Source organism: Centropristis striata, chromosome 13, assembly GCF_030273125.1.
Source record: "Centropristis striata isolate RG_2023a ecotype Rhode Island chromosome 13, C.striata_1.0, whole genome shotgun sequence".
Classification (NCBI taxonomy): Eukaryota; Metazoa; Chordata; class Actinopteri; order Perciformes; family Serranidae; genus Centropristis; species Centropristis striata.
Window position 1 is genome coordinate 10,519,331 of NC_081529.1, and position 70,777 is coordinate 10,590,107.

General features: G+C 38.9%; 4 protein-coding genes and 1 long non-coding RNA gene across 5 annotated transcripts; 2 read left to right on the plus strand and 3 right to left on the minus strand.

Annotated features, from left to right (window-relative positions):
* Positions 1 to 9,555: 9,555 nt before the first annotated feature.
* On the plus strand, positions 9,556 to 14,718 carry LOC131982597 (uncharacterized). Its single transcript, XM_059347105.1, has 8 exons — positions 9,556 to 10,033; positions 10,150 to 10,404; positions 10,503 to 10,751; positions 10,839 to 11,096; positions 11,732 to 12,037; positions 12,127 to 12,396; positions 13,861 to 13,944; positions 14,075 to 14,718. The coding sequence occupies exons 1-8, from the start codon at positions 9,705 to 9,707 to the stop codon at positions 14,139 to 14,141; spliced, it is 1,818 nt and encodes a 605-aa protein (XP_059203088.1). The 5' UTR covers positions 9,556 to 9,704; the 3' UTR covers positions 14,142 to 14,718.
* A 2,157-nt stretch (positions 14,719 to 16,875) lies between these two features.
* On the minus strand, positions 16,876 to 22,486 carry LOC131984057 (ornithine decarboxylase-like). Its single transcript, XM_059348926.1, has 9 exons — positions 22,375 to 22,486; positions 22,016 to 22,158; positions 21,725 to 21,898; positions 21,443 to 21,615; positions 21,142 to 21,358; positions 19,871 to 19,954; positions 19,581 to 19,743; positions 19,095 to 19,216; positions 16,876 to 17,412 (listed from the first exon to the last, which is right to left on the minus strand). The coding sequence occupies exons 1-9, from the start codon at positions 22,439 to 22,441 to the stop codon at positions 17,158 to 17,160; spliced, it is 1,398 nt and encodes a 465-aa protein (XP_059204909.1). The 5' UTR covers positions 22,442 to 22,486; the 3' UTR covers positions 16,876 to 17,157.
* Positions 22,487 to 28,615: 6,129 nt separating this feature from the next.
* Positions 28,616 to 32,328, minus strand: LOC131983785 (uncharacterized). The gene is made up of 3 exons (XR_009395493.1): positions 32,175 to 32,328; positions 31,182 to 31,320; positions 28,616 to 29,046 (listed from the first exon to the last, which is right to left on the minus strand). It is a non-coding gene; the product is annotated as an uncharacterized LOC131983785 (long non-coding RNA).
* A 9,199-nt stretch (positions 32,329 to 41,527) lies between these two features.
* On the plus strand, positions 41,528 to 60,463 carry LOC131982908 (uncharacterized). Its single transcript, XM_059347497.1, has 16 exons — positions 41,528 to 43,058; positions 43,630 to 43,893; positions 49,238 to 49,672; positions 49,870 to 50,289; positions 50,551 to 50,904; positions 51,166 to 51,519; positions 53,103 to 53,491; positions 54,842 to 55,253; positions 55,519 to 55,782; positions 55,899 to 56,150; positions 56,249 to 56,497; positions 56,587 to 56,844; positions 57,480 to 57,785; positions 57,875 to 58,144; positions 59,606 to 59,689; positions 59,820 to 60,463. Exons 1-16 carry the CDS (start codon positions 41,740 to 41,742, stop codon positions 59,884 to 59,886), a joined length of 5,697 nt encoding a protein of 1,898 aa, XP_059203480.1. The 5' UTR covers positions 41,528 to 41,739; the 3' UTR covers positions 59,887 to 60,463.
* A 2,189-nt stretch (positions 60,464 to 62,652) lies between these two features.
* Positions 62,653 to 68,226, minus strand: LOC131984058 (ornithine decarboxylase-like). Its single transcript, XM_059348927.1, has 9 exons — positions 68,115 to 68,226; positions 67,759 to 67,898; positions 67,468 to 67,641; positions 67,186 to 67,358; positions 66,885 to 67,101; positions 65,614 to 65,697; positions 65,324 to 65,486; positions 64,840 to 64,961; positions 62,653 to 63,157 (listed from the first exon to the last, which is right to left on the minus strand). Exons 1-9 carry the CDS (start codon positions 68,179 to 68,181, stop codon positions 62,903 to 62,905), a joined length of 1,395 nt encoding a protein of 464 aa, XP_059204910.1. The 5' UTR covers positions 68,182 to 68,226; the 3' UTR covers positions 62,653 to 62,902.
* Positions 68,227 to 70,777: the final 2,551 nt, after the last annotated feature.

Consider the following 70,777-nt stretch of genomic DNA (forward strand, 5'->3'; position numbering starts at 1 on the left):
TGACTTAATGTGGTTTATTAGCAGTATTAAAAAGAAACTTCATGTCATTAGGATGTGATAGGTTCACCTCTAGAACTCATGATAATGTTACTCTAGTACTGTCACTAGTTTATAGAGTCTTAAACCATGATATTGATATTTTTACCTTGACCTTAACCAATCTCAGTCCTCATGGCTAAACCTAACCAGAGCAAGCTCTGTTCAGTAGGAACCTTCTTGTATCAACCTCCTGTTGGCTCAGGAGTGGTACTGCAGTCTAACATACAATCTTTAATACAGAGGTGACAATACAACTTTGTACCTGACTTTGATGGTTCCTTCAACATTTTGTGAATCATTTTGTTAAGTAAAAGTCTTCCAGAATCCACTTAAAGCCCTGTTAAAGGCATCACTGCTTGAGATTAGGTTTGATTTATTTCACTGTATTTGGCTCATTAGTGGGTATTTGTAGACTGTTAGCAGATGGATCCATATCAGTGATCTATGGCTCTTTTTTAGCTGTTGACATCATAAGATAACAACATTTTCTATTCTCCTTCCAGTTTGTCTTGGACCTTCAGCTCAAATGAAACAAAGTTCTTTAGTAATCTGTTCTGTGCAGCAGCAGAGAGAGAACAGCAGACAGGAGAGAAGATACTGGAGCTGTTATCATCACTGTGCAGATATGAAACATTCCCTTTTCATCACCTGGGTTATGATGATGATGATAATGAAGATAATCAGCAATATCAGGGTGATTTCCTGCTGGATCTGTTCTCCCACCTGAAGGACTATGAGACTAAAACAGGCCTGAGTGTCCTTCCATCATTACAGTCAGTTTTCCAGTCAGCTCCTGCAGTCTGGACCATAAACCTCTCAGAGAGAAAGACCTCCATCCTCCTGGAAGTGCTGAAACTCCAACCAGAGAAGAAACAAGTGAAGCTGATAGTCTTCTCAGATGAAGAGAGTGAAGTGAGGAGTTTCCTACAGTGTCTGCCTTATATCTCACAGCTCAGGTAAATGGATTGTACTTTTGTTGTGTTTAGAGAAAAGGAGAGAATGACTGAGCAAGTGGCCAGTGTGTAGAGATGTCATGGTGTTTTTTTCCATGCACCCAATATATTATTGCTTAATTACTCTCCATTCCTAAATACATACATTTCATCAGTCATTTATGGACTCAGTTAAAAAGTCAAAGCAGACTCAGCTACAGTATAATGATGTGATCCAACAAGCTCCAGCAATGTAACAACAGAGACCATCAGCATTGTGTTAATGATGAGTAGTTTAGTTCTCCTTTTCAGGACTAGTGATGTTCTTTCTTACTGCTTTACACTAACATGAAGTTTCCTGCATTTGAAGATAGCTGCACACAATGGTTCCCCTCTAAGTACATCTGTGTTATCGTGTTGGATTAACGGTTTATAAAATACAAATTGAACAGCATTTAATTATTTAATGAAGACAGAAAACAAACAGATTCTGCTATGGTCACAGTTGAAATATTTCTTCTGCAGAAAATCAAAGCACATCTGGCCGGGCAGATGATCACATTTCCAATGGTGCCGTGTTTTTAGCTCTTTGTCCCACATTGTTTTAAAATATAAATAAGAGCTCTGTAACAGCTGTAATGTTTCATTCCGAATTAGTTTGAACAGATTGAATGTTGGGGGTCTTTGCTGGTTCCAGTTCAGCAAGATGCATTTCTTTGCTATATAAGATATTATGAGGAGCGGTGACTAAGCAGGATGTTTGACCAGTGAATTACACAAAGGAGTGAATGAGAGGATTATTCACAAGTGTCTTTTTTGAACCATTGAAATAATGTTGAAGTATTAGTTTACCTCTGCAGATCCTAATGATGCTTCACTGCTACTTTATTAAGGCTTTAGACTTTTACAGAATTATGCAGGGACTAAATTTTGGTCAATGATTTTAGGCTTTGGAGCTCATTGATTCTTAAATTAAGTGGAAAAAAATATTTTCAGCCAGGACATTGCCTGTTAGTAAGCAAGATGTTTGAATTATGAATAATTAAGAGGAATGCATGAGAGGATTTGATTTAATATGGTTTATTAGCAATATTAAAAAGAAACTTCATGTCATTAGGATGTGATAGGTTCACCTCTAGAACTCATGATAATGTTACACTAGTACTGTCACTAGTTTATAAAGTCTTAAAACATGACATTGATATTTTTACTTTAACCAACCTCAGTCCTCATGGCTAAACCTAACCAGAGCAAGCTCTGTTCAGTAGGAACCTTCTTGTATCAACCTCCTGTTGGCTCAGGAGTGGTACTGCAGTCTAACATACAATCTTTAATACAGAGGTGACAATACAACCTTGTACCTGACTTTGATGGTTCCTCCAACATTTTGTGAATCATTTCATTCAGTAAAAGTCTTCCAGAATCCACTTAAAGCCCTGTTAAAGGCATTGCTGCTTGAGATTAGGTTTGATTTATTTCACTGTATTTGGCTCATTAGTGGGTATTTGTAGACTGTTAGCAGATGGATCCATATCAGTGATCTATGGCTCTTTTTTAGGTGTTGACATCTTAAAATAATAAAATGTTCAATTCTCCTTCCAGTTTATCTCACTCCTTGATATGCTCAGGTGAAGCAAAGCACTTTGGGAATCTGTTGTGTGCAGCAGCAGAGAGAGAACAGCAGACAGGAGAGAAGATACTGGAGCTGTTATCATCACTGTGCAGATATGAAGCATTCCCTTTTCATCACCTGGGTTATGATCAGCAATATCAGAGTGATTTCCTGCTGAATCTGTTCTCCCACCTGAAGGACTATGAGACTAAAACAGGCCTGAGTGTCCTTCCATCATTACAGTCAGTTTTCCAGTCAGCTCCTGCAGTCTGGACCATAAAACTCTCAGAGAGAAAGACCTCCATCCTCCTGGAAGTGCTGAAACTCCAACCAGAGAAGAAACAAGTGAAGCTGATAGTCTTCTCATATGAAGAGAGTGAAGTGAGGAGTTTCCTACAGTGTCTGCCTTATATCTCACAGCTCAGGTAAATGGATTGTACTTTTGTTGTGTTTAGAGAAAAGGAGAGAATGACTGAGCAAGTGGCCAGTGTGTAGAGATGTCATGATGTTTTTTTCCATGCACCCAATATATTATTGCTTAATTACTCTCCATTCCTAAATACATACATTTCATCAGTCATCTATGGACTCAGTAAAAAGTCAAAGCAGACTCAGCTACAGTATAATGATGTGATCCAACAAGCTCCAGCAATGTAACAACAGAGACCATCAGCATTGTGTTAATGATGAGGAGTTTAGTTCTCCTTTTCAGGACTAGTGATGTTCTTTCTTACTGCTTTACACTAACATGAAGTTTCCTGCATTTGAAGATAGCTGCACACAATGGTTCCCCTCTAAGTACATCTGTGTTGTCGTGTTGGATTAATGGTTTAATAAAATACAAATTGAACAGCATTTAATAATTTAATGAAGACAGAAAACAAACAGATTCTGCTATGGTCACAGTTTATATATTTCTTCTGCAGAAAATCAAAGCACATCTGGCCGGGCAGATGATCACATTTACAATGGTGCCGTGTTTTTAGCTCTTTATCCCACATTGTTTTAAAATATAAATAAGAGCTCTGTAACAACTGCAATGTTTTATTCCGAATTAGTTTGAACAGATTGAATGTTGGGGGTCTTTGCTGGTTCCAGTTCAGTAAGATGCATTTCTTTGTTATATAAGATATTATGAGGAGCGGTGACTGAGCAGGATGTTTGACCAGTGAATTACACAAAGGAGTGAATGAGAGGATTATTCACAAGTGTCTTTTTTGAACCATTGAAATAATGTTGAAGTATTAGTTTACCTCTGCAGATCCTAATGATGCTTCACTGCTACTTTATTAAGGTTTTAGACTTTTACAGAATTATGCAGGGACTAAATTCTGGTCTATGATTTTAGGCTTTGGAGCTCATTGATTCTTAAATTAAGTGGAAAAAATTATTTTCAGCCAGGACATTGCCTGTTAGTGAGCAAGATGTTTGAATTATAAATAATTAAGAGGAGTGAATGAGAGGATTTGATTTAATGTGATTTTTCAGCAATATTAAAAAGAAACTTCATGTCATTAGGATGTGATAGGTTCACCTCTAGAACTCATGATAATGTTACTCTAGTACTATGACTAGTTTATAGAGTCTTAAAACATGATTTTGATATTTTTACCTTGACCTGAACCAATCTCAGTCCTCATGGCTAAACCTAACCAGAGCAAGCTCTGTTCAGTAGGAACCTTCTTGTATCAACCTCCTGTTGGCTCAGGAGTGGTACTGCAGTCTAACATACAATCTGTAATACAGAGGTGACAATACAACTTTGTACCTGACTTTGATGGTTCCTCCAACATTTTGTGAATCATTTCATTCAGTAAAAGTCTTCCAGAATCCACTTAAAGCCCTGTTAAAGGCATCACTGCTTGAGATTAGGTTTGATTTATTTCACTGTATTTGGCTCATTAGTGGGTATTTGTAGACTGTTAGCAGATGGATCCATATCAGTGATCTATGGCTCATTTTTAGCTGTTGACATTATAAAATAACAAAATGTTCAATTCTCCTTCCAGTTTATCTCCCTCCTTGATGCACACAGCTGAAGCAAAGTTCTTTGGGAATCTGTTGTGTGCAGCAGCAGAGAGAGAACAGCAGACAGGAGAGAAGATACTGGAGCTGTTATCATCACTGTGCAGATATGAAACATTCCCTTTTCATCACCTGGGTTATGATCAGCAATGTCAGAGTGATTTCCTGCTGGATCTGTTCTCCCACCTGAAGGACTATGAGACTAAAACAGGCCTGAGTGTCCTTCCATCATTACAGTCAGTTTTCCAGTCAGCTCCTGCAGTCTGGACCATAAACCTCTCAGAGAGAAAGACCTCCATCCTCCTGGAAGTGCTGAAACTCCAACCAGAGAAGAAACAAGTGGAGCTGAGAGGCTTCTCAGATGAAGAGAGTGAAGTGAGGAGTTTCCTACAGTGTCTGCCTTATATCTCACAGCTCAGGTAAATGGATTGTACTTTTGTTGTGTTTAGAGAAAAGGAGAGAATGACTGAGCAAGTGGCCAGTGTGTAGAGATGTCATGGTGTTTTTTTCCATGCACCCAATATATTATTGCTTAATTGCTCTCCATTCCTAAATACATACATTTCATCAGTCATCTATGGACTCAGTAAAAAGTCAAAGCAGACTCAGCTACAGTATAATGATGTGATCCAACAAGCTCCAGCAATGTAACAACAGAGACCATCAGCATTGTGTTAATGATGAGGAGTTTAGTTCTCCTTTTCAGGACTAGTGATGTTCTTTCTTACTGCTTTACACTAACATGAAGTTTCCTGCATTTGAAGATAGCTGCACACAATGGTTCCCCTCTAAGTACATCTGTGTTGTTGTCTTGGATTAACGGTTTAATAAAATACAAATTGAACAGCAATTAATAATTTAAGGAAGACAGAAAACAAACAGATTTTGCTACGGTCACAGTTTATATATTTCTTCTGCAGAAAATCAAAGCACATCTGTCCGGGCAGATGATCACATTTCCAATGGTGCCGTGTTTTTAGCTCGTTATCCCACATTGTTTTAAAATATCAACAAGAGCTCTGTAACAGCTGTAATGTTTCATTCAGAATTAGTTTGAACAGATTGAATGTTGGGGGTCTTTGCTGGTTCCAGTTCAGTAAGATGCATTTCTTTGCTATATAAGATATTATGAGGAGCGGTGACTGAGCAGGATGTTTGACCAGTGAATTACACAAAGGAGTGAATGAGAGGATTATTCACAAGTGTCTTTTTTGTTCCATTGAAATAATGTTGAAGTATTAGTTTACCTCTGCAGATCCTAATGATGCTTCACTGATACTTTATTAAGGTTTTAGACTTTTACAGAATTATGCAGGGACTAAATTTTGGTCCATGATTTTAGGCTTTGGAGATCATTGATTCATAAATTAAGTGGAAAAAATTATTTTCAGCCAGGACATTGCCTGTAAGTGAGCAAGATGTTTGAATTATAAATAATTAAGAGGAGTGAATGAGAGGATTTGATATAATGTGATTTTTCAGCAATATTAAAAAGAAACTTCATGTCATTAGGATGTGATAGGTTCACCTCTAGAACTCATGATAATGTTACACTAGTACTGTCACTAGTTCTTAAAACATGATATTGATATTTTTACCTTGACCTTAACCAATCTCAGTCTTCATGGCTAAACCTAACCAGAGCAAGCTCTGTTCAGTAGGAACCTTCTTGTATCAACCTCCTGTTGGCTCAGGAGTGGTACTGCAGTCTAACATACAATCTTTAATACAGAGGTGACAATACAACTTTGTACCTGACTTTGATGGTTCCTCCAACATTTTGTGAATCATTTCCTTCAGTAAAAGTCTTCCAGAATCCACTTAAAGCCCTGTTAAAGGCATTGCTGCTTGAGATTAGGTTTGATTTATTTCACTGTATTTGGCTCATTAGTGGGTATTTGTAGACTGTTAGCAGATGGATTCATATCAGTGATCTATGGCTCTTTTTTAGCTGTTGACATCATAAAATAACAAAATGTTTAATTCTCCTTCCAGTTTATCTTGGTCCTTCAGACACTCAGGTGAAGCAAAGTTCTTTGGGAATCTGTTGTGTGCAGCAGCAGAGAGAGAACAGCAGACAGGAGAGAAGATACTGGAGCTGTTATCATCACTGTGCAGATATGAAGCATTCCCTTTTCATCACCTGGATTATTATCAGCAATATCAGTGTGATTTCCTGCTGGATCTTTTCTCCCACCTGAAGGACTATGAGACTAAAACAGGCCTGAGTGTCCTTCCATCATTACAGTCAGTTTTCCAGTCAGCTCCTGCAGTCTGGACCATAAACCTCTCAGAGAGAAAGACCTCCATCCTCCTGGAAGTGCTGAAACTCCAACCAGAGAAGAAACAAGTGGAGCTGAGAGGCTTCTCAGATGAAGAGAGTGAAGTGAGGAGTTTCCTACAGTGTCTGCCTTATATCTCACAGCTCAGGTAAATGGATTGTACTTTTGTTGTGTTTAGAGAAAAGGAGAGAATGACTGAGCAAGTGGCCAGTGTGTAGAGATGTCATGATGTTTTTTTCCATGCACCCAATATATTATTGCTTAATTTCTCTCCATTCCTAAATACATACATTTCATCTGTCATCTATGGACTCAGTAAAAAGTCAAAGCAGACTCAGCTACAGTATAATGATGTGATCCAACAAGCTCCAGCAATATAACAACAGAGACCATCAGCATTGTGTTAATGATGAGGAGTTTAGTTCTCCTTTTCAGGACTAGTGATGTTCTTTCTTACTGCTTTACACTAACATGAAGTTTCCTGCATTTGAAGATAGCTGCACACAATGGTTCCCCTCTAAGTACATCTGTGTTGTCGTGTTGGATTAATGGTTTATAAAATACAAATTGAACAGCATTTAATAATTTAATGAAGACAGAAAACAAACAGATTCTGCTATGGTCACAGTTTATATATTTCTTCTGCAGAAAATCAAAGCACATCTGGCCGGGCAGATGATCACATTTACAATGGTGCCGTGTTTTTAGCTCTTTATCCCACATTGTTTTAAAATATAAATAAGAGCTCTGTAACAACTGCAATGTTTTATTCCGAATTAGTTTGAACAGATTGAATGTTGGGGGTCTTTGCTGGTTCCAGTTCAGCAAGATGCATTTCTTTGCTATATAAGATATTATGAGGAGCGGTGACTGAGCAGGATGTTTGACCAGTGAATTACACAAAGGAGTGAATGAGAGGATTATTCACAAGTGTCTTTTTTGAACCATTGAAATAATGTTGAAGTATTAGTTTACCTCTGCAGATCCTAATGATGCTTCACTGCTACTTTATTAAGGTTTTTAGACTTTTACAGAATTATGCAGGGACTAAATTTTGGTCCATGACTTTAGGCTTTGGAGCTCATTGATTCATAAATGAAGTGGAAAGAATGATTTTCAGCCAATTCATTGACTGTAAGTGAGCAAGATGTTTGAATTATAAATAATTAAGAGGAGTGAATGAGAGGATTTGATTTAATGTGATTTTTCAGCAATATTAAAAAGAAACTTCATGTCATTAGGATGTGATAGGTTCACCTCTAGAACTCATGATAATGTTACACTAGTACTGTCACTAGTTTATAGAGTCTTAAAACATGATATTGATATTTTTACCTTGACCTTAACCAATCTCAGTCCTCATAGCTAAACCTAACCAGAGCAAGCTCTGTTCAGTAGGAACCTTCTTGTGTCAACCTCCTGTTGGCTCAGGAGTGGTACTGCAGTCTAACATACAATCTTTAATACAGAGGTGACAATACAACTTTGGACCTGACTTTGATGGTTCCTCCAATATTTTGTGAATCATTTCATTCAGTAAAAGTCTTCCAGAATCCACTTAAAGCCCTGTTAAAGGCATTGCTGCTTGAGATTAGGTTGGATTTATTTCACTGTATTTGGCTCATTAGTGGGTTTTTGTAGACTGTTAGCAGATGGATTCATATCAGTGATCTATGGCTCATTTTTAGCTGTTGACATCATAAAATAACAAAATGTTCAATTCTCCTTCCAGTTTATCTTGGTCCTTCAGACACTCAGGTGAAGCAAAGTTCTTTGGGAATCTGTTCTGTGCAGCAGCAGAGAGAGAACAGCAGACAGGAGAGAAGATACTAGAGCTGTTATCATCACTGTGCAGATATGAAACATTCCCTTTTCATCACCTGGGTTATGATCAGCAATATCAGTGTTATTTCCTGCTGGATCTTTTCTCCCACCTGATGGACTATGAGACTAAAACAGGCCTGAGTGTCCTTCCATCATTACAGTCAGTTTTACGGTCAGCTCCTGCAGTCTGGACCATGAAGATTAAATTATTTTTATTACTTGTGTTTTCACTAGAAGCTGTTTCATCTACTCTCGAGTCTGCATATGCAGTTTCAATTATTCTAACTTTATTTCTTTTTACGACAGTTCAAGTTACAGTCAGTTCAGTCAGAAAACTTTAAATTCTAGTTAATATTTAAAAATTGACATCACATGACCTTATCAATCTTTATGATTTCAGTTTTGTGCCTCAGTCATCAGAACCTTCAGAAGAAATCAAGTTCTTTGGGAATCTGTTTTGTGCAGCAGCAGAGAGAGAACAGCAGACAGGAGAGAAGATACTGGAGCTGTTATCATCACTGTGCAGATATAAAAGAAAACCTCTAAAAGATGTCAGGTGTGATTTCCTGCTGGATCTGTTCTCCCACCTGAAGGACTATGAGACTAAAACAGGCCTGAGTGTCCTTCCATCATTACAGTCAGTTTTCCAGTCAGCTCCTGCAGTCTGGACCATAAACCTCTCAGAGAGAAAGACCCCCATCCTCCTGGAAGTGCTGAAACTCCAACCAGAGAAGAAACAAGTGAAGCTGAGAGGCTTCTCAGGTGAAGAGAGTGAAGTGAGGAGTTTCCTACAGTGTCTGCCTTATATCTCACAGCTCAGGTAAATCAGATTAATTAATCTCCACTCTTTTGAAATAAATTTGCTGTCATTTACAAATAAAGACATGAAATACATCCATACAGTTTATCATCACTGCTAATAAAACCGTGTTTCATCCTGCTGCATTCGTTCTCTAACTTTCATCCTGAATAAAATATATTTTACATGAGATGGTTTTCAATGCAGAATGTGTTGTAGCTTTGCTGTTTTACATTTCCTCCATATTGTGTTTCAGCTGTGATCCAGAGTTCTTCCAGAGTGTCTGCTCATGCATCTCTGTCAGATCCAGAGAAGAGGCTGAGCAGTTGGTCTCTCTGCTGCAGCTGCTGGGGTCCACCCTGCTGTTAACAGGAGGGTTAAGCACCAGATGCTGCCGGTCGGTGGGGACAGTTCTCGGACTCTGTGGCTCTGATGTGGATCTCATCCTCAAACCAGGACAGATGTCTGTCGGAGAAGCCTCCCTCCTCTTTAGTTCTACAGTACAACTGCACAGTCTGACGTAAATGTTTATATCTTTACTGTTTTATAGCACCGTCTTTTCCAGTTTAAATGTCATACCAGATTGAGAATATAATTTATTTTCTGACTGCCTTTTACTCTCTCTTTGATCTTCAGGCTTTCCCATGACAACGCCTTGCTACTGTGTGGATGGGTAAAAAAAGGGAGAGTGGCCTGTTCAGTGACTATTGAAGAGCTTTCTCTCTCCCCTCAGACAGCCCGTCCATCTGAGAAAGTGTCGTTGAAGGTTGACAGTGGTTTGGCGTCCCTGCTGAGATACTGGAAAATCAGACGGTTAAACCTGACTGAGTTCTGTGTTCCTGCTCTGAGTCTCATTCCACTGCTGCTTCATGATGGCTCTCTAACAATCAGGTTCACGTCTTTCCTGAGCCTCAGAAACACACCAATTAGCAAAAATGCAAAATGTATGAATCATTTCCTAACATATATTGACATATTTTGATCCTCAGACTGAGTGAGGACACTGTCCAGCAGTTCCTCTTCCTCCTCCATGAAAACCAGGACGGGGACTTGACTCGGTCCTTCTTGATCAAGGTTGGTGGAGACCTGAGCTCCTGCTGTCTGAACTGGGAGCTTCTTCACTTTCTGCTGCAGCAGTCGTCAGCTCAGACCATCACTGTGAACCTGAAGAAGAACAGCTTCTTAGAGGAGAGCATCACACGTCTGCTTCCCTTCCTGGACAGGGTTGTGTTGAAAAGGTGAACAATCTGTTTTTTCACATTCTATATTTGTTATTGTGGCTTGTTTCCCCTAAACAAACTGGTGAATACACTTTGTGCTTCCAGGCTCAGTCCCAGCTTTGTGTTGACTGCCATCAGAGAGATCTATCATGCTGGTGCCAGTCCCAGTATACCCAGTTTACTGAGGTCACTGAATCATGTGATCAGCCTGACCTGCAGAGAGATGGACTCTGTGGACTGTGCTGCTCTGATCTTCACCCTCAGACACAGTGACAAAGTTAAACTGAACCTCATGTGGACGTCCATACCAGCAGGGGAAGTAAAGTCCATCATCTTGATGCTGGACAAAGTTTCTCAACTGAGGTCAGACATTACTGCTCATTTCCCAAAGCTGTACCTGCATCAGTACTCTCCAACACACAAGATATAATTCACCTGTAGCTGAAAAATTAATATAGATATGACAAATGAATTCTGTCAGTAATAATCACATTGTTCTCACCAAGTTAACAACTGAGAGTTGTGAGCACGGGGCTGAAAAGAGGTCTGATGGGTGTGGAAACACCAGCAGACAACTGTTTTTCCACTTGTTGTTGAGGTCAGACTGAAAGTGAACCTTTTAATGTCTGTAATAATCTCTCACTGCACAGAAAAACTATATATTCCAGTGAGGAGTGGGACAAAGTTGAAACAGGAAGTGGGTCTTTAAACTGAAACTGATATTTCTTTTAGTTTGGGTCATCATTTCACCGTTTCTCCTCTGAATTAGTTTGTGTAATGTGAAGGTTTGTTTTAACCTTTCTGATGGTGTGACTGCTTCTGTTTCTTGAGCCATCAGAATGCTTCTAAGTGATGTCTGCATGCTCCAGTAGTTTAGCTGTTAGCCTGAAGGGCTCTATGTTATAAATACTGAGACACAACATCAGTCAGAATTATGATAAAAGACAATCATTTTAATTAATGGTATGTGTTTCTTTTGGAAAACATGTGACTGCCAGTGTTGACAGGAAGCTGCTGCTGAGGTTGGTCCACTGTTGTGCTTCCTCTGACGTCCAGCAGGAGGCAGCGGTCGTCCTGCTCAGGTCTCTGCAGCACACACTGGATCTGTCCTGCTCCTCCTGTGTGGAGCTGTTAGACCAGGATCAGAGTGACACTCTCAGTCTGACTGCTGATGACTGCAGGGCCGTCTCCACCATCCTGAGACACAGCAGCAGCCGGGACACACAGCTCATCCTGCAGGACTGTGAGGTGGAGGACAGTGGACTGGACCTGCTGTTTTCTGTCCTAGACAGAGTCTGCCTCAGGTGGGAAAAACACAAACTGAGTGAAAGGAGAGAAGAAGCTTTGTTTCTTTCATGTTAATGCATCAGAACACTCTGTTTCTCCTGTTTAGAGCCAGTAAAGCTGTCCTCCTCCAGCTGGTGTCTCTGGTCCCTGTGAACAGTGAGAGGGACTCGGTGAGACGGGCAGAGTCCCTCTGTAGAGCTCTGAATGCAGAGCTGGACCTCAGTCACAGCTCCCTGGATCAGAGGACCTGTGAAGCCTTGGCCCTGATGCTGGACTTCTGTGCAGAGCTGACAGAGCTGGACCTCAGTCACTGTCAGCTCACAGACCAGCAGCTGCTCTCACTCTGCTCACAGCTGCACAAAGTACAAGTCCTGGAGTGAGTGTGCACTGGAAATGTCTTCATGTGGCTACAATGTTTATAAGGCAGTGTGGGCTCGAGCCCAGGTGGAGGTAACCATTTATAAAAGAAAGATTACAGCAGGTAGACTGTGTGAGGATCAGAAGCAGCTGGTAATGTCAGCTGCTCACAGTTTGATGAGCTGAGACGAGAGAAAATGCTCTTTAAAACATAAACAGTAACAATCACAATTATAGGGGGCTGAACCCTTAACATTATTATTGAGTTGATTTCTATGCAGATGAAGCTGGATTATATTTCATGAGAGATTTGAGTTCTTGTCAGTGTCTATATGATGCAGACAAACTTACTTCAGAAGACAATTATATCTATATAGTCATGGCTATTTCTACAGAAAGCTGCAGGACAATAAACATGCTTTACTTCTATTGAACTGTCTTAATCTAAAGTGTAGTAGTTTTCATTTAGTCATTAGAATAACTTTAAAATGATTGCACAAAGTATAGGTACTAAGAAAACCAGAGGGGCAGAGTAATTTATAGAAATTACTAAATAAAATGCAGGTTGAATAGCATGTCAATAAAAAATAAAAATGTGCACAACTGTGCATCTCTGTAATCCTCCAGAAAACAAAAAGTCTGACTGAAGCTGAGAACAGAAAACTCAAATTAATCCTGTTGACCAGTGCTGGAATGTAACTAAGTACATTTACTCAAGTACTGTACTTAAGTACAACTTTAAGGTTTTACTTGAGGATTTCCATTTGATGTAAAATTATACTTCAAAGTGATTTTTTAAATTAACTTCATAACTGTATATTTAGCCTTTAAAATGAGCCCTAATGAACCCAAAACACTGCTTACATAAATGCATCAGTACAGATAATCTAATAATATATTTAGAATATATAAAACAATCTGAGTGTGTCCATTCTGCATAATGAGAACTTTTGATACTTTATGTACATTTTGATGCTGATACTTTTTTACTTTTACTGCAGTAAGTTTTGAGTGCAGGACTTTTACTTGTCGTGGAATAACCTCACAGTGTGGTATTAGTACTTTTACTGAAGTAAAGGATTGAAATACTTTTTCCACCGCTGCTGTTGACACAAGAGACCTTTCTCCTAACTTTCAAGAGAAAATTGAGTTTTGCTGATTTGTTTAAAGTAAAATAGTTGTGAGATCTCTGGTGGAGTTCATGATGAATCTTCAGGATGACTTGACTGCAAATGATCTCGCTGTGTAACCTTTAAATCTCTGTCTTTAGTTATAGTGCAGTGTCAGAAAGCTTCAGTTATTAATGAAGATATCCAGCTGGTATCTGCTGCTTCGGTGCACACGCCTGCTGATGACCAGAGGTGTTTGATTGACTGAAAAAGAAAAGCAAAACATAATGTTACAGTGATTATCCTGTGTGTTTCAACAGCACCTTTGGGCTGATATAATATCGTGAACTAATAACTGTTTGTGTTTGTTGCAGTCTGAGTCACAACAACATCACTGATGCTTCGACTGACACGTTACTCCAACTGGTCTCCATCAACCCCGGCATTCAAACTGTGCGGTGAGCAGACATTAATTAGTGCTCCATTCATTTATTAAGACATTTCTACTCATAGTCATTCATTCTCTTCCATCAGTTCAATGAACACTGTCTGTCTGAGTGACGTCTGCTCTCTCTGCTTTGTTTTTAGACTCTTCAGAAACAACATTGTGGACAGAAGCTCCTTTCAGAAAGACAAGCGGTTTGAAATCTGGTGAACCAGTCGTCAGTGGGATGCTATTAACTGTTTCAAGTCTAATGATCTTTGGAAGAAAGTATTACCTGTGGTACCTTGATTTTTTTTTATTAAGGCAAAACAAATAGAAGCCAACTGTTACCTCAGTGACAACTGTGTTTTTTTAATATTGTGATAACTATTTTTTGGGATGAATGTTTAGCTATAATTAACAAGGCAAAAAAAAGCATGTTCAATAAGTTGAGATGACAGAAAACTATCTAAAGAGAACAATCTTAAAAGTGTAAATATGAGTATATATTTTATTTGACATTTTAAATGGAGAAAATTGTTCATTTCCTCTGTCCGTTCTCATTTCCTCATTAAAATACCTCTTTTACTGTAAACTGCAGTAATCAGCGTTTTCTTGACTTTTAGTTTCACAGAATAAAATCTGAGTCAACCAGTTACCAGCTGAGTGACTTTGTGTCACAAACAGACCTCGTTCTAAGACTTCTAAGGTGCATTGTCATAGGACCAATGTCATATTTTCTTGTAATGCAACAGCTATTTTAAAATGTTGTGAAATGTACAGTTGTAAATATATTCAATAAACAAATGACATAAAAGACTCAAACTGGAGTCAAAGTTATTTACTTAATGCATTATTTTTAGATGTTTATCTAAATTACAGTTTTACAACAGAAACCTACTGGTTTATATTTAAAGCACTTTAATAGCATGAAAAGTTATCAATAATTGTTTTTTTTTCTATTATAAATGATTAACTTTTAATTTGGGAAACAGTTGTGTAGTACAAAAAACAATGAAGTTATATGTCAGTAAAGTGGAAAAACAGCAGTCCATATTTCAGTATATATACAGAATCAGGGAGACATTTACAGTGACTCATCAGTCATTTACTGTATGTGAGAACAGATGTTCTTGTGAAACGGCTGCTGTCTTTTGTCTCCAGTGTTTCTCTACACAGGAATCACACTGTAACCCAAAGCAGAGCACAAACACAGAGGAGAGGCTCAGGGAAGGTGCAGCTGAAGGCGTGGTGGTGGATCAGAGGACACCGTGTACAAGTCCAGGTTCACTGTTGCTGCCATCAGAACTCTCCAGACTGCAGCCATCATTTTTATGCAAGTCAGCACTAAATAGACCCATCCTTTCCCTGTTAACCTCCCAGTAACAGTGACCAGTCTGACCATTTCTACTCACAGCTCTGTGTGTGGTTTGGACTAGTAATGTTAACAGTAAATATTATGTGTATGTGATTACATGTGTAGGAGCTGAACTGATGTTGGCCCTGCAGGTTTAAACAGTACAATGTGTGCTGCTCTGTATCCTGTAACTGGGAATGATATCAGAGTCTCATCAGACATTAGTTCTACCTTCAGGAAGCCTCTGCATATCAAGAGGGGGGAAGTAACTCAGTACATTTACTAAATACTACTTTAGTACACATGTTAGCCACTTGTACTTTACTTGAATGTGTCTGCTTTATACTTCTACTCCACAAGTATTTCTTCACCTCATTGATCTGATTAAGATTAATAATACACAATGTAATCAATAAAATTAATTATATAATTCTGTCCATAAGGCCTTCAAGCTGCCCAGAAAAATGTAATTATATAAAAACATTAACAGGCACATTAATGCACATTTCTTTCTAAAGGCTTTTTAACGCACTTTTATGAATACATTTCTGTAAAGTTAAAAATGTTTTTATCCATTTAAAAAAAATTGCAGACATTATTGTATATTTTATACATCTTTAAAAACGTTTTACATATTTTCTGCATTAAAAAACCCCATAAAATACATAACATGTTATGTTTAACGATTTAAAAATATTTTTGTATATTTTTTTTCAAATGTGGTGTCCTAATACTGGCTCGAGCATTATCATGTTGAATTGATCCCAGATCAAAATGAATGCTGATGAAAATGATTTCTGCTTATAAAATGTCATAATTTCAGGCTGTAAATTATTGTGCTATATTACAGTCTCTGTCAGTGTATTACTAATGTAGAAGGACTTCTAATGTAGGGGACATTTACTTAGAGAACATTATTTGTTACTGTCGAGTTATTGGGCGGTTCATCTGCCTGAACTAGACCAGGCTTGGCACAGAGGACGCAGGAGTCAACTCGTTCAACTTAATTATTTTATTTGATTTGACTATAGCCACTTTTTGGATTGTCAGTAGGTTGATAACCTCAAGAGAAGAACAAACAGAAATCAGATTCAAATATATACCATATCATGTCTTAACAAAACCATAAGTAGGGAAATTGAAAGTGATACATACCCTAACCCTAACACACTCAGGGAAGACAAAGGGCCTCCCAGGTGCTCACCCAAGGTTAATCACCCTAGTGCTTCTTGCTCTCCCTCTGAACACAATCACCCAGTGACCACTGGGCCCTCTACTGCCCTCTGGCACACTCCATCACCTCATCCCCTCAATAAAAATAAAGAGAATATAATGCATAACCCAACCGTTATTAATATTCAAAAATCTTAATTACTCCATCAACCTACAATATGTCATTAAAGAACTTAAAAATCCTCTTTTGGAAATCCTCCTTGAATGCCATATTATATTATACAGCAGATATTTTGATATGCATGAGTTTTACAATACAGCTGCATCCTTAAACCCTATGGAACTCAACATGTCTAAATGCATCTCCTCTTACAGTGATTGTTTCACCACATGATTTTTTTCAGGCAAGAAAAACAATATAAAGGATATAATATGTACGATATATTTTTTATTGTCCCCTAGGAAAGAGCTGGAAACGTTGCTTGGGAGAGGTACATCTGGAATACCTCGTTTAACCTGCTGCCCTCGCAACTCGGCCCAGAATAGGCAGAAGGAAGTGGGTTGATGGATGAATGGGTTATTTAGAAGAGAACAAAGCAGAATTGCTTGTTGACCAGTGCAGAGAAACAGCTTGGTGTCAACAGCCGGGCTATTACTCACAGATGACCCAGTGTATATCATATAGAAGCATCGTCCAACAGACGTGTTACCAGATCATCAATGGATGTTATTGATGTCAAAATTGTTTAAGGCGTGCCATGTTTCAGTTGTTACAACAGGGTAGACTTGTGCCCTTTCAAAGCCATTGAAGTCGGTGGATGAACAAACAGAGTAAGCACCCATGTTGTCAACGAAGAGCCAGTCCCCCACGTGCAGCTCAGGAATCCAGAAGTTGTCGATCACTTTGTCGATGCTGTCACAGGTTGGACCCCAGATCACAGACCGGTATCTCTGCTCACTGCTCTCAACAGTCTGTGTGGAGCACAAACATTGAAATATGAAATCCACATCGCCTAGTTATTTTATTCTCCCACAATCTATCCCTTAAAATGTTTTCTTTTACTTGATTATTTCCGTTTTATGGAATGGTGGTGCCGTGGTTGGCTGTGGCTGCTTTGGCTCCCGACAACACAGCCAACACATGGTTAAATTCGCCATCTAGTTCAATAAGTTTAGCACCAATAGCTCAATGTAGCACGTCAGAACAGTAAATGATCGTCAGCTTGTGTTAGGTTTGCGAAATGACAGCGATTTGGGTTTTTTAAACTCGGTTACGTGGACCACTCTACTCAGCCTTGGTCTGCTATGCCGGTCAGACCCAGCGGCCTACAGAGCAGAGGAATTTCCTACCAGCACAGCCCGCCCACGGAGGCGTTGGAGGCGGTGCCAGAGAAAACAGAAGCAGTGTTGCTGCGGTGGACTTACAGCTAAGATGAAGGCTAACCCGTTCCGTCCGCAGCTTCCATCCATCCTGATTATCCTGTACGTTCCCTGGAGAGCAAATTCAACTGCCTGAAGCTGGAGACTAGAAACTGCTGCCTCCTCATTCTCGCTGAGACGTGGCTAAACTTATCTGTCCCTGATGTCACCATTAGCATAGACGGGCTATAACATTCAGAGCCGACAGTAGCCACACTCTCCCAGGTAAATCCCGAGGGGGTGGCGTTTACTCCATGTCCACTTGGTCATTGCTCTGCAGACATTGAGTTTATGATTGTGAGATGCAGACCGTTCTACTTCCCCCAGGAATTCACCTCCATCATAACTGTAGCTGATTACATCCCACCCAGCGCTAACACCAAGCAAGCTCTTAGTGTTCTCTACCATGCCATCAGTGACTTGCAATCCACACACTCGGAGGGTGTTTCATTGTTGCCTGGGACTTTAGATGATGTAGGGGTGCACCTTTAGACTTTGATCTGCAGGCCTTAGCTTCTATCTTCTATCTTCTTCTACATCTTTTTTAACCTGTTTTTGCTGCTGAATCGGTTGGACATCCTAAATATGTCCATCAAACACATATTTGTCATAGTCTGCTCCAGCCTTTCCCCATGGACTCAGTAATTTTCCACTGCTCTACTCTCACCACACCCATTGACTGATTACCACACCCACTCTCAGTCACTGATCACACACCTGCTCACACTCACTAATCACACACCTGCCCTCACTCACCAATCAGCCCCTCCTGCCTGCTCAGTATATATTCTCCAGCCTCACACTCACTCAGTGCCAGATTGTTCTTTGCCATGCGAGACTTTCCAGCGTTCACCTGCCTGTCTTCCCGGTTCCGACCCTGCCTGACTTCGACCTGCCTGTTCTGCCTGCCGCCTGGTAAATTACCTCTACCCTTTGTTCCTGACTATGAGCTCTGCCTGCCCCCCTTCGGATTGTTCGCCTGGACTGCCTGCCTTCTGGTTTATGAACTTTTGCCCGTCCTGACCAAGCCACCTGCCAAGCCATTGAACTGTGTGTTTGCCGGATTGCAGTTAATAAAACCATTAACTGACCTTTGTTTCTGGGCCTTGTTTGTACTGCGTTTGGGGTCGCACAATACCCGTTACAATATTAGACCCTTCCGTCGGCCTCTTCCTGAATCAATTCTTCGTGAATGAATCATCATGTTGTTGTATCGTGATAGGGTTTATATTTACTCTGTTGAGGTATGGCTCAACCTCGGAGTGGGCAGGATCATTGATCAGGAAGCTCAGGGAGCCATACACTCCGTCATTAAGGTAGTACATCATCACTCTGTCAGGGCTGCTTTTCTCAACGTCTGGAAAAAAATACATGCAAAATAATGAAGGTTACTGAACTAAAAAGTACACAATATTTTTGCATTATTGTTGGAAATATTACACAAATTATAGTATATTATCTATGGCCCCTCAGGGGCTCTGCACAAAGTGCAACCCTACAAGTCAGAATTGTGCTTTCTCAAAAGCTGAGCATGGCTTTTGACTAAAATTCATGTAGTAGTGTATTGCCATGTAGTGCCATCAGACATATATGACTGCTGTATGCTACTTATACATTTTATAATTAAAATCAAGATCAATTTACATACAAACACACCATAGTTTTGGGTTAATACTGGATAGATAACATTCATGTGGCTCCAAAAGACATCTATACAATACCGTTATGTTCGCCCACATCATCTAAGATCGCTCTTTTAGCAATGATGTTTGCTGCCAGTGTGAAGGCTGAATCCACATAGTATCGGCCGGGTTCTGCAATAATCTGCACCTTACTGTCAGGAGGGAAGTATTCCTCCAGTGCTCCATTAATGACTTCTGAAAACTAGGGAAGGGAAAAACATAGGTAAAAAAGTATATTTCATCTCTGTTAATATTCTAGACATTCCCATGATACTTCTGTGCACTTCACTATCACTCACTCTTTAGGCAACAAATGAATGTAGCTTTACCTCTTCAAATTTAATTTGGAAGTCCTCTCTCCCAGGGAACCCTCCACCAATATCCAAGAGAGTCATCTGGAAGCCACGCAGTTTCTGAAAAAAATAACACATCAGTACCACTGTCTAATAGGCATCATTCATAAAGGACAGATGGTGGGGGACCGTTGTTGTGCCTTAAATTGAGCTATGGGAACGGGCAACCATGTTCAGCAGCCTTTACGGATATCATGGCAGAGGTGACAAGAGGGAACAGGACGTTGACAGAGGTGAGGCCACCAGACAGGAGTTAATCTTGGATAGCTTTCAGAGAACTTTTAGAAATGAAAGATTGTGGACAGATACCAAGTTGGACTTTGTGCTTTTAGAATAGCAGGTTGGCTATTAACTGGCTTGGTGTGTCTTGTGTTGTTGCACTTGATGCACCTGTTGACTAGTTTTTGACCAGTAATGTAATTTCATTTGTAAAAGTCAGTGCTCAGTTTATCAACTTAAATGAAAGGTGGCGTTAGATAACCACCATAAATGTAAATAAAGCTTTACAAATAGCTTTAAAGCAGAGTGATGTATGAAAAAAGTCTCAGTAATGTTGTACTCTATATTAGTATTTAAGGAATGCCTTTTGTCCAATCAAATAACATGGCCGAAAATAACTGTAAAATAGATTTTTGGATATATATAGATTATAATAGTCAATGTTGCTTTTGCACAGGCTTTGGTTACACTCAAAATTAGGTCTGTGCTTAACACGAATTAAAGCATTTCACATTTTGTTATAGGACATAACTAACATCAGAAAATACTCCACTCATGGATTTTGATGCTTTCACATGTCTTAAAAAAGGCGGTTGCTAGCAAGTGGTTAAGTGAGAGTAAAGCAGTTGTCGCGGACATTACCGTCTTCATGACATTGTTTAAAGTCTCACATTAGGTATTATCACATTCCTTTGTGAACAAAATGTACTGTACACTTTTTTGCTAGACTGGCTTTGCTCTGTTTTATTTGCTCTGGAAGATGAGCCTGGTACTTTTCCCATTCAAACATATCCTCCCGACCTGAATGGGCCAATCAGCCAGTTATCTCACATAAGGTGGGTTTGATAGAACTTAGATCCAGTGCAACTCACAAAACTGAGATTAAACTGTCAAACGAGTTGACTACTTCTTGAGGTGAGTTACATCGCAATGGCAAATCAACATAACTTCACTGATGGAGTGATACCTCTCAATATGTGAATGTTACTGTAGTTTTGTAATCTTCTAGTACTTTGACAATGACTTACCCCCATGTCAAAGACGCTTCTGGCATCTGCGATGGCCTGCTTGAACGCCCCACTCTCAGTGCACCCGCTGCCTACGTGAAAGCTGACCCCAATGACCTCCAAGCCCAGCTCTGCAGCACGTTCCAGCAGCTTACCGACTGACGCCAGTTTGGCTCCAAACTTTGCACTGAGTTGTAGCAGTGAGTCAGAGTCATCCACTGCGATGCGGAGTACAAGTCTGGAAAGCAATTCAGCGGTTTTTACCAGTAAACTAAGAACAATAGAAACATAGAAGCAACAATATAAACAGCTGTTCACTTACTTGGCTTTGGTGTGACAGAGAGAAATTTTTAGGAGTTCTTCCTCACTATCAAAAGTCATCCGATTTACTCCATGAGCACGGGCATATTTGATGTGTGACAGTGGTTTGGTTGTATGTGCGTAAATGATCTTATCAGGTGTCACTCCGTGGGACAGGGCTCTCTGGATCTCACCCTGTGACACCAAAACATGTTAAAAAAAGAGAAAATTCAGAAGGAAACATCATTGCTTCATAACATAGACAACAGAGAGGGAGAATATATTTGAAATATTTCATCAGTACCTTGCTAGCACAGTCGAAACCTGTGCCCAGAGCACTCAACATCCTCAAAACTGCTGCTTCGTTGTTGCACTTCACCGCATAGAAAGGCTTGACTCGAGGTAAGTTTGTGAGCCACCTGAGGTGTCTTTTGAATATATTATCTAGATTTGCCACATAGAATGGTCCTTCATCGCCCTGAATGAATAAAGTAAATTGAATTGTTTACATAGGGAATGCACATCTCAAAAACTCTCAACTCACAAAGACTCATAGTTAGGAAAACTTTAGCGACATGATGTCTCTGGTACTCACCACTGAATCAAGCTTTTTTGTTTTACTGTCTATGAAATCCTTCACAGTCTTTCCACTGTCTAAAATGTCAATGTTGCAATTCTCCAGGTACCAAACATTCATGACTGATTCATTTGTAGTTGCTGCTGCTGCTGCTGCTGCTGCTGCTGCAAGGGATGAAAAGAATTAAGATAAAAGCACAAAATGAATTTACAAATGTTGTTAAATGTAACAAAATTATTAAATGAATAATTAAATGAAATGAAATGATGTATTGCTAGGTCATAATAAATATTAGCTTTGTCTTTGTTGATATTTATGTATGTATTTCACAAGACTAATTAGTCTATGTAACATAAGAAGTTGTAGCTGAAACTTACCCATATTGTTTTTACAGAGAGCAGAGAACAGTGTGCAGCCAGCCAGCAAACAGCAAAGCAGGGACATTTACTAAGGGCAACACCTTATTCAGTTGCATAAGCATGAAGAGTAACATAAGCATTTAAGATTGACAAGTGGAACTGGTTTTATTACCTGAGATAATCTTTGAATCTTTGCTCCTTCCCTTCTCCTTCTACAGTGCCTTGCAAAAGTATTCATACCCCTTGGAATTTTCACCCTTTTGTTGCTTTTACACATTAAATCATGGTCGATATAATTTGGCCTTTTTAAAAAGAATTTGCAAAAAAACCCTCTTTAATATCAAAGTGAACAAAGATTTTTACAAAATATTGTCAATTAATTAAAAATCTATAAGGTAAAATAAATGAGTGCATAAGTATTCATACCCTTTAAAGTAACTGAACTAATTCAACAAAGTTCCAGCTAGTTGATGCAGCAGAGTCTCAGTTAGTGTAATGGAGATCAGCTGAGTACAGTTGATGTGTGTCAAGTGATTATAGTATAAAAAAACATGTGTCTGGGAGGTCCAGTCCCTGGATCATCACTATTCCTGCTACAATAGTACCATGAAGACAAAAGAACACTCCTAGTAACTCAGAGAAAAGATCATTGAACAGTGGAAGTCAGGAGATGACTACAAAAAACATTTAAACTCATTGGACATCACAAAGAGTTCTGTTAAACCATCTTTAAGAAATGGAAGCAGTATGTCACTTGTTTAAATCTGCCTAGAGATGGCCATCCTCACAATCTGAGTGACCTGACAAGAAGAAGACTGGTCCTGCAGCCTTCCAGGACCTGCTGCTGAGGAGCATCCTCAGAGCATGATGCTGCCATCACCATGCTTCATGCTGGAGATGGTGCGTTTGTGGTGATGTGCAATGTTTGGTGTTCGCCAAACATAGTGTCTAGTCTGATCGCCAAAAAGGTCAGTTTTTGTCTCATCAAACCATAGAACCTTCTTCCAGTTGACCCTGGAGTCTCCCACATGCATTTGGGTGAATTCCAGGTGAGATTTGATGAGCTTTTTTTCTCTCCCACACATCTCCGACTGGTGAAGAACCTGGCAACAGTTGTTGTATGTACAGTCTCTCCTATCTGAGCCACCGAAGCCTATAACTCCTGCAGAGTGGTCTTAGGTGTCTTGGTCCAGTCTTCTTCTTGTCAGGTCACTCAGATTGTGAGGACGGCCAGCTCTAGGCAGATTTAAACAAGTGCCATGCTGCTTCCATTCCTTAATGATGGTTTAACTGAACTCTTTGTGATGTCCAGTAAGTTTTTTTTTTTTTTTTGTAGTCATCTCCTGACTTCTACTGTTCAATGATCTTTTCTCTGAGTTACTAGGAGTGTTCTTTTGTCTTCATGGTACTATTGTGGCAGGAATAGTGATGAACCAGGGACTGGACCTCCCAGACACATGTTTTTTTATACTATAATCACTTGACACACATCAACTGTACTCAGCTGATCTCCATTACACTAACTGTGACTCTGCTGCATCAACTAGCTGGAACTCTGTTGAATTAGTTCAGTTACTTTAAAGGGTATGTATACTTACGCACTCATTTATTTTACCTTATAGATTTTTAATTAATTTATACTATTTTGTAAAAATCTGTTTTCACTTTGATATGAAAGAGGTTTTTTTTGCAAATTCTTTTTAGAAAGGCCAAATTATATCCACCATGATTTCATGTGTAAAAGCAACAAAAGGGTGAAACATCCAAGGGGTATGAATACTTTTGCAAGCCACTGTATTTGCTTGTGCTAAAAAAAAATGCCATTGAAAATAAGCGGTCTGAGAAGTGATGGAACGCTCTAATCTGTAATGTTATTGCATACACTAATGCATTGTTATAGCTCTCTAATAGAGAACTGACAGAAAAAATGCCTCCACAACCCTCTTTCTGCATATTAATGGGAAGCTGGTTCCTGTATAAGAAGCCAATTTATTTGCCTCAGTTCAATGGCAAGTCTATCAATATGGCATTAAAATGTAAATTTGTCATCATGCCAGATACCAATGTATTCATATTCTGCAACCAGTTCTGTGTTGGAACCATTTTTTATATGGATGCAGATTAGTTTGACAATATTATTTCTGGCCCGAGAGAATATCATACATTTTGTTTTGCTTACATTAAGTACCAGCTTGAGACCAACCAATGCATCTTGCAGGGCGTTAAATGAGAGCTGCAGGCTGTCAACAGCTAATTTTACAGAGCCCGCAATGCAATAAATAGTAGTGTCATCTGCATAAAGATGAGCATGACAGACATAAATATGATGAGCCCCAGGATTTCAGACCCTTGCGGAACGCCTTTTGTAATGTCAAGGAAAGAGAAATGCTTTGAGTTGGTTATTCACTAAGGATTCCAGGAGTTTAGCAAGCCAGGACATAATGACAGAATATTAGGGCCACATTTAGAAAAAAAAAAAGTAATACATTTTGAATTAAATACAAGAATAAAGTCATGAATATTTAATTAATCACGAGAATAAAGTCGAAGATAACTGGTAGGCTGTCCTACTTATAATTGCCACCAGAGACGCCGTGATCGCCGCAGTTTGACTCCCTCTGGATCAAAAATCTTAATTATCAGTCAGATTGTTTCTTGAGACACCACAACACCCCTCTGAATGGCCCGCTGATGCATCTACCGATAGCCTGACTTTATTCTGGTAATTAATTAAATATTTACGACTTTAATCTTGTTATTAAATTTATATATGTTTTCTAAATTTGGCCCTAATACTTCATCATAGGATAACTTGGAGATTTGATAATAAATAAGGTCTGTTTTATTCCCACCTATAATGGAGAAATATAAGCATTTTATCAAATACTAGGAACTATGCCTGTTGCTATGGAAAGATTGAAAATATGTGCTATTTGCTGTGTGATCAGTGGAGCTGCTAATTTCAGAAAGAAAGTTTCTAAGTTATCCTTAAGTATGTATTATGCACATCTATATGTATCTGTTTTTTTAAAGTGTTGAGCAATTGCTTCAATTGATCCCAAGACAATTCTAGATAAATCGAGATTTCAGTAGTCAAATCTACATGAAAATACAATGACAAAATATACAGTAGAAAATATGTATTTCACAAGACTAATTAGTCTAAAAACTAACATAAGAAGTTGGAGCTGAAACTTACCCATATTTTCAGTTTTTACAGAGAGCAGAGAACAGTGTGCAGCCAGCCATCAAACAGCAAAGCAGGGACATTTACTAAGGGCAACACCTTATTCAGTTTCATAAGCATAAAGAATAACATAAGCATTTAAGATTGACAAGTCAAACTGGTTTTATTGCCTGATGAGATAATCTTTAAATCTTTACCATCATGAGACTTTCTGTCTTGTGTTTGACTTGATACGTGACAGTTTACTTTTCTGCTGTTTTACTTGGACTGTGTAAAGCTCTGGATAAGCTTTTGATGGATGACAGACATTCCTTGTGTATGAACAGTGGATTCCATTTCCATTGACAGGTTGTATGTAAGTCAATGGGAACATGAAGCTGCTTCTCACTTGATTTATTACCTCAGTAAATATTCTCTAAATTAGTTTATGGTCCTAATGGTTAGTTTTAAGTCTTTCTCAGTGCTGCATGATGCTAATTTTGTGAATTATCATCACATTTAGAGTAAAATAGATGATAAGGAGCAGTTATTATGATTGACAAGTCAATATGGCAGTGTCTTAGAACATGTACTCACTTCATAAAAGTTAACTGTAACATTTTGGTCACATAGCAATTTCTTGTTTAGTGTTGAACTGAAAGAAGTTGGCTTTTCATTAGTTCAAAACGTCTTTTGTGTGTGTGTGTGTGTGTGTGTGTGTGTGTGTGTGTGTGTGTGTGTGTGTTCTTTACAACAGTTGCTGCACAAAGCAAGCAGCTATTTCTTGTGTATTATCAATCTAAATCTCTATGTTCTTGTTTCTTGCCAGTGTTTGCCTTTTCATCTAGCTACATCTTGCTGCTTCTCGCCAGATCACTGCAGGGTGTGGGTGGATCCTGCTTGTCCGTGGCAGGTCAGACATGTTTAATATTGGATTTAATCCATAAAATCAACACTTACAATTTAGTGAATTAAAAAAAAGAAACCCCAGACTTTCATGGTGTATAGATAGATTTGAAAGAAAATATACAATCATGTTTATAATCACTTAGTTTGATGATTTTTACTTCTGTTTTGCAGGATTGGGTATGCTGGCTGATGCATACAAAGATGACACGGAGAGAGGGCGTGCAATGGGTTTATCGTTCACTGGTTTGGCCTTAGGATTGATAGGTATGTGTACAGACAGCTTCCAGACGCATACAAAAAAGACATTGGGTTAAAAAGAAGATATAAGTGCACATGAATTATGTTTCAAATCTGTTCGATTATACATAAAAAAATACCTTCCACTTGCACAAATTATAACGTTCAGGTAAAGCTAAGCTGAGACTGTATAAAAGAAGTGGATGTAGCCACCTTCATGTCATCCATTGGTTTGTCAGCTTTATGGAACACAGTTGGATCTGGCATCAGATGAACTGTGCTTCCTGTCCTCCTGCTGGCTGCTGTTGGTAATTGTTTCACAGGTAGCTGCCAAATAAAGGAACCCCCATCTGTGATTTAGGAATGCAAATGATACCAAGGCTGTTGGTATTGGCATTCATATGTCCAGCCAAAACATCATGCTTTCTGAAAATATCACATATAATGAACACAGGAAAAGAAATAGCATCTGGAGGGATGGTTTTTTTCCATGACAGTGATAAGAGTCTTCCTGTGCATAATATTGCACACTTCTATCAATATCATACACACATTAATGTGTTGTCACATAACCTGCAGTCTTTTATTTAAAGCAGAAAACAACAGTAAGTTTAACACATTATCAGATAAATGAATTATCAGAAAACAATTCTCATTCAGTGAGTCCCTGCATGTTTAACCACAACTGACTGCTGGCAGGAGAGCCATGTACCACGATAACTCTGAGCAGCTTTGGGAATTAATTACATTATATTTGAATGTGAGTGAGTTGAAACAGGACTAGAGTAAAGGTCTCAGGTTCGGAGATTGGAAGCCCAAGAATAAACACAACCGGAGAAAAAAGACTGGTCTCAATGCTTTATTTAAATTACAGGTGAAGTTATGCAGCGCTGGACTCAGACTGACATCACTCTGCAGGATCCCAGTCAGAATGAGCCCCGATCTCTGTAATTATTCACATTTCATCCTCTACAGAAGTTGGACTTACACACAACTGAGTTCTATTGGCTAGTTACCAATGACATGGACAGACCAACAGCTGTCCAAGTCTCGTTCGAAGGTTGTAATACACAATGTGTGTGTGCGTGTGTGTGTGTGTGTGTGTGTGTGTGTGTGTGTGTGTTGTTCCTACAGGCGCGTATCTATGAGCTACAAAGCCTAAACATGATAACTTCTGTGGGAACACAAACCAAACTGCGCTGTGTCACGTCTGTCTGTGGTAAACACAGAAGCTACAGTGGAGGAAAACACATTGGCTATCTGCCTTCTTATAAATATTCAAATATAACACGAGGTTAAAACCTAGTATAAAGCTCACAGGTCAATTGTTTGGTCAATTCAATCCTGTGATTTTGTGGTTAATATGATACAGGAATAGTTAATGGTAGTGTCTATGATGTGAGTATTTTGGATAGTTAATAAGCTTTCATCCCTCTAATACAAACAAGTAATGATACCATTAGTGATAATAAACCACACGTCTGTCACTCGTGCATATCACGGATAAAATAAGATTCCACTTTATTAAATGTGCCTTTCCTGTCTACCCTGAATTTAAAAAAAACTATAAAGCTTATTTTCAAATATGATTTTAGCCTCTCCCCAGTCTCGCAGCACAACACTTTACTATGAAATTTCATTCATTCATTCATTTATTATCCTCAACTGCTCAACCAAACTCAGGTCATGGGGGGCTGGAGTCAATCCCAGCTGACACTGGGTAAGATGTGAGATGTGGGGTGCACCCTGGACAGGTCTTTACCATGAAATGTAATGATTGAAATCCATTTTTGGGGTTATTGTGTGACTCTCTATTGTCTCTATTGCATAAATGCTCTCCCTTCCCAACTCCCAGAGACCAGCGTAAACCGATAAGCAGTCCAATATGATTTATTGTTCACAACAATATATTTATTGTTGCTTCAGGGTGAGCAATAGCCAAATAGCCAAAACAACAAACAAAACATTTCTAATTTTAAATCTAACTGACCTGAAAATAAAGACGCGTAAAATAAAATACAGGTTTCTTACCTGAACTCCCTAACAAAAACAGGAGAAAATATTCATAAAACAAAAGGTTACCCACCCCTACCTACCAGGACTGCAACAATTAACTTAAAGAATCTTTGTTATAAATAATACAACAGATAACAAAGATTACAACCACTACTGACAACAGTCGACAAACATTTCCCACTAGTGCGTGTGGCTGGGAGTCAGACAAAGGGCCGAGAGAGAGAGAGAGGCGTCCTCAGCAGCAGTCCTATTAAAGATGTTCAATCAGCCGCCTCCAACCACCACCACCTGGGAAACAGAAAGGAGAGGCAAAGAAAAGAAGCAGCACCTCCTCTGGCAGGGAGGAACACCTGCACCAGGCACTGCAATGATAAAAAACATAGGACCTTATGACCCCTGGTCATAACACTATCCAAGTTGCACATAAAACGTGCTGTTTTTTTCATTGGAAATTCATGTTCTGTTACCCTGACGCATTCCCACTCTAAAGACTTGGGCCATAATACAGGTCACATGATTAACAGAAATTAGGATGAATTGAATCTGCTGAAGGTCATTGGAAGATCAAAGGTCAGTTTGCTCCCTCTATTTACTGTAAGTTTAATTATAATGTATGACTGACAATGCCAGTCTCAATATTTTATAGATACAAGAACCATCAAATGAATACCAACACTTTAAGGGTTTTCGATGCCATTACAATTTGTCATATGGCTACAGTTCATGTATTTAATGCTGTGCCAAAAACTCAAAAAAAAAAAAAAAAAAAAAAGGCCCGACACTGACTATCACATTTTTGACAGAGTACAAAATATGTATGAGAGTGTGTATATTTTTGAAAAGATACATGCAAATAGGAACTAGTTTGCAGAAAGGCCTGTTTATTGGTACTGAGGTGTTTAAGCCTTTCCCCAGTGGTTTGTCTTACTGTAACAATCCAACACACACACACACACACACACACACACACACACAAATGCTGATGATGTTTAATTGCGGAGACTGTGTGTTTTCAGGATATGGTGTAGGTGTTGCTATGGCAGCACGGCGAATTTTGAGGACTTGTCAAAAAAAGGAAGTCGCTCTAATGTCAGCATACATCGTCCAATCTGCCCCAAATTTCTCATGTGTAAAAAGACTCCAGGCCTGAACACACTTCAATACTGAAACACAGTCTCAGCCCCCAGCCTGGTAGTTGGCTTGCTGTGCATGTTTTGTGAAGCAGTCCTTGCATGGTGGGAGCTCATGACTTCAGATTTCACCTTTTTTGGGAACAGGAAAGTTGAAACCTGAGCTCATTGACCTTGGTGGTTGATGCTTTTGTTCTGGGGAGACTTCCCTTTTCTGGCCAAATTATAAGAATGTGTCCTGAATGTCCCTTTTGCTGGTCAAAAGTGTTTAGGCACTTGTCTTTCCTTTGGCTGCAAGGGAACAAAAACACTTTAAAACACTAAGCCAACAGTGGAAGCAACCTTCCTGATGTTTACAAGCCTTGTAATGGTTCTAGTGCCACACTTTTGTAACTAAAGGGCATCAATATTGTCACAGAATGCCAAACACATGATGAAGACATCTGTGTGTTCAGAGCAGATATCTACAGATTGGTCTCCCTCTCTGGTGGTCAGCATGGAGACGTAGGCAGCCATCTGCTTCTTAGTACAGCAGTGAACATAATACACGGCCTCTTGAACATTATAATATCTTCTTCTGCTAGCTATGGCATCCTGCTACTATAACTGTTGCTAGTCACTGCCAGTCATAGATACATTACCAAGGATGCTGATTATAACAATTTACCTGAAAAACATCTAGTCTGATCTATATTCCCACAAATCTAGAGACAACAAAGAGAAAAGTTTCAGAAAGAAAAAAGAAGTCATCACTTTAAAGTGTTGTGTTCTAGCTTTGAAATGTGTGTTATTGCATGGGGTCATAAAGTGAAAACACACTGAAAGCTACCTCTACTGCAATGCCATCACAGATTTTCTAGCGCTAGGGGTGTAACCATGCCAAAAATCACTACGAGAATTATTCCCCCAGATTGTACCGGTGGCCCAAGTTTGGGGTCCTGGCTCACAGATCATATGAAAACATTTGAATTTATGTCACAAAAAGAAATGTAGAATACTTGTTAAGGGTTTAGCTAAATGGAGAAAACTGCCTGAGATAATTCACTGTTTTAATTCAAGTCTTTTACTGTGGGCCATTTGTTTTGTTCAAAGTTTTCTTTAATGTTTTGTTGGAAATTTGCATTTTCAAGCTTTAATAACTTAAGTAACTTTAAGACTTAAATTCTCAGGCAGAAAAAAAAGAAATTGTTGCCAGAGACATTGACCTCCATACAGAATTAAAGTTGGTCTGTGTTTTGAATTTCTCCCAGTTTCACAGCTGAATCAGGTCACTTGTGGTTTCTGCACACAAACTGCTCATATCAATACATTTTGTTGTGTCAGCTGAGTTTACTTTTGTTTGCTGATAATATGAGGACATGAATTACCTTGGAGTCATTTTGTGAGTCTGGATTTCATCTCAGTTTGTGTTTTCTGGTCTACTAGTGACATCTTGTGGATGTTGGAGAACATCACCAGAGCTGAGACTTCCTCATCATACAAGGTGTGTATCTCATAAGGCGTGTCCTTCAGGTAGAGACACAGGAAGTGTTTAGACATTGTTGTAAGGTTGGTTTTCTAAAAAACTCAGTCCTCACAGAGAGAAACCCACTAAACCTCACTGAAGAATAAGAATGATCACTGTGCCACAGAGGTAAGTGTTGGGAAGAAGAAGAGAACAGCGTTTTTAAAAACAGATTAAGAATAAGAGAAGTAGAGACCATGGAGGGATATCATTTTGCTTTCACTTTGCACAAAGACTTTGGCTTTTATGAATTTGTGGATGATAACATTTTTGTAAATGTGACTCCAGTGTAGCATTACTTTAGTAACTCGACTAATCCACTGTATTTAAGATTTATTTTAAAATACATTTGACTTTACAACAGTGAACTCTGTGTGATAAAAGTAGGTAAATCACCTCTTTTTTTAAATATAGCCTACAGTTCATAGTTCAGACAGCACGGCAGACCATTAGTTCACAATCAAAAGTGTAAAATGAACCACATACGTTGTTTGTTTTGTGAAAAAAAGTCTTATTTTATTACTAATCCAATAACTCCCTGTAATCATATTGTTACGGTCCGTTTGGTCGCTTGTGAACGCTCCAGTCGGAGTCTGGTGCGGACCAAAACAACCAGTCCGAGACCCCTTGAGAGAGGGGGTCTCGGACCGTTTCCAAACGGACCCGTAGTGCGGTTCGATTGCACCGTGAACATAATCCGACCCAATGACAGGAAATGAACCATAACGCAGCGGATTGTGGGCGACCTGCGGGGGCATTTTAAGAGATGCACAGAGCAACAGGAGCAACATGACGAGGAGAGGAATGACTCACTGCAGAATTATCAACATATTGCTCAAAACAACTTAATATTTACCTTCTTGGTAGAAGCAGATCATGGTAGAAGCGCATCAAGGCTCGCCTTCTCGGAAGTTATTGATCAACATATTATTGACGACCAGGAGCGTCAACAGGAGCTCGTTCTGAGCATTTCTCTCAAAAGTTGTACTGAGGTCAAGCCAGCCTTCGCCGTGCATGTCTTTACTAGGCGTTACGGTAAGAACGTGTTTGAAATTAAAGCAATTCTCCGGTAAACTTTATTTCACTTTTTTTCCCCCAATTCCCCCAAAACAGTGCGTCACTTATGAAGACAAGAATGGAAGCACATTAAAAATCAATGAACAAGTAAAATATCAATGAATGAATCAATAAATAAATAAATGAAGGGGGAAATAAATGAAGCCCAGTATTTCTACTGTAAGTAGCTTGGTCAGATTTTAATAGACTACATTTAAAAGGCTAACTTCAAAGCGACATATGGGTCATTTCAGAATTGCGGGTACATTTCGCGTCTCCCAGAAAAACCTTTGATTATTTCCCCCTAAAAAAGTATTTATTGGATCTGTTTTAAATAATATTGTTAATTATATTGAATGTTCACCAATAATAATGTTTGGTGTGTATTTTAGGCACAATATATATGTAAAATATTCATTAAATGATTCCTACCCACCAATTATTTGCTGTCTTCAGCTTGTGATTCACATGTTCATATTGAATTTACATAAAATAATTCATTAAAATTAGCAGTTTTTTTGTGCTAATTCTATAAATACTTATACTTACAGTTGCACAGAGTATTTATTTTCTGTAATACATGGGATTTCAACATTAAAAATATACCTTTTTTATCTGTCCCTATGATCCGGTCAACTCTGTTATCTCTGTTATAAAACCATATAAAAACCCTACAGCATTCAAATAAAAAACATGTAACCTGCACCCAGTGATGTCACTTCCTCTTGCAGAAAAGATTTGGAGGGAACTATGGAATGTTAAACTTTCTCTCTCATTAATTTGTACAAAATGTTGAGAATACACCAACAGTAGATTAATTAAATGTCAATTCTGTTACTAGGATATTCTAGCGAATCTGTCATTTAAAAAAACCCAAACAATTATATGACGAAAATTCATAAAATTATGGTTTTATTCATGACATGTGGTATCTGGTTTTAAGCTAGCATGTGGAGTTAAAGCACAAAATGGTGGAAAATGTCAACTCTGTTATCGTCAACTCTGTTACATGTTTCAAAATTTCAATGATAACAGAGTTACTGTTTTTGGCCTTTCACACATAGTTTGTCAACTCTGTTATTCATGTCAACACTTTTCACATAGGCGTCAACTCTGTTTCTCACAGTTTTGTTTAAAGAAATTCTACTTAAATATGTTTTATTGTTGACAAATTAACCAGAAGCTGTGTCATAACTAACATTCTCACCATACATGAAATTTCAAAGCATTTCATTCATTTTTGGAGCAATATTTAGAGAAAATCCTAACTGTCTTGGGAACTTTCCAATTAAATGTGTCAATGTTTTTACTCCTGAAAAAAGAATCTTTATCTTAGAAAATTTAAAGTTGAATTAGTGGATGTAAAGACAAAAGTTCTCTTAGGAAAGACATGGTTTTAAACTGTATTACATTTGAGTACTATACATATTTACCCTAATTTGTCTGCAACAGAGTTGACTGATTTTACTGTTACTACGATGATTTTACGATTAAATATTTGAAATCTTACATGTTTAAGCTTGGCAAATGCTGGAAGTGTTAAATTTAAAGTATTCTCTATGGGAATGAAAAAGGTTTTATGGAAAAAAATAAAATAAAATTCTTATTTTGTCTAAACTTCAAATGTACCCGCAATTCTGAAATGGGCCATATACAGTGCTTAACACATTTATTAGACCACCGGTTAATGCCACAGCTGTCCTAAAATAACAGCATTTGTAGGCCTAATTACTAAAATAATCTTAAAAATGTTTTCTATTGGTAAGTACAGCAGTATGTAGAAGCTCTTTAACCGAAATGATATTTGTAATGCTAAAACATAGCCTGAAAATGATTGTTTTCCGTGAATTTTCAAATTTACTGTTTTATAAAAAAAAAACTGTAAAAAATAGTAAAGCACATTGTTATTTCTTGATTAAGATGTCAAATTATAGTTATTTAATCACATATCTGAAAAGAAAAAAATAGTTTTAGTGGTTGAAAGTTATGCTTGATTCATTTCTGACTTCTCAGAGAAGTCCAGTGAGCCAGCACACATTTAGATATAAAAAGGTGAATTTAGTTTGTTATTTAACAATAACATTTTAGTTTATCAAGCTTTTGAAAGATTTCCAAAATATTTATGTTTTCTCGTTTTTTTATGATAGGTGGTCTAATAAATTTGTTAAGCAATGTACAAAATGTATATATAAATGTATAAAATTGTAATGATCATAAATGTAAAAAAGAGCTATCTTCTTTCTAAATTCAACTTGTTAACGGATTATAATTAAAAGAAAACCGTCCATAATCAGAGACTCATTCAACATCAGGTGGTCCTCAGGGTGTCCCTCATGATTACAGGACATTCTGATGTCTCATTACAATATTATAGCCTTTTAAATTCTCACATAATCCGCTATTTTCCTTATAATTTCAGATTGACATTCTGAGAAGGTGGACTCTCTTTGAAGTTGGCCTCCATAAATGTAGTCCTTATTAAACTCTGACAAGGCTACTCACCGTTCAAATGCTAGAGTCTCATCTAGAAGCTTGTGCTTCTGAAATAAAGTTTACCGGAACATTTATTTTATTTTGAAGACCGTAACGCCTTGTAAATACACGCACCACGAAAACAAAGTCGAGGCTTTCTGGACTGTGTTTTCCGAAGTGGATGCTGGTTTGACCGCAGTCTGAGGTCCTGTAGAATGTAGCTGAAGTGGAATTAGTGACTGGAAACTTTTAATTAATTATAATATAATGTAATATTTTACTTTACAGTCTAAATGCGTTTTATAAAAAAATCCACAGTGAACAGTTCAGTGAACACCATGCAATTAATCTTATTTCCATATTTATCTGATATTTGGGCCTGGTTGTGTAACACTTTATTCTGAAAACTGAAAACCGCACATAGACACAACAAATACATTTTCGGCGCGACGCAATTTAATTATTTCACATGGTTAATACCTTATCTCCTCCCTGCGAGTAAGAGTTTTATACTGAAAAAAGTGACAAAGAATGACAGTAAAGTGTATATCCTTCATGTCAGCTCGCTTGGAGCAGTTTCAGTGAATTTACCGTAAATATCACAATACGGGCGCACTACATAATATAGGGACTGCTGGTTTGACTACTGAGAAGCGAATGACGGCTCACTTGACCGCAGTGAACGGAATTGGGTTGTGAAAACGTCTTTAAAAAATGTTGTGGGCTATAATACCCCCACATTATATTTCTCTAATGTTAGTTTAAATACATTTTGAGGAACGAAACAATAAATTAATTCGACCAACTCTTCATTAATTGACTAGAACGGAAAACAAACGTTAGCCGTAGAGCTGGCACACCAACGGTAATTTAACGGCTATAACTGTTAGCTTTGCTGTTTTATTTAAACAATCTATTTATGTAATATTGTTGAAGGTGCCAATTGTTGCGTTGTTAATGGTCCGGGTATCATAGTATAATTCCTTTTTCTGTCCAAACGAAAATACGAAAAAAGGAAAACAGTGCCCCCTTTTCCTTTTTTCGTTTTAAACCAAAAACGAAAAAACGGATTTTGCTATCAGCATCAAAAAACGAAATAACCAAACAACCTAAATGAAATAACGGCCGTTATTTGTTTTTTGCAAATTCATTTTTCCTTTTTTCGTTTCTCATTTATTGATATGATGTCGGACACATCGGAAGCGGAAAAATAAAAGTCCCGTCAAAATAAAAGTCCCGTATTAATAAGTACTTATTATCAAGCATAAAAAGGATTAAAAAAACGTATAATCGTACACTAGTATAAGCTACTGTTCTCTGAACCATGCATGGTTCACATTTATTAACATAATTATTATTGATTATTAATTATAATTATAACTAATGTCAGGCCTAACGCCATAAATGAAAGCTATCGCTATGAAAGAGGTTTTTTTTTTTTCAAGATAAATGAAGTAGGACATTAAAAGATTCCCTTTGATTAGCACACTCAGAACATTGTCATATCATTTAATTACAGCCATAGGCGGCGGGTGAGCCTGACGTTTGGGAAGCCTATCTGACCACATGTTATACAGCCCGGTCGCCGGTGCTGATCGCTTCTGAAGTAAGGTACTTTTACTTTGTTTATCTCATCACCATGGCAACGCAGCAGCTGCGTCATAATAAATCCCTGGAATATAGGGGAAGCTTGCTCGCGATCGCAGCTCCTTTGATGAGAACACGCACAAAGCTCAGAGCCGGACCGGAAAATAACACCAGTTAACTCTAACCGGGGCTAAAGGTTTTGTTGAGCCGGAACATGAACACAGAGCCTGGTTGAGCCTCTTCAGATACTCTTCATGTAATAACTGCGCCACCCTGTGGCTAAACATCAGCACTGAAGCGATAACTTCACAAATTCTCATTTTTAATAATTATTATTTTCATAATGTGTGTGAGGTTGTCGCTGCAGCTGCTGCCCGTTCGTCACTATGCTGACAAGTTGCCGGTGACAACGCGTTGCCATGGTGATAAGATAAACAACATAAAAGTACTTCAGAAGCGATCAGCACCGGCGACTGGGCTGTATAACATGTGGTCAGATAGGCTTGCCAAACGTCAGGCTCACCCGCCGGCATTAGTTATGATTATGATTAATAATCAATAATAATGATGTTAATAAATGTGAACCATGCATGGTTCAGAGAACAGTAGCTTATACTAGTGTACGATTATACGTTTTTTTAATCCTTTTTATGCTCGATAATAAGTAGGCTACTTATTAATACGGGACTTTTATTTTGACGGGACTTTTATTTTTCCGCTTCCAATGTGTCCGACATCATATCAATAAATGAGAAACGAAAAAAGGAAAAATGAATTTGCAAAAAACAAATAACGGCCGTTATTTCATTTAGGTTGTTTGGTTATTTCGTTTTTTGATGCTGATAGCAAAATCCGTTTTTTCGTTTTTTGGTTTAAAACGAAAAAAGGAAAAGGGGGCACTGTTTTCCTTTTTTCGTATTTTCGTTTGGACAGAAAAAGGAATTATACTATAGTACCCGGACCTATAAAAAGGTGGATTCAGTTTGTTATTTGCCAAATGAATAACAATAACATTTTTAGTTTGTTTTCTCGTTTTTATGACAGGTTGGCTAATAAATTTGATAAGCACTGTACATATTTATTTAAAAAGTAGAGCCTGACAGATATATCTGTTGATGGATATGTTCAGATATTTGCCCATTAAAGGCATATCCATATTTATTGCTATCGGTGTATATGTTGTCCAATATACGCCAATATGAAAACATATTTTAACACAAAATTCTATTTAATAATTGTCTGTTTAAGAAAATAGCCTTCTCAGAACTAGGTCATATCTGCACAAAAACAGTTCGCAATTCACATAAAAAAATCCCATATTGGTTGGGCTCTACTAAAAAGAGGATTGTCCTGTTCTATGTTTGGTTAATGTTTTTGTTTTTTTACCTTAAAAAAAAAAAACATCAGATGAAGGTATTTGAGTTGTGTCTTTGACATAATGTGATTGATTTATTGACTTATTTTTTCCCCTGTCAACATGAATATCAGGTACCAAAGGCACTGAGCAGCTCATGGAGTCCATCATCAGAGGAGACTTTGAGACGTCTGTGTAAGTATCCCTCTCTAATGTATAGACTGCATGTGTTTGTGTCCAATGTGCCAGATAATTCTTACTTGTTTAACTGTCTGTCTTCTTATTAGATTGCAGTATCAACATGGTTTAGTTTGCCCTCACTTTTTAGTTAAATTAATACCATTTACACATTTAATACAAAAAGATGCAGTCAAACAGGAAAAAAACATCATGTCTGCTCGTGACGCAGACAGTTCAAAGTGAATGTGCAAAGAAAAAGCTCCTGTGGTTGAGGCCGCCATCGTCAAGTGGATTGATTATGACCAATAATTTCAATCAATCAATCAATCAATCTATCAATCTATCTATCTATCTATCTATCTATCTATCTATCTATCTATCTATCTATCTATCTATCAATCAATCAATCTATCAATCAAATAGTCAATTAAACTTTATTTGTATTGCACCTTTCATACAGGTTAGTGCCGTCCAAATTGTACACAGAAACACAGAAAAAAGTAAAAACCATAGAGAAATAGAAAAGACATTTAAAAATGATTCGTGACACAGACGGGCTTTTTGTGAAGGAATAACTCCGTAGGGATCCACAGTGGGCCGGTACATAGCAAAGCTGTCTGTTTCATGACTTTATGTTCATGTATTTACTATACAATAGTCAATGTGATGGTAATCTGAATGAGGAAAAACAAAAGATGGTTATATTAATCACGTGACCATCGTAAGCGGTTTCCACTGTAACAGGAAGTGAACTACTCAGCTCAGCTACATCATGTTATGGCTGTGCATCTTTAGCTCACATGCAATGCATCCTGGTACATGCAGGGGACTGTGCACGGCTCCACAAGCAGGACAACGCAGCTTTCTTGTCTCACTATAGCACGCACTGAGGAAATTATTGTTTCAATTGACGACGTTGACCACCAACATTGATTAAACATCCATATAAAAGGTGGTGACTTCTCCCTTTAATTGTCCAGGGAGGTCAAAGCTGCATCTGCAAGACTATCACTAAAAATGAGTCAATAATATATTCAATAAACATGAATGATGCCAACTGAACGTTGATCAGTTTTTGTTAAACTCAAACATTTAACAAAATGCAAAAATATAGCAGAATTTGCATTGCTAAACACAGATTTTTACAGTTAAGAAGCTTCCTGATAAAGCATAAAGAGTGGAATAGAGTCCCAAATTGAAGAGGTCTTAATAAAAGTACAAATGGGAGATGGAGGGAGAAAAGTTAAAAGTAATCTATATCAAGTTAACCAATGCTTTACTCTTGAATCAGGCAAAAGACAGAAGAATAGCCGCCCCGTCTCCTCAGTTCATTAAATATTTTTGCATTTTGTGAGTTATTTTTGCATTTTGCAAAATGTTTTGGCGTTTCATTTATTATTTTCTCATTTTGTTAAATGTTTTTGGATATTATGAAATGTTTTTTGTGTCATGAACTTTTTGGACATTTTGTAAAATATTTTTTCAGTTGACCTTAAGGGCCATTGCACAACTTTCCTCCCCTGCTGTTCTCATCTGATCTGAATATATTTTGTCCATTAGATTAATATTACTATTCAAGAGTTAGAGAGAGAGACAGGCATCTTATTAGAATGGATTATTATTCAATAAATAGATAGTTACAATAGATCAGCTTCTGGGAGCATGGGACAATATTTCTGTGTAGCTAATGGATGTACAGATCATTTATCGTACTTTTCGCACTATAAGGCGCACCGGAGTATTGCCGCAGCAGCTTAATTGAATGATGTGTACATATATAAGCCGCACTGGACTATAAGCCGCAGGTGTTTTAATGGTTAATTACCATATGTAAGGGTTCGTGCACAGAGGGGATTGTCGGGAAAGAGATGGCTGCTTGAGGAAGCTTCTTTTACAGCCAGATTGACTGTCTTTAACTTAAAAGCTGCATCATATGCATTTCTACGTTTGTTTTCCATAATGACGGTTTGTGCATGAAAACTTCCTTTGCACAAACTATCTCGCTCTCGTAATGTCGGTCTGTCTCTCGTTCTGTCTCGTTCTGTCTCTCGTACCACTCTCGGTTTCACTTTTACTTTTGCGCGCTACCTGTTTCACTCTTTTCCGGTGCCCTGCCAGATTGGCTCGGGGTCCTTCGTCTGCCGCTGATTACGGAACGGCGACTCCGACAAAACTAAGTAGCTTTCGACACAAATACACACAGACAAGTGAAAAATAGCTTAAAAGTATATGAAGGACCCCGAGCCGATCTGGTACGTACACCTGCCTCCAGCTTTTCCTGCTGGAGCCCGTCGCTCCTTGCGGACCGGTCATAGAGCCCATAGAGTTAAAGTTGGTGGACTGTAACCTGTAAAATCCATAGATTTAGGAGGTAACCTAGTGGCCGTCAGCTGTAAAAATCCATAGATTAGCCGCACCGTTATATAAGCCGCAGAATCGAAAAATGGGGGAAAAGGCGCAGCTTATAGTCCGGAAATTACGGTAAATGTGGGTAAAGACTTCCTCTGTTGTGCCCCGGTCATTGTCTACAGTCTGATTGGTGACTTGAGATGCGAAAATGTTTGAGTTGTGGGACAACGTCTACATGTGATTGCAGATACATTAAAGCTAAATCATCGTCAGATGATGGGAGATAGGTTTGCTCTCCACACAGACATTTTATCTGCATGTAACTAAAGCCCATCAAACTGAAAGCCATCAGAAAAACATTTCTGTTACTGTGAAATATCTTAGACATGTTACACATACTTCACAGGTAGACTTATTGTTGTAATAAACACTTTATGTGACCTTATTTTATTCTCCAGATCATTGAAGTTGTGTCTGCATCCAGAACGTAGAGAAGTCTCCAAACATGGCTTCTACAGGAGAGTCGGCCTTAGGTTACGTCAGGAATGCCAGAAAGTACCTTGTGGGAAAATTAAAGAATCTCTCAGTGATTCTGAACAACTTGAACCAGGAGAACTCAAAGCAGCAAAGAGTTTTAATTGATGCAGCGGTCAGAGAAATACAGGCAAAGACAAATGATGACGATAAAATCAGAGACATAGTGGACAGAGTCATCAAACAGGGGGAAGCTGCCTGCTACGAGTTCCTCAGGGTCATTTACTTGACCAGAAAGAGGACCTTACATGTTGACCTGCACCACTGGATCATCAGCTTTCCTTTCAGTGAAGACACACAGATGGATATAAACCACTTCCAAGGTATTTCAAAGCACAAATCTGATTGTGGTGTATTATTGTCAGGCCGCCATTGTAAATAAGAATTTGTTCTTAATGACCTGCCTGGTTAAATAAAGGTGAATGAATTTATCTATGATGTGCAGATTTTATATAATGTACTTTAATGTGTCTTTGTCCATATATTTATCTTCTTGGTTTGGTGTAAGATCACGGCAGTTAATTCATGCAATTTATTTTATTTTATTCTAGGCTCAACACCATGCCACAGATATCAGGAAAAGCTAAAGTTAAAAGCAAGAATAATATCCAAAAAAAAATTTTCGATGGCAAACAGAAATCTGTTTAAAGAAAACAACAAGCCTAATCTGCCCTACATGACACTTGTATAAGACACACAAGGAAGTGTTTCTCCATCTAAAACCAAGAAATTGAAGTGCAAGAAAAGCAAGCTGAGTCGCCGCAAAAAGCTAAAGAAATACATCCCAGAGGTCAAAGCAGAAACTTCCCCCAGTGATCTGCTGAAAAGAGATGGAAACATACTCTTGGTTGGTAAGCCTGGAATCGGAAAAACAGCACTTGCTCATGAAATGTTAAAACTCTGGGCAGAAAGAGAGAACAAGGAGCTTGATTACATGTTTTACTTCGACATGAGAGAAACAGCCCACATCAGAGATGACTCGAGCTTGGAGGATCTCCTCTTCACTGTGTTCAGTGAACCAGATGAAAGCAAAGAAGAAGTCTTACAGGACATAAAGAGTAACTCTGACAATGTTACACTCATTTTTGATGGAATCACAGATCTGTCTTCATCAGTGGTGAAGAGACTTGTTGAGAAGGACCTGCTACCTGATGCCAAGATCATCGTGACATGTAGACCAGATGATGAAGACGAGTTCTCTTCTGAGGACTTTCTCAGAGTGGAAGTAAAAGGCTTCAGTGAGCAGACCATAAAAACATACCTCTCTGCAATGCTCGGAGAAGAACAGGAGAAGGTTTTGAGGAACGTGGAGTTGTTAACTCTTTGTCACGTCCCAATGTATGCACTGATGGTGGCTGCCTGCTTTTCATACGAGACACCAGAAGACTCTCCACAGCCATGTACCATGACTGAGATCTACATCAGTATTGTTCGTCATTGTCTCCAAATAAACAGCAACAACACAAAAAACAAACATCTCAATTCCTTCATCAACAACAAGAGGAAGGCATTACTGTCTTTGGCTGAGGTTGCTTTTCATGCAACTGAAGGTAAAAGTGTGAACCTGACAGAATGTCCCTGTGAAGACAGCTGTGTCCTTTCCTTTCTGAAACAACTTGATTACAAAGTTGGCCCGACTGAGACGATAACCACATACGCGTTCCTCCACTACACTATGCAGGAGTTTTTTGCAGCAGTGTGGCTCGTGAAGAATCCAGATAAGATCAAGGATGTTTTTCAGCAGTGCCTCACTGAGGAGAAGAAACACATGAAACATCTGATCCCTTTCATGTGTCGACTGTTGAATGAGAAGAGCCCTAGTTTGATGAAGTGTCTGATTCCAGCCGAGGAGCTCAAGAATACTTCCAACTGGTTCTTTGAGGAGATGATAAGCACACTTTCCCCTCATCTGTGTAAGAAAGATGACGCTGATCCTGAGGACAGTGAGCTTGATGTGGACATTCTGTTCCTATGCCAGTGCTTGTATGAGTCCCAGTGTCCTGAAGCATGCCTCGACCTTCTGCACAAACTGGACTACCATCTGGATCTCAGTGGAGAGAGTCTCGACCCTTACCCTTGCTGTGCTGTGGCTTATGTGGTCACTCAGTTAAAGGAGAGGAAAATACATCTGAACCTTGAGGACGTAATGGTATCAGAACAAGGAATGAGACGACTATTTGGATGCCTTAAAAATGCCCAATGGTACGGGTGAGCATGTTTTTAAAGTGTCAAATTACTGCTAAGGTAACAAAATATTAAATCCTGTAAGATAGATGGGTCCTTTTGTGTGCAGCTATTTATTTTTTAAAGTTTAATCCAAGACATAATAAGGATGACAAAGTAGAATGACCCATGTGACCCTGAAAAGGATAAGTGGGTGTAGAAATATATGAAAAATATTGGGAGAAAATAAAGAATGGTGCTTTTGCTGTGGCTTCTTCAAGGCTCGAAATCAGCTTATTTACTCTACCTTCAAAAAGTTTGGCGCACCAGCAAAAATTTAAGACGAGCTGATATGGAAGACCTATTAAAATTTCAGCACCTTATGAAAATGTCATGTTAGCAGGGCAAGTTAGACTGTGGAAGCCTGCCACAGTCTAGGCTATTAATGGGAAACATATGGCAGACATACTAATAATTACTGAAGAAATTGAACCGGAAGGTTTTTGCATAGATTACATTTCAGGTGCATATGTGGCCAAAAACGCCTTTTTAAATCACACTTTTCTGGTACTTTACTTACTATAATAAGGATATGACAATACTTTTTAAATTACAGGAGTGGCCCTCTGCCACGGCAGCTGTGGGAGATCTTCCTTCTCAATGAAGGCCAGATGAGACACCTCAGCTTACCTGGCCTTGATGAAAATGAGTTGCACCTTCCAGTTGAGGGTAAAAGACATCTGTTTGAAAGAGCAGCAACATTCATGCAGAAGAGAACGACAAAGGTTAATGTCTGCCTCCACTGGGAAAGGGAAACTCCAGTCTGCCAGAGTCTGTGCAGGTTCTTCTTTGAGGCTTTGCCACACATCCGCTCACTCAGGTATGTAGCTGTTGCTTTGTGTGATGCTGACTCTACAAACTTTCAGTTTTATCCTTTTATAAAACTGTTGTTGAAATTACAGACAGAGACAGAAAGGAACTTAATGCTGCTATCACTGCCTTTAATACTTTATGTTACAAATAATTAATAAAATGAAAAAGAAAACATAATTAAACTTAGTGGGGAATTTGAGCCTATGCACATTCCAATATTAAAATCAGCTGATTGTCACGCGCGTGCGTATTACATCGGCTGTGTGCCGCTTCAGTAGCAAGCCCGTCGACAGCATTAGCAAAGGAAGCTAACAGCAACATGTCGGCAATTTTGAGGCATTTCACTCTTGCAACAGCAACAAGTTCTACGACTACTTGTAATGCTTGTAAAGCTCTTGTTCCATAAAATATAACAAAACAAACTTAATCAAACACCTCCAGAAGAATCATATTGAAGAATTTGACGAGTTTAGTGTTACGGATTAATGAATGCCATAGTCAACTGGAGACTTTATGCAAAATCACAGCGTCTGTGTGTTGTCATAGTGACCGCAGCCGTTGGAGTCAGAGAATTAATTTGAAGCTGACCTCTTTGTTTGGTTTTCATTAAAAAGTCAAAAATAATCAGATTAGCTAATCTCTTTTGAATGTAAAAGGGTTAAACACTAATTCCAAGAGGCTGTTGTAATTACCTTTGTAATTACCATTTCTAATTGTAAGCTGCCATTATTTATAGTAGTTTAAATCCCTATTTGAGTGTTTACAGTTGCATTTGTTTTGATTTTATTCAGTTGATTTAGTTTGATATTTTGTAATTTGAATTCCAACTTTTGAACACATTTTGTTGCGGCAGTTAAAAGGTAAACAGTAAAATTAAATTCCTGTTAAATTTGAGGACTTTTCTCCACCATGTTGCTGGATTTATTATTTTTAATAAATAACAAATCAGTAAATTTCTATGTCCTTGTTTTACATTTTGTTTTAATAAGTAAGGGAAGTAATGTTAAAGTCAAATCTGATGTTGCTTTACACCAGGGGTGGCCAACCAGTCAGAGACCAAGAGCCACATTTTTTTTACTGTGTTACCGCAAAGAGCCACATCATACACATGGGCATAGATGAACATCACTCCATCCCTTCCTCACACACACACACACATGCCTTTGCTCTGCCAGATTTATTGTAAATGTCACACACCAACATGATAATGACAGAAATTGACTCCTCAAGTACTAAGACCACAGGCCAGTCTTTTCAACAATGAACATTGTTTGTACTGTCTCACACAGACAAACTCCCAGTTCAACCAAGTCCACAAACATAAAGAAAATAATTTACAATAGCGTTTTTCTTTTACTATGCATGTTACTTAGCGTTTGACTAAAATACCTTATTGAACTTGTGCAATCTTCCCTGGTCTGCCCTGTTCGGGACATCGCCGAATGTCACCGGAAAGACCCGAGTAGTCCCGAGTAGACCCGAATGAACGACGAACAGTTCCGGAGGAAAAGTTACCAGTTAAGTGCGTCGCTGCTGCCGCACATCCTCGTCGGTTACGGCAGAGTCAAACTGAGCCTAATCATAACTGTTATCACTTAGTGGTCGTTGTGTGTGAGTACAAGTTATTTGCATCGGTTGATTATTATTATTTGCTGTATAATGTTTTTTATGGATCCGGACCGGTCGCCATGTTGTGATGCGTGATCACGCACATAGAGTTTTATTTTTGTAAAACCTCACCACAGCAATCCCTGTACCTTGTTCATGTGTGAAGCAATTAAAGAAGATTAAAAAAAACCTCTCTGGAGTAGCTGCAGTTTTTCTGACAGAAAACTAAGGCCAGACTGTGTACTCCAGCATTCAAAATATAGTTTACAGAACTCAAGTGAAGCGCCCACGCACATAAAAAAAACAACACAAACACAAACTTCGATATGAACGTAAGAGCCGCATGAAACTGGGCAAAGAGCCGCATGCGGATCGGGAGCCGCGGGTTGGCCAGGTCTGCTTTACACAAAAAAGAATGGTCTTAGTCATTTCCACACAGTGAGCCATAAAGCTTATTAATGAAACACTGGTATCAGATCAGTACTCGGTATCAGCTGACACCAAGAGCCCAGGTATCAGAATCAGTATCAGGACTGAAACATTTTGTACTGGTGCATTCCTACTTTGCACAGTGAAAAAAAAAAGTTTTACAAACTTTTACAAACATACTGGCCCTCATTTATCAAACGAGCGTACGTCAGAAAGTGTGCGTAAAGTGGGCGTAAGATGATTTCTACGCAAGCTCGGCATTTATCAATATGGACGTGAGCGGACGGTACGATCAGATCTCACGTCTGCTCTCAGCTCGTGTACGCAAATTTGAGTCAGCGTGAAGTCCACACGTCTGAGTCGGAGAATTGATCTTAGACTATTGTATCGATGCCTGGAGCTGATAAAACTCTGTGGTGTTTTGATTTTTAATAGTGACAAAGCAAAACATGTTTAGACTACATAATTTATCACTAAAACATAATCCAAAAATAAATACACCCTGCGATCGTGAAATTCTTTAAACAGAATACCAGCCGAGGATATTAAATGTTGTTGTCTTCTGCTGTTTACTGTTATTATTATTATTATCCAGCTCCGACAACTGAGCGTCAGCGACTCTTTTACCACCGGTGTTGGGCCGTATTAAGCACCCCTGCCGTGAAAAGCACCCCCTCGTGTATATATATATATATATATATACACACACACACACACACTCACATAAACACATACTTAGGAGTTTATATTCAATGATAAGTAGACCAAGAAAAAAAAAAACACACTGACACTTCAATATATATATATATATATATATATATATATATATATATACACTCACACAAACACATACTTAGGAGTTTATATTATATATATTTACAAATATTATGGAAGACAACACAGTAAGCAGGCTATTAATTAATGACATCAATAACCATTTACCCGATTTTTGTTATCTGTGACTGTGATTGTGGGAAAGTATGACTATTGTGGAATCCATGAGCGCATTTAAACATGAATCATTAACACAAAACTGGACGCTAAACAGAACGTGACATGGAATGAGAATATAATTTTTGTCATTGTGTGTACGTTGTCATTTGTAGTAAATTAAACATGAGCATTTAGTCCTTTTTGACATTTACTCGTGAATAAGAGATCTGTGTTATATTAAGAGATCTGAGGGGGTGCTTTTCACGGCAGGGGTGCTTAATACGGCACAACACCGCTACTCTGCTGACAGCAGCACTGATTTCCTCCCTTTTCACTTTTTATGCTGCCAAACAAAACTAGTTTGTTGTGTTGCAGCTGTTGGACGTCAGCGTTTCACTTTCTGACTGAGAAATTCCTCTTCTTCTTGAATTAAAACTTACTTTAAAACATTGTTTACCTCCTTCAACCAAAAAGCTGAAAACTTTTAAGTCCGTGCTCCAAATGTAAAATATTCAGTGAACTTGTTTGAGTTTATAACTAGAAGTACTTTTATTTCATAAACCTCCGTCGCTGCGTATTTCTTTAATATGTCTATATTGCCCCTATTGTTAATTGTAACGGTGCACTTTGCTTATAAAGCTGATTTAGAGGGTGAAAAAAATCCTCTTTTTGGCCGTATTGCGCCCTTCGGTGTCGTAAACTCTGAAGGCGAGTTTTCTGAATCGGGTATATATTAGGGCGTGGTATTTAAATTACGCATGTTTCGAGCCGCCACATTTATCAACAGCCGATCATTCTTACGCTGTGATTGGCGAGATACGATCGTTTGATAAATCACACGTGGACCCTGTCGTAAGACAAAATGTACACTCAGATCTGCGCTCGTTTCTACGCTCGCTTGATAAATGAGGGCCAATGGGTATACATTTGGTGCAAAATCGTCTCCTTTCTATGCAAATGAGCCTCATATAAAAAATATTCCAATTCACAGACACCATCACTAATACCACACACAGTAAAATTATTAGTCTCCTCAGAGACGTTAAATTAAGTGCAATTGTATGAACAAATATAAGGTTGACTAAAACTTTATTATTATTTTGGGATTCGGTGGCGGGACTCTCCTCTCAGCTCCCCTACGTGTCATTTTTGAAAATACATGAGAATATAATAAGGAATAAGTCTGACTCTCATGATGTCCACAGTTGATGCCTTCACATACACTCACTGTGTGAAATTGGACTGTTTGTGTGTTATCTTCTGGATGTGTAGACAACACAGAACATGAAATAATATTAGTTCCTGTCCAATCGCAAATATGACTGGAGATTTAAATAATCAACGGAGACCCGCTGTCGTGCCTTGTGCGTATATCTAAAGACACACTGCTGTGGCCCTCCCAGAACTCCTGCTCCTCCCTGTCTCTCTCCCTCTCAACCGTCTCTCTATCCTCTCTCCCTCTCCCCCTTCAACCTCTATCTACTCTATTCTACTCTGTTGATCTGCCCTGTACAACGACATCTATTGCACGTCTGTCTGTCCTGGGAGATGGATCCCTCCTCTGTCTCTCCCTGAGGTTTCTTCTGCTTTTTCCCCTGTTAAAAGGGTTTTTTGAGGAGTTACCCCTGGCCACTGTGAGGGTCTAAGCCTTAGACCCTCATCCTCTGTCCTTAGACTCTAAGGACAGAGGGTGTCATACCATGTACAGTCTGTAAAGCCCTTTGAGGCAAATCTGTGATTTGTGATTTTGGGCGATATGAATAAAATTGACTTGACTTGACTTGACACTTACCTTTATGGTTAAACGAGACGCCTAAGTATGTGTTCGATTGGAGTTATTCAGGGTTTCACTCCTCACAACCCACTCTTTAACCTCTAGCACATTCACATGAAGTATTGTTTCGTGAAAGTACTGCAAGTGATGTCACACCTTCCAACGGACACCAGAAACCAAACGGCTGAGATTGTGTAAAAAAAGCTGCATGAATAAAATAAAGTACCAATCTTAGAGTTACATTTATTTTCCTGCCTTCTTGTTATCATGTCAGACTTTAGATTTCAGTTCTCATATCAGTTCTCAATTAAAACAGCATGGCTATTCAGTGATCAGGTACAGTACATTGAGTCAGAAATGGTAAACTACTAATGAAGTTGATAATTAGACTTGCCATAATGAGTAAGCTCATTGTGTTAGATAAATCCGAATTTGCATTTCAACCAAGATGCTTTACCCCTTTCTCTATTGCACACTATCAGAAAGTCTGCTAAAGGTGTGGAAAAATAAATATAACAGTTGCACCTAATAGCACCTCTACATATTATTTGATTCTGTAATTGTTCTACAGAACATGCACTTTGAGTCATTTGTTGTTGTCAAACAGCTTCAGGATGCCCTGCAGAGGTTCAGGACTACAGGACCAGCAGCAATGCCTTGGGACACTGCAGAGGGAAGAAAGGCAGCTGTTGCTGGATTTTTGCCTGAAAGCAGCACTTTACAAAGAAGAAAACTTTCATGATGTAGTGATTATCCTCCTCTCATTGTTTTCTGTTAACATTGAGCTGCATAACATCCTTCTTGATTTTTATCAACATGTCAAGAAGGAAGATTTTCCAGGTGTCATTCCAAAACTAAGGCCACTGTTCCAGTCAGCATCTGCAGTCTGGACCATAACCCTCTCAGAGAGAAAGACCTCCATCCTCCTGGAAGTGCTGAAACTCCAACCAGAGAAGAAACAAGTGGAGCTGACAGGCTTCTCACATGAAGAGAGTGAAGTGAGGAGTTTCCTACAGTGTCTGCCTTATATCTCACAGCTCAGGTAAAAGGTTATTTGATATTATTGTTTTTTCTTGAACAAAACACTATCTTGACACTGCCCATGCAGAATAGATTATTCTAATATATGTATTATTGCAGTTCAAGTTACAGTCAGTTCACCGTCAGAGAAGTTAATATTCCAGTTGATATTCTTTCAAAAATGAAATCATATGATCTTTACAATCTTTACGATTTCAGTTTTGTGCCTCAGTCATCAGAACCTTCAGAAGAAATCAAGTTCTTTGGGAATCTGTTTTGTGCAGCAGCAGAGAGAGAACAGCAGACAGGAGAGAAGATACTGGAGCTGTTATCATCACTGTGCACATACAAAAGAGAACCTCTAAAAGATGTCAGGTGTGATTTCCTGCTGGATCTGTTCTCCCACCTGAAGGACTATGAGACTAAAACAGGCCTGAGTGTCCTTCCATCATTACAGTCAGTTTTCCAGTCAGCTCCTGCAGTCTGGATCATAAACCTCTCAGAGAGAAAGACCTCCATCCTCCTGGAAGTGCTGAAACTCCAACCAGAGAAGAAACAAGTGAAGCTGATAGACTTCTCACATGAAGAGAGTGAAGTGAGGAGTTTCCTACAGTGTCTGCCTTATATCTCACAGCTCAGGTAAAAGGTTATTTGATATTATTGTTTTTTCTTTGACAAAACACTATCTTGACACTGCCCATGCAGAATATGTTATTGTAATATATGTATTACTGCAGTTCAAGTTACAGTCAGTTCACCGTCAGAGAAGTTAATATTCCAGTTGATATTCTTTTAAAATGAAATCACATGATCTTTTCAATATTTATGATTTCAGTTTTGTGCCTCAGTCATCAGAACCTTCAGAAGAAATCAAGTTATTTGGGAATCTGTTTTGTGCAGCAGCAGAGAGAGAACAGCAGACAGGAGAGAAGATACTGGAGCTGTTATCATCACCGGCACATACAAAAGAAAACCTCTAAAAGATGTCAGGTGTGATTTCCTGCTGGATCTGTTCTCCCACCTGAAGGACTATGAGACTAAAACAGGCCTGAGTGTCCTTCCATCATTACAGTCAGTTTTCCAGTCAGCTCCTGCAGTCTGGACCATAAACCTCTCAGAGAGAAAGACCTCCATCCTCCTGGAAATGCTGAAACTCCAACCAGAGAAGAAGCAAGTGAAGCTGAGAGTCTTCTCAGATGAAGAGAGTGAAGTGAGGAGTTTCCTACAGTGTCTGCCTTATATCTCACAGCTCAGGTAAAAGGTTATTTGATATTATTGTTTTTTCTTTGACAAAACACTATCTTGACACTGCCCATGCAGAATATGTTATTGTAATATATGTATTACTGCAGTTCAAGTTACAGTCAGTTCACCGTCAGAGAAGTTAATATTCCAGTTGATATTCTTTTAAAATGAAATCACATGATCTTTTCAATATTTATGATTTCAGTTTTGTGCCTCAGTCATCAGAACCTTCAGAAGAAATCAAGTTATTTGGGAATCTGTTTTGTGCAGCAGCAGAGAGAGAACAGCAGACAGGAGAGAAGATACTGGAGCTGTTATCATCACCGGCACATACAAAAGAAAACCTCTAAAAGATGTCAGGTGTGATTTCCTGCTGGATCTGTTCTCCCACCTGAAGGACTATGAGACTAAAACAGGCCTGAGTGTCCTTCCATCATTACAGTCAGTTTTCCAGTCAGCTCCTGCAGTCTGGACCATAAACCTCTCAGAGAGAAAGACCTCCATCCTCCTGGAAATGCTGAAACTCCAACCAGAGAAGAAGCAAGTGAAGCTGAGAGTCTTCTCAGATGAAGAGAGTGAAGTGAGGAGTTTCCTACAGTGTCTGCCTTATATCTCACAGCTCAGGTAAATGGATTGTACTTTTGTTGTGTTTAGAGAAAAGGAGAGAATGACTGAGCAAGTGGCCAGTGTGTAGAGTTGTCATGATGTTTTTTTTCAATGCACCCAATATATTATTGCTTAATTACTTTCCATTCCTAAATACAAATTTCATCAGTCATCTATGGACTCAGTAAAAAGTCAAAGCAGACTCAGCTACAGTATAATGATGTGATCCAACAAGCTCCAGCAATGTAACAACAGAGACCATCAGCATTGTGTTAATGATGAGGAGTTTAGTTCTCCTTTTCAGGACTAGTGATGTTCTTTCTTACTGCTTTACACTAACATGAAGTTTCCTGCATTTGAAGATAGCTGCACACAATGGTTCCCCTCTAAGTACATCTGTGTTGTTGTGTTGGATTAACAGTTTATAAAATACAAATTGAACAGCATTTAATATTTTAATGAAGACAGCAAACAAACAGATTCTGCTATGGTCACAGTTTATATATTTCTTCTGCAGAAAATCAAAGCACATCTGGCCGGGCAGATGATCACATTTCCAATGGTGCCGTGTTTTTAGCTCGTTATCCCACATTGTTTTAAAATATCAACAAGAGCTCTGTAACAGCTGTAATGTTTCATTCAGAATTAGTTTGAACAGATTGAATGTTGGGGGTCTTTGCTGGTTCCAGTTCAGCAAGATGCATTTCTTTGCTATATAAGATATTATGAGGAGCGGTGACTGAGCAGGATGTTTGACCAGTGAATTACACAAAGGAGTGAATGAGAGGATTATTCACAAGTGTCTTTTTTGAACCATTGAAATAATGTTGAAGTATTAGTTTACCTCTGCAGATCCTAATGATGCTTCACTGCTACTTTATTAAGGTTTTTAGACTTTTACAGAATTATGCAGGGACTAAATTTTGGTCCATGACTTTAGGCTTTGGAGCTCATTGATTCATAAATTAAGTGGAAAGAATGATTTTCAGCCAATTCATTGACTGTAAGTGAGCAAGATGTTTGAATTATAAATAATTAAGAGGAGTGAATGAGAGGATTTGACTTAATTTGGTGTATTTACAATATTAAAAAGAAACTTCATGTCATTAGGATGTGATAGGTTCACCTCTAGAACTCATGATAATGTTACTCTAGTACTGTCACTAGTTTATAGAGTCTTAAAACATGACATTGATATTTTTACCTTGACCTTAACCAATCTCAGTCCTCATGGCTAAACCTAACCAGAGCAAGCTCTGTTCAGTAGGAACCTTCTTGTATCAACCTCCTGTTGGCTCAGGAGTGGTACTGCAGTCTAACATACAATCTTTAATACAGAGGTGACAATACAACTTTGTACCTGACTTTGATGGTTCCTCCAACATTTTGTGAATCATTTCATTCAGTAAAAGTCTTCCAGAATCCACTTAAAGCCCTGTTAAAGGCATCGCTGCTTGAGATTAGGTTTGATTTATTTCACTGTATTTGGCTCTTTAGTGGGTATTTGTAGACTGTTAGCAGATGGATCCATATCAGTGATCTATGGCTCATTTTTAGCTGTTGACATCATAAAATAACAAAATGTTTAATTCTCCTTCCAGTTTACCTCTCTACTTCAGCTCAGGTGAAGCAAAGTTCTTTGGGAATCTGTTCTGTGCAGCAGCAGAGAGAGAACAGCAGACAGGAGAGAAGATACTGGAGCTGTTATCATCACTGTGCAGATATGAAACATTCCCTTTTCATCACCTGGATTATGATGATGATGAATATTATCAGTATTATCAGATTGATTTCCAGCTGGATCTGTTCTCCCACCTGAAGGACTATGAGACTAAAACAGGCCTGAGTGTCCTTCCATCATTACAGTCAGTTTTCCAGTCAACTCCTGCAGTCTGGACCATAAACCTCTCAGAGAGAAAGACCTCCATCCTCCTGGAAGTGCTGAAACTCCAACCAGAGAAGAAACAAGTGGAGCTGAGAGGCTTCTCAGGTGAAGAGAGTGAAGTGAGGAGTTTCCTACAGTGTCTGCCTTATATCTCACAGCTCAGGTAAATGGATTGTACTTTTGTTGTGTTTAGAGAAAAGGAGAGAATGACTGAGCAAGTGGCCAGTGTGTAGAGTTGTCATGATGTTTTTTTTCAATGCACCCAATACATTATTGCTTAATTACTCTCCATTCCTAAATACATACATTTCATCAGTCATCTATGGACTCAGTAAAAAGTCAAAGCAGACTCAGCTACAGTATAATGATGTGATCCAACAAGCTCCAGCAATGTAACAACAGAGACCATCAGCATTGTGTTAATGATGAGGAGTTTAGTTCTCCTTTTCAGGACTAGTGATGTTCTTTCTTACTGCTTTACACTAACATGAAGTTTCCTGCATTTGAAGATAGCTGCACACAATGGTTCCCCTCTAAGTACATCTGTGTTGTTGTGTTGGAATAACGGTTTAATAAAATACAAATTGAACAACAATTATTAATTTAATGAAGACAGAAAACAAACAGATTCTGCTATGGTCACAGTTTATATATTTCTTCTGCAGAAAAATCAAAGCACATCTGGCCGGGCAGATGATCACATTTCCAATGGTGCCGTGTTTTTAACTCGTTATCCCACATTGTTTTAAAATATCAACAAGAGCTCTGTAACAGCTGTAATGTTTCATTCAGAATTAGTTTGAACAGATTGAATGTTGGGGGTCTTTGCTGGTTCCAGTTCAGCAAGATGCATTTCTTTGCTATATAAGATATTATGAGGAGCGGTGACTGAGCAGGATGTTTGACCAGTGAATTACACAAAGGTGTGAATGAGAGGATTATTCACAAGTGTCTTTTTTGAACCGTTGAAATAATGTTGAATTATTAGTTTACCTCTGCAGATCCTAATGATGCTTCACTACTACTTCATTAAGGTTTTTACACTTTTACAGAATTATGCAGGGACAAAATTTTGGTCCAGGATTTTAGGCTTTGGAGCTCATTGATTCATAAATTAAGTGGAAAAAATTATTTTCAGCCAACACATTGACTGTAAGTGAGCAAGATGTTTGAATGATGAATAATTAAGAGGAGTGAATGAGAGGATTTGACTTAATGTGGTGTATTTACAATAATAAAAACAAACTTCATTTCAGTAGGATGTGATAGGTTCACCTCTAGAACTCATGATAATGTTACACTAGTACTGTCATTTGGCTCATTAGTGGGTATTTGTAGACTGTTAGCAGATGGATCCATATCAGTGATCGAAGGCTCTTTTTTAGCTGTTGACATCATAAAATAACAAAATGTCCAATTCTCCTTCCAGTTTATCTCACTCCTTGATATGCTCAGGTGAAGCAAAGTTCTTTGGGAATCTGTTCTGTGCAGCAGCAGAGAGAGAACAGCAGACAGGAGAGAAGATACTGGAGCTGTTATCATCACTGTGCAGATATGAAACATTCCCTTTTCATCACCTGGATGATGATGATGAATATTATCAGAGTGATTTCCTGCTGGATCTGTTCTCCCACCTGAAGGACTATGAGACTAAAACAGGCCTGAGTGTCCTTCCATCATTACAGTCAGTTTTCCAGTCAGCTCCTGCAGTCTGGACCATAAACCTCTCAGAGAGAAAGACCTCCATCCTCCTGGAAGTGCTGAAACTCCAACCAGAGAAGAAACAAGTGGAGCTGATAGACTTCTCAGATGAAGAGAGTGAAGTGAGGAGTTTCCTACAGTGTCTGCCTTATATCTCACAGCTCAGGTAAATCAGATTAATACCGCATATTTGTTAAAAGATTCATCTCATAATCTCTAACTGTTTTGAAATAAGTTTGCTGTCATTGACAAATATACATATGGAATACATTCATCCAGTTTATCATCACCACTAATAAAACCGTGTTTCATCCTGCTGCATTCGTTCTCTAACTTTCATCCTGAATAAAATATATTTTACATGAGATGGTTTTCAATGCAGAATGTGTTGTAGCTTTGCTGTTTTACATTTCCTCCATATTGTGTTTCAGCTGTGATCCAGAGTTCTTCCAGAGTGTCTGCTCATGCATCTCTGTCAGATCCAGAGAAGAGGCTGAGCAGTTGGTCTCTCTGCTGCAGCTGCTGGGGTCCACCCTGCTGTTAACAGGAGGGTTAAGCACCAGATGCTGCCGGTCGGTGGGGACAGTTCTCGGACTCTGTGGCTCTGATGTGGATCTCATCCTCAAACCAGGACAGATGTCTGTGGAAGAAGCCTCCCTCCTCTTTAGTTCTACAGTACAACTGCACAGTCTGACGTAAATGTTTATATCTTTACTGTTTTATAGCTCTGTCTTTTCCAGTTTAAATGTCTTACCAGATTGAGAATATAATTTATGTTCTGACTGCCTTTTACTCTCTCTTTGATCTTCAGGCTTTCCCATGACAACGCCTTGCTACTGTGTGGATGGGTAAAAAAAGGGAGAGTGGCCTGTTCAGTGACTATTGAAGAGCTTTCTCTCTCCCCTCAGACAGCCCGTCCATCTGAGAAAGTGTCGTTGAAGGTTGTCAGTGGTTTGGCGTCCCTGCTGAGCTGCTGGAAAATCAGACGGTTAAACCTGACTGAGTTCTGTGTTCCTGCTCTGAGTCTCATTCCACTGCTGCTTCATGATGATCTAACAATCAGGTTCATGTCTTTCCTCAGCCTCAGAAACACACCAATTAGCAAAAATGCAAAATGTATGAATCATTTCCTAACATATATTGACATATTTTGATCCTCAGACTGAGTGAGGACACTGTCCAGCAGTTCCTCTTCCTCCTCCATGAAAACCAGGACGGGGACTTGACTCGGTCCTTCTTGATCAAGGTTGGTGGAGACCTGAGCTCCTGCTGTCTGAACTGGGAGCTTCTTCACTTTCTGCTGCAGCAGTCGTCAGCTCAGACCATCACTGTGAACCTGAAGAAGAACAGCTTCTTACAGGAGAGCATCACACGTCTGCTTCCCTTCCTGGACAGGGTTGTGTTAAAAAGGTGAACAATCTGTTTTTTAACATTCTATATTTGTTGTTGTGGCTTGTTTCCCCTAAACAAACAAAAGTGAATACACTTTGTGCTTCCAGGCTCAGTCCCAGCTTTGTGTTGACTGCCGTCAGAGAGATCTATAATGCTGGTGCCAGTCCCAGTATACCCAGTTTACTGAGGTCACTGAATCATGTGATCAGCCTGACCTGCAGAGAGATGGACTCTGTGGACTGTGCTGCTCTGATCTTCACCCTCAGACACAGTGACAAAGTTAAACTGAACCTCATGTGGACGTCCATACCAGCAGGGGAAGTAAAGTCCATCATCTTGATGCTGGACAAAGTTTCTCAACTGAGGTCAGACATTACTGCTCATTTCCCAAAGCTGTACCTGCATCAGTACTCTCCAACACACAAGATATAATTCACCTGTAGCTGAAAAATTGATATAAATATCACAAATGAATTCTGTCAGTAATAATCACATTGTTCTCACCAAGTTAACAACTGAGAGTTGTGAGCACGGGGCTGAAAAGAGGTCTGATGGGTGTGGAAACACCAGCAGACAACTGTTTTTCCACTTGTTGTTGAGGTCAGACTGAAAGTGAACCTTTTAATGTCTGTAATAATCTCTCACTGCTCAGGAAAACTATATATTCCAGTGAGGAGTGGGACAAAGTTGAAACAGGAAGTGGGTCTTTAAACTGAGACTGAAATTTCTTTTAGTTTGGGTCATCATTTCACCGTTTCTCCTCTGAATTAGTTTGTGTAATGTGAAGGTTTGTTTTAACCTTTCTGATGGTGTGACTGCTTCTGTTTCTTGAGCCATCAGAATGCTTCTAAGTGATGTATGCATGCTCCAGTAGTTTAGCTGTTAGCCTGAAGGACTCTATGTTATAAATACTGAGACACAATATCAGTCAGAATTATGATAAAAGACAATCATTTTAATTAATGGTATGTGTTTCTTTTGGAAAACATGTGACTGCCAGTGTTGACAGGAAGCTGCTGCTGAGGTTGGTCCACTGTTGTGCTTCCTCTGACGTCCAGCAGGAGGCAGCGGTCGTCCTGCTCAGGTCTCTGCAGCACACACTGGATCTGTCCTGCTCCTCCTGTGTGGAGCTGTTAGACCAGGATCAGAGTGACACTCTCAGTCTGACTGCTGATGACTGCAGGGCCGTCTCCACCATCCTGAGACACAGCAGCAGCCGGGACACACAGCTCATCCTGCAGGACTGTGAGGTGGAGGACAGTGGACTGGACCTGCTGTTTTCTGTCCTAGACAGAGTCTGCCTCAGGTGGGAAAAACACAAACTGAGTGAAAGGAGAGAAGAAGCTCTGTTTCTTTCATGTTAATGCATCAGAACACTCTGTTTCTCCTGTTTAGAGCCAGTAAAGCTGTCCTCCTCCAGCTGTTGTCTCTGGTCCCTGTGAACAGTGAGAGGGACTCGGTGAGACGGGCAGAGTCCCTCTGTAGAGCTCTGAATGCAGAGCTGGACCTCAGTCACAGCTCCCTGGATCAGAGGACCTGTGAAGCCTTGGCCCTGATGCTGGATTTCTGTGCAGAGCTGACAGAGCTGGACCTCAGTCACTGTCAGCTCACAGACCAGCAGCTGCTCTCACTCTGCTCACAGCTGCACAAAGTACAAGTCCTGGAGTGAGTGTGCACTGGAAATGTCTTCATGTGGCTACAATGTTTATAAGGCAGTGTGGGCTCGAGCCCAGGTGGAGGTAACCATTTATAAAAGAAAGATTACAGCAGGTAGACTGTGTGAGGATCAGAAGCAGCTGGTAATGTCAGCTGCTCACAGTTTGATGAGCTGAGACGAGAGAAAATGCTCTTTAAAACATAAACAGTAACAATCACAATTATAGGGGGCTGAACCCTTAACATTATTATTGAGTTGATTTCTATGCAGATGAAGCTGGATTATATTTCATGAGAGATTTGAGTTCTTGTCAGTGTCTATATGATGCAGACAAACTTACTTCAGAAGACAATTATATCTATATAGTCATGGCTATTTCTACAGAAAGCTGCAGGACAATAAACATGCTTTACTTCTATTGAACTGTCTTAATCTAAAGTGTAGTAGTTTTCATTTCGTCAATAGAATAACTTTAAAATGATTGCACAAAGTATAGGTACTAAGAAAACCAGAGGGGCAGATTCATTTATAGAAATTACTAAATAAAATGCAGGTTAAATAGCATGTCAATAAAAAATAAAAATGTGCACAACTGTGCATCTCTGTAATCCTCCAGAAAACAAAAAGTCTGACTGAAGCTGAGAACAGAAAACTCAAATTAATCCTGTTGACCAGTGCTGAAATGTAACTAAGTACATTTACTAAAGTACTTTACTAAAGTACAACTTTAAGGTTTTACTTGAGGATTTCCATTTGATGTAAAATTATACTTCAAAGTGATTTTTTAAATTAACCTCATAACTGTATATTTAGCCTTTAAAATGAGCCCTAATGAACCCAAAACACTGCTTACATAAATGCATCAGTACAGATAATCTAATATATTTAGAATATATAAAACAATCTGAGTGTGTCCATTCTGCATAATGAGAACTTCTGATACTTTATGTACATTTTGATGCTGATACTTTTTTACTTTTACTGCAGTAAGTTTTGAGTGCAGGACTTTTACTTGTCGTGGAATAACCTCACAGTGTGGTATTAGTACTTTTACTGAAGTAAAGGATTGAAATACTTTTTCCACCGCTGCTGTTGACACAAGAGACCTTTCTCCTAACTTTCAAGAGAAAATTGAGTTTTGCTGATTTGTTTAAAGTAAAATAGTTGTGAGATCTCTGGTGGAGTTCATGATGAATCTTCAGGATGACTTGACTGCAAATGATCTCGCTGTGTAACCTTTAAATCTCTGTCTTTAGTTATAGTGCAGTGTCAGAAAGCTTCAGTTATTAATGAAGATATCCAGCTGGTATCTGCTGCTTCGGTGCACACGCCTGCTGATGACCAGAGGTGTTTGATTGACTGAAAAAGAAAAGCAAAACATAATGTTACAGTGATTATCCTGTGTGTTTCAACAGCACCTTTGGGCTGATATAATATCGTGAACTAATAACTGTTTGTGTTTGTTGCAGTCTGAGTCACAACAACATCACTGATGCTTCGACTGACACGTTACTCCAACTGGTCTCCATCAACCCCGGCATTCAAACTGTGCGGTGAGCAGACATTAATTAGTGCTCCATTCATTTATTAAGACATTTCTACTCATAGTCATTCATTCTCTTCCATCAGTTCAATGAACACTGTCTGTCTGAGTGACGTCTGCTCTCTCTGCTTTGTTTTTAGACTCTTCAGAAACAACATTGTGGACAGAAGCTCCTTTCAGAAAGACAAGCGGTTTGAAATCTGGTGAACCAGTTGTCAGTGGGATGCTATTAACTGTTTCAAGTCTAATGATCTTTGGAAGAAAGTATTACCTGTGGTACCTTGATTTTTTTTTATTAAGGCAAAACAAATAGAAGCCAACTGTTACCTCAGTGACAACTGTGTTTTTTTAATATTGTGATAACTATTTTTTGGGATGAATGTTTAGCTATAATTAACAAGGCAAAAAAAAGCATGTTCAATAAGTTGAGATGACAGAAAACTATCTAAAGAGAACAATCTTAAAAGTGTAAATATGAGTATATATTTTATTTGACATTTTAAATGGAGAAAATTGTTCATTTCCTCTGTCCGTTCTCATTTCCTCATTAAAATACCTCTTTTACTGTAAACTGCAGTAATCAGCGTTTTCTTGACTTTTAGTTTCACAGAATAAAATCTGAGTCAACCAGTTACCAGCTGAGTGACTTTGTGTCACAAACAGACCTCGTTCTAAGACTTCTAAGGTGCATTGTCATAGGACCAATGTCATATTTTCTTGTAATGCAACAGCTATTTTAAAATGTTGTGAAATGTACAGTTGTAAATATATTCAATAAACAAATGACATAAAAGACTCAAACTGGAGTCAAAGTTATTTACTTAATGCATTATTTTTAGATGTTTATCTAAATTACAGTTTTACAACAGAAACCTACTGGTTTATATTTAAAGCACTTTAATAGCATGAAAAGTTATCAATAATTGTTTTTTTTTCTATTATAAATGATTAACTTTTAATTTGGGAAACAGTTGTGTAGTACAAAAAACAATGAAGTTATATGTCAGTAAAGTGGAAAAACAGCAGTCCATATTTCAGTATATATACAGAATCAGGGAGACATTTACAGTGACTCATCAGTCATTTACTGTATGTGAGAACAGATGTTCTTGTGAAACGGCTGCTGTCTTTTGTCTCCAGTGTTTCTCTACACAGGAATCACACTGTAACCCAAAGCAGAGCACAAACACAGAGGAGAGGCTCAGGGAAGGTGCAGCTGAAGGCGTGGTGGTGGATCAGAGGACACCGTGTACAAGTCCAGGTTCACTGTTGCTGCCATCAGAACTCTCCAGTCTGCAGCCATCATTTTTATGCAAGTCAGCACTAAATAGACCCATCCTTTCCCTGTTAACCTCCCAGTAACAATGACCAGTCTGACCATTTCTACTCACAGCTCTGTGTGTGGTTTGGACTAGTAATGTTAACAGTAAATATTATGTGTATGTGATTACATGTGTAGGAGCTGAACTGATGTTGGCCCTGCAGGTTTAAACAGTACAATGTGTGCTGCTCTGTATCCTGTAACTGGGAATGATATCAGAGTCTCATCAGACATTAGTTCTACCTTCAGGAAGCCTCTGCATATCAAGAGGGGGGAAGTAACTCAGTACATTTACTAAATACTACTTTAGTACACATGTTAGCCACTTGTACTTTACTTGAATGTGTCTGCTTTATACTTCTACTCCACAAGTATTTCTTCACCTCATTGATCTGATTAAGATTAATAATACACAATGTAATCAATAAAATTAATTATATAATTCTGTCCATAAGGCCTTCAAGCTGCCCAGAAAAATGTAATTATATAAAAACATTAACAGGCACATTAATGCACATTTCTTTCTAAAGGCTTTTTAACGCACTTTTATGAATACATTTCTGTAAAGTTAAAAATGTTTTTATCCATTTAAAAAAAATTGCAGACATTATTGTATATTTTATACATCTTTAAAAACGTTTTACATATTTTCTGCATTAAAAAACCCCATAAAATACATAACATGTTATGTTTAACGATTTAAAAATATTTTTGTATATTTTTTTTCAAATGTGGTGTCCTAATACTGGCTCGAGCATTATCATGTTGAATTGATCCCAGATCAAAATGAATGCTGATGAAAATGATTTCTGCTTATAAAATGTCATAATTTCAGGCTGTAAATTATTGTGCTATATTACAGTCTCTGTCAGTGTATTACTAATGTAGAAGGACTTCTAATGTAGGGGACATTTACTTAGAGAACATTATTTGTTACTGTCGAGTTATTGGGCGGTTCATCTGCCTGAACTAGACCAGGCTTGGCACAGAGGACGCAGGAGTCAACTCGTTCAACTTAATTATTTTATTTGATTTGACTATAGCCACTTTTTGGATTGTCAGTAGGTTGATAACCTCAAGAGAAGAACAAACAGAAATCAGATTCAAATATATACCATATCATGTCTTAACAAAACCATAAGTAGGGAAATTGAAAGTGATACATACCCTAACCCTAACACACTCAGGGAAGACAAAGGGCCTCCCAGGTGCTCACCCAAGGTTAATCACCCTAGTGCTTCTTGCTCTCCCTCTGAACACAATCACCCAGTGACCACTGGGCCCTCTACTGCCCTCTGGCACACTCCATCACCTCATCCCCTCAATAAAAATAAAGAGAATATAATGCATAACCCAACCGTTATTAATATTCAAAAATCTTAATTACTCCATCAACCTACAATATGTCATTAAAGAACTTAAAAATCCTCTTTTGGAAATTCTCCTTGAATGCCATATTATATTATACAGCAGATATTTTGATATGCACGAGTTTTACAATACAGCTGCATCCTTAAACCCTATGGAACTCAACGTTTCTAAATGCATCTCCTCTTACAGTGATTGTTTCACCACATGATTTTTTTCAGGCAAGAAAAACAATATAAAGGATATAATATGTACGATATATTTTTTATTGTCCCCTAGGAAAGAGCTGGAAACGTTGCTTGGGAGAGGTACATCTGGAATACCTCGTTTAACCTGCTGCCCTCGCAACTCGGCCCAGAATAGGCAGAAGGAAGTGGGTTGATGGATGAATGGGTTATTTAGAAGAGAACAAAGCAGAATTGCTTGTTGACCAGTGCAGAGAAACAGCTTGGTGTCAACAGCCGGGCTATTACTTACAGATGACCCAGTGTATATCATATAGAAGCATCGTCCAACAGACGTGTTACCAGATCATCAATGGATGTTATTGATGTCAAAATTGTTTAAGGCGTGCCATGTTTCAGTTGTTACAACAGGGTAGACTTGTGCCCTTTCAAAGCCATTGAAGTCGGTGGATGAACAAACAGAGTAAGCACCCATGTTGTCAACGAAGAGCCAGTCCCCCACGTGCAGCTCAGGAATCCAGAAGTTGTCGATCACTTTGTCGATGCTGTCACAGGTTGGACCCCAGATCACAGACCGGTATCTCTGCTCACTGCTCTCAACAGTCTGTGTGGAGCACAAACATTGAAATATGAAATCCACATCGCCTAGTTATTTTATTCTCCCACAATCTATCCCTTAAAATGTTTTCTTTTACTTGATTATTTCCGTTTTATGGAATGGTGGTGCCGTGGTTGGCTGTGGCTGCTTTGGCTCCCGACAACACAGCCAACACATGGTTAAATTCGCCATCTAGTTCAATAAGTTTAGCACCAATAGCTCAATGTAGCACGTCAGAACAGTAAATGATCGTCAGCTTGTGTTAGGTTTGCGAAATTAAAGCGATTTGGGTTTTTTAAACCCGGTTACGTGGACCACTCTACTCAGCCTTAGTCTGCTATGCCGGTCAGACCCAGCGGCCTACAGAGCAGAGGAGTTTCCTACCAGCACAGCCCGCCCACGGAGGCGTTGGAGGCGGTGCCAGAGAAAACAGAAGCAGTGTTGCTGCGGTGGACTTACAGCTAAGATGAAGGCTAACCCGTTCCGTCCGCAGCTTCCATCCATCCTGATTATCCTGTACGTTCCCTGGAGAGCAAATTCAACTGCCTGAAGCTGGAGACTAGAAACTGCTGCCTCCTCATTCTCACTGAGACGTGGCTAAACTTATCTGTCCCTGATGTCACCATTAGCATAGACGGGCTATAACATTCAGAGCCGACAGTAGCCACACTCTCCCAGGTAAATCCCGAGGGGGTGGCGTTTACTCCATGTCCACTTGGTCATTGCTCTGCAGACATTGAGTTTATGATTGTGAGATGCAGACCGTTCTACTTCCCCCAGGAATTCACCTCCATCATAACTGTAGCTGATTACATCCCACCCAGCGCTAACACCAAGCAAGCTCTTAGTGTTCTCTACCATGCCATCAGTGACTTGCAATCCACACACTCGGAGGGTGTTTCATTGTTGCCTGGGACTTTAGATGATGTAGGGGTGCACCTTTAGACTTTGATCTGCAGGCCTTAGCTTCTATCTTCTATCTTCTTCTACATCTTTTTTAACCTGTTTTTGCTGCTGAATCGGTTGGACATCCTAAATATGTCCATCAAACACATATTTGTCATAGTCTGCTCCAGCCTTTCCCCATGGACTCAGTAATTTTCCACTGCTCTACTCTCACCACACCCATTGACTGATTACCACACCCACTCTCAGTCACTGATCACACACCTGCTCACACTCACTTATCACACACCTGCCCTCACTCACCAATCAGCCCCTCCTGCCTGCTCAGTATATATTCTCCAGCCTCACACTCACTCAGTGCCAGATTGTTCTTTGCCATGCGAGACTTTCCAGCGTTCACCTGCCTGTCTTCCCGGTTCCGACCCTGCCTGACTTCGACCTGCCTGTTCTGCCTGCCGCCTGGTAAATTACCTCTACCCTTTGTTCCTGACTATGAGCTCTGCCTGCCCCCCTTCGGATTGTTCGCCTGGACTGCCTGCCTTCTGGTTTATGAACTTTTGCCCGTCCTGACCAAGCCACCTGCCAAGCCATTGAACTGTGTGTTTGCCGGATTGCAGTTAATAAAACCATTAACTGACCTTTGTTTCTGGGCCTTGTTTGTACTGCGTTTGGGTTCGCACAATACCCGTTACAATATTAGACCCTTCCGTCGGCCTCTTCCTGAATCAATTCTTCGTGAATGAATCATCATGTTGTTGTATCGTGATAGGGTTTATATTTACTCTGTTGAGGTATGGCTCAACCTCGGAGTGGGCAGGATCATTGATCAGGAAGCTCAGGGAGCCATACACTCCGTCATTAAGGTAGTACATCATCACTCTGTCAGGGCTGCTTTTCTCAACGTCTGGAAAAAAATACATGCAAAATAATGAAGGTTACTGAACTAAAAAGTACACAATATTTTTGCATTATTGTTGGAAATATTACACAAATTATAGTATATTATCTATGGCCCCTCAGGGGCTCTGCACAAAGTGCAACCCTACAAGTCAGAATTGTGCTTTCTCAAAAGCTGAGCATGGCTTTTGACTAAAATTCATGTAGTAGTGTATTGCCATGTAGTGCCATCAGACATATGACTGCTGTATGCTACTTATACATTTTATAATTAAAATCAAGATCAATTTACATACAAACACACCATAGTTTTGGGTTAATACTGGATAGATAACATTCATGTGGCTCCAAAAGACATCTATACAATACCGTTATGTTCGCCCACATCATCTAAGATCGCTCTTTTAGCAATGATGTTTGCTGCCAGTGTGAAGGCTGAATCCACATAGTATCGGCCGGGTTCTGCAATAATCTGCACCTTACTGTCAGGAGGGAAGTATTCCTCCAGTGCTCCATTAATGACTTCTGAAAACTAGGGAAGGGAAAAACATAGGTAAAAAAGTATATTTCATCTCTGTTAATATTCTAGACATTCCCATGATACTTCTGTGCACTTCACTATCACTCACTCTTTAGGCAACAAATGAATGTAGCTTTACCTCTTCAAATTTAATTTGGAAGTCCTCTCTCCCAGGGAACCCTCCACCAATATCCAAGAGAGTCATCTGGAAGCCACGCAGTTTCTGAAAAAAATAACACATCAGTACCACTGTCTAATAGGCATCATTCATAAAGGACAGATGGTGGGGGACCGTTGTTGTGCCTTAAATTGAGCTATGGGAACGGGCAACCATGTTCAGCAGCCTTTACGGATATCATGGCAGAGGTGACAAGAGGGAACAGGACGTTGACAGAGGTGAGGCCACCAGACAGGAGTTAATCTTGGATAGCTTTCAGAGAACTTTCAGAAATGAAAGATTGTGGACAGATACCAAGTTGGACTTTGTGCTTTTAGAATAGCAGGTTGGCTATTAACTGGCTTGGTGTGTCTTGTGTTGTTGCACTTGATGCACCTGTTGACTAGTTTTTGACCAGTAATGTAATTTCATTTGTAAAAGTCAGTGCTCAGTTTATCAACTTAAATGAAAGGTGGCGTTAGATAACCACCATAAATGTAAATAAAGCTTTACAAATAGCTTTAAAGCAGAGTGATGTATGAAAAAAGTCTCAGTAATGTTGTACTCTATATTAGTATTTAAGGAATGCCTTTTGTCCAATCAAATAACATGGCCGAAAATAACTGTAAAATAGATTTTTGGATATATATAGATTATAATAGTCAATGTTGCTTTTGCACAGGCTTTGGTTACACTCAAAATTAGGTCTGTGCTTAACACGAATTAAAGCATTTCACATTTTGTTATAGGACATAACTAACATCAGAAAATACTCCACTCATGGATTTTGATGCTTTCACATGTCTTAAAAAAGGCGGTTGCTAGCAAGTGGTTAAGTGAGAGTAAAGCAGTTGTCGCGGACATTACCGTCTTCATGACATTGTTTAAAGTCTCACATTAGGTATTATCACATTCCTTTGTGAACAAAATGTACTGTACACTTTTTTGCTAGACTGGCTTTGCTCTGTTTTATTTGCTCTGGAAGATGAGCCTGGTACTTTTCCCATTCAAACATATCCTCCCGACCTGAATGGGCCAATCAGCCAGTTATCTCACATAAGGTGGGTTTGATAGAACTTAGATCCAGTGCAACTCACAAAACTGAGATTAAACTGTCAAACGAGTTGACTACTTCTTGAGGTGAGTTACATCGCAATGGCAAATCAACATAACTTCACTGATGGAGTGATACCTCTCAATATGTGAATGTTACTGTAGTTTTGTAATCTTCTAGTACTTTGACAATGACTTACCCCCATGTCAAAGACGCTTCTGGCATCTGCGATGGCCTGCTTGAACGCCCCACTCTCAGTGCACCCGCTGCCTACGTGAAAGCTGACCCCAATGACCTCCAAGCCCAGCTCTGCAGCACGTTCCAGCAGCTTACCGACTGACGCCAGTTTGGCTCCAAACTTTGCACTGAGTTGTAGCAGTGAGTCAGAGTCATCCACTGCGATGCGGAGTACAAGTCTGGAAAGCAATTCAGCGGTTTTTACCAGTAAACTAAGAACAATAGAAACATAGAAGCAACAATATAAACAGCTGTTCACTTACTTGGCTTTGGTGTGACAGAGAGAAATTTTTAGGAGTTCTTCCTCACTATCAAAAGTCATCCGATTTACTCCATGAGCACGGGCATATTTGATGTGTGACAGTGGTTTGGTTGTATGTGCGTAAATGATCTTATCAGGTGTCACTCCGTGGGACAGGGCTCTCTGGATCTCACCCTGTGACACCAAAACATGTTAAAAAAAGAGAAAATTCAGAAGGAAACATCATTGCTTCATAACATAGACAACAGAGAGGGAGAATATATTTGAAATATTTCATCAGTACCTTGCTAGCACAGTCGAAACCTGTGCCCAGAGCACTCAACATCCTCAAAACTGCTGCTTCGCTGTTGCACTTCACCGCATAGAAAGGCTTGACTCGAGGTAAGTTTGTGAGCCACCTGAGGTGTCTTTTGAATATATTATCTAGATTTGCCACATAGAATGGTCCTTCATCGCCCTGAATGAATAAAGTAAATTGAATTGTTTACATAGGAAATGCACATCTCAAAAACTCTCAACTCACAAAGACTCATAGTTAGGAAAACTTTAGCGACATGATGTCTCTGGTACTCACCACTGAATCAAGCTTTTTTGTTTTACTGTCTATGAAATCCTTCACAGTCTTTCCACTGTCTAAAATGTCAATGTTGCAATTCTCCAGGTACCAAACATTCATGACTGATTCATTTGTAGTTGCTGCTGCTGCTGCTGCTGCTGCTGCAAGGGATGAAAAGAATTAAGATAAAAGCACAAAATGAATTTACAAATGTTGTTAAATGTAACAAAATTATTAAATGAATAATTAAATGAAATGAAATGATGTATTGCTAGGTCATAATAAATATTAGCTTTGTCTTTGTTGATATTTATGTATGTATTTCACAAGACTAATTAGTCTAAGTAACATAAGAAGTTGTAGCTGAAACTTACCCATATTGTTTTTACAGAGAGCAGAGAACAGTGTGCAGCCAGCCAGCAAACAGCAAAGCAGGGACATTTACTAAGGGCAACACCTTATTCAGTTGCATAAGCATGAAGAATAACATAAGCATTTAAGATTGACAAGTGGAACTGGTTTTATTACCTGAGATAATCTTTGAATCTTTGCTCCTTCCCTTCTCCTTCTACAGTGCCTTGCAAAAGTATTCATACCCCTTGGAATTTTCACCCTTTTGTTGCTTTTACACATTAAATCATGGTCGATATAATTTGGCCTTTTTAAAAAGAATTTGCAAAAAAACCCTCTTTAATATCAAAGTGAACAAAGATTTTTACAAAATATTGTCAATTAATTAAAAATCTATAAGGTAAAATAAATGAGTGCATAAGTATTCATACCCTTTAAAGTAACTGAACTAATTCAACAAAGTTCCAGCTAGTTGATGCAGCAGAGTCTCAGTTAGTGTAATGGAGATCAGCTGAGTACAGTTGATGTGTGTCAAGTGATTATAGTATAAAAAAACATGTGTCTGGGAGGTCCAGTCCCTGGTTCATCACTATTCCTGCTACAATAGTACCATGAAGACAAAAGAACACTCCTAGTAACTCAGAGAAAAGATCATTGAACAGTGGAAGTCAGGAGATGACTACAAAAAACATTTAAACTCATTGGACATCACAAAGAGTTCTGTTAAACCATCTTTAAGAAATGGAAGCAGTATGTCACTTGTTTAAATCTGCCTAGAGATGGCCATCCTCACAATCTGAGTGACCTGACAAGAAGAAGACTGGTCCTGCAGCCTTCCAGGACCTGCTGCTGAGGAGCATCCTCAGAGCATGATGCTGCCATCACCATGCTTCATGCTGGAGATGGTGCGTTTGTGGTGATGTGCAATGTTTGGTGTTCGCCAAACATAGTGTCTAGTCTGATCGCCAAAAAGGTCAGTTTTTGTCTCATCAAACCATAGAACCTTCTTCCAGTTGACCCTGGAGTCTCCCACATGCATTTGGGTGAATTCCAGGTGAGATTTGATGAGCTTTTTTTCTCTCCCACACATCTCCGACTGGTGAAGAACCTGGCAACAGTTGTTGTATGTACAGTCTCTCCTATCTGAGCCACCGAAGCCTATAACTCCTGCAGAGTGGTCTTAGGTGTCTTGGTCCAGTCTTCTTCTTGTCAGGTCACTCAGATTGTGAGGACGGCCAGCTCTAGGCAGATTTAAACAAGTGCCATGCTGCTTCCATTCCTTAATGATGGTTTAACTGAACTCTTTGTGATGTCCAGTAAGTTTTTTTTTTTTTTTTGTAGTCATCTCCTGACTTCTACTGTTCAATGATCTTTTCTCTGAGTTACTAGGAGTGTTCTTTTGTCTTCATGGTACTATTGTGGCAGGAATAGTGATGAACCAGGGACTGGACCTCCCAGACACATGTTTTTTTATACTATAATCACTTGACACACATCAACTGTACTCAGCTGATCTCCATTACACTAACTGTGACTCTGCTGCATCAACTAGCTGGAACTCTGTTGAATTAGTTCAGTTACTTTAAAGGGTATGAATACTTACGCACTCATTTATTTTACCTTATAGATTTTTAATTAATTTATACTATTTTGTAAAAATCTGTTTTCACTTTGATATGAAAGAGGTTTTTTTTGCAAATTCTTTTTAGAAAGGCCAAATTATATCCACCATGATTTCATGTGTAAAAGCAACAAAAGGGTGAAACATCCAAGGGGTATGAATACTTTTGCAAGCCACTGTATTTGCTTGTGCTAAAAAAAAATGCCATTGAAAATAAGCGGTCTGAGAAGTGATGGAACGCTCTAATCTGTAATGTTATTGCATACACTAATGCATTGTTATAGCTCTCTAATAGAGAACTGACAGAAAAAATGCCTCCACAACCCTCTTTCTGCATATTAATGGGAAGCTGGTTCTTGTATAAGAAGCCAATTTATTTGCCTCAGTTCAATGGCAAGTCTATCAATATGGCATTAAAATGTAAATTTGTCATCATGCCAGATACCAATGTATTCATATTCTGCAACCAGTTCTGTGTTGGAACCATTTTTTATATGGATGCAGATTAGTTTGACAATATTATTTCTGGCCCGAGAGAATATCATACATTTTGTTTTGCTTACATTAAGTACCAGCTTGAGACCAACCAATGCATCTTGCAGGGCGTTAAATGAGAGCTGCAGGCTGTCAACAGCTAATTTTACAGAGCCCGCAATGCAATAAATAGTAGTGTCATCTGCATAAAGATGAGCATGACAGACATAAATATGATGAGCCCCAGGATTTCAGACCCTTGCGGAACGCCTTTTGTAATGTCAAGGAAAGAGAAATGCTTTGAGTTGGTTATTCACTAAGGATTCCAGGAGTTTAGCAAGCCAGGACATAATGACAGAATATTAGGGCCACATTTAGAAAAAAAAAAAGTAATACATTTTGAATTAAATACAAGAATAAAGTCATGAATATTTAATTAATCACGAGAATAAAGTCGAAGATAACTGGTAGGCTGTCCTACTTATAATTGCCACCAGAGACGCCGTGATCGCCGCAGTTTGACTCCCTCTGGATCAAAAATCTTAATTATCAGTCAGATTGTTTCTTGAGACACCACAACACCCCTCTGAA

What these genes read in the sequence shown, in the direction of transcription:
- LOC131982908 (XM_059347497.1), top strand. Translation starts at nt 41,740, where the DNA reads ATGTTAAAACTCTGGGCAGAAAGAGAGAACAAGGAGCTTGATTACATG. An exon ending in GACAGGGTTGTGTTAAAAAG is followed by an intron (nt 56,498 to 56,586) that starts GTGAACAATCTG and finishes TTGTGCTTCCAG; the next exon opens with GCTCAGTCCCAGCTTTGTGT. An exon ending in GACAAAGTTTCTCAACTGAG is followed by an intron (nt 56,845 to 57,479) that starts GTCAGACATTAC and finishes TGTGACTGCCAG; the next exon opens with TGTTGACAGGAAGCTGCTGC.
- LOC131984058 (XM_059348927.1), bottom strand. Translation starts at nt 68,181, where the DNA reads ATGTCCCTGCTTTGCTGTTTGCTGGCTGGCTGCACACTGTTCTCTGCT. An exon ending in GAAGCGTCTTTGACATGGGG is followed by an intron (nt 65,698 to 66,884) that starts GTAAGTCATTGT and finishes TATTTTTTTCAG; the next exon opens with AAACTGCGTGGCTTCCAGAT. An exon ending in TTGAGCCATACCTCAACAGA is followed by an intron (nt 63,158 to 64,839) that starts GTAAATATAAAC and finishes TGCTCCACACAG; the next exon opens with ACTGTTGAGAGCAGTGAGCA.
- LOC131984057 (XM_059348926.1), bottom strand. Translation starts at nt 22,441, where the DNA reads ATGTCCCTGCTTTGCTGTTTGCTGGCTGGCTGCACACTGTTCTCTGCT. An exon ending in CAAAAAAGCTTGATTCAGTG is followed by an intron (nt 21,899 to 22,015) that starts GTGAGTACCAGA and finishes TTATTCATTCAG; the next exon opens with GGCGATGAAGGACCATTCTA. An exon ending in GAAGCGTCTTTGACATGGGG is followed by an intron (nt 19,955 to 21,141) that starts GTAAGTCATTGT and finishes TATTTTTTTCAG; the next exon opens with AAACTGCGTGGCTTCCAGAT.
- LOC131982597 (XM_059347105.1), top strand. Translation starts at nt 9,705, where the DNA reads ATGGTTTTCAATGCAGAATGTGTTGTAGCTTTGCTGTTTTACATTTCC. An exon ending in CTAGACAGAGTCTGCCTCAG is followed by an intron (nt 12,038 to 12,126) that starts GTGGGAAAAACA and finishes TCTCCTGTTTAG; the next exon opens with AGCCAGTAAAGCTGTCCTCC. An exon ending in CACAAAGTACAAGTCCTGGA is followed by an intron (nt 12,397 to 13,860) that starts GTGAGTGTGCAC and finishes TGTTTGTTGCAG; the next exon opens with TCTGAGTCACAACAACATCA.